The 69,395-nt window shown below is 42.6% G+C and overlaps 2 protein-coding genes and 2 long non-coding RNA genes across 7 annotated transcripts; 2 read left to right on the plus strand and 2 right to left on the minus strand.

The window, feature by feature from the left end:
* The first annotated feature begins 363 nt into the window (after positions 1 to 363).
* LOC120966164 (uncharacterized) lies at positions 364 to 2,996 on the plus strand. Its single transcript, XR_005759332.3, has 2 exons — positions 364 to 700; positions 803 to 2,996. It is a non-coding gene; the product is annotated as an uncharacterized lncRNA (long non-coding RNA).
* A 19,305-nt stretch (positions 2,997 to 22,301) lies between these two features.
* Positions 22,302 to 24,618, plus strand: LOC109734323 (uncharacterized). Its single transcript, XM_020293541.4, has 5 exons — positions 22,302 to 22,626; positions 23,716 to 23,796; positions 23,877 to 24,040; positions 24,127 to 24,384; positions 24,466 to 24,618. Exons 1-4 carry the CDS (start codon positions 22,317 to 22,319, stop codon positions 24,379 to 24,381), a joined length of 810 nt encoding a protein of 269 aa, XP_020149130.1. The 5' UTR covers positions 22,302 to 22,316; the 3' UTR covers positions 24,382 to 24,384; positions 24,466 to 24,618.
* An 839-nt stretch (positions 24,619 to 25,457) lies between these two features.
* On the minus strand, positions 25,458 to 30,148 carry LOC120970788 (uncharacterized). 2 transcript variants are annotated; one of them, XR_012187163.1, is made up of 7 exons: positions 29,898 to 30,148; positions 29,733 to 29,799; positions 27,979 to 28,044; positions 27,421 to 27,887; positions 27,281 to 27,336; positions 27,118 to 27,208; positions 25,458 to 26,625 (listed from the first exon to the last, which is right to left on the minus strand). It is a non-coding gene; the product is annotated as an uncharacterized lncRNA (long non-coding RNA). The 2 variants fall into 2 exon arrangements; XR_012187162.1 differs by having other exon boundaries at positions 26,320 to 26,625; positions 27,979 to 29,279.
* A 20,033-nt stretch (positions 30,149 to 50,181) lies between these two features.
* LOC109734318 (protein LPA3) lies at positions 50,182 to 57,107 on the minus strand. 3 transcript variants are annotated; one of them, XM_020293534.4, is made up of 9 exons: positions 54,330 to 54,537; positions 54,062 to 54,238; positions 52,560 to 52,607; positions 52,422 to 52,461; positions 52,238 to 52,338; positions 51,781 to 51,973; positions 51,578 to 51,676; positions 51,350 to 51,467; positions 50,182 to 50,815 (listed from the first exon to the last, which is right to left on the minus strand). In XM_020293534.4, the coding sequence occupies exons 1-9, from the start codon at positions 54,399 to 54,401 to the stop codon at positions 50,695 to 50,697; spliced, it is 969 nt and encodes a 322-aa protein (XP_020149123.1). In that variant the 5' UTR covers positions 54,402 to 54,537; the 3' UTR covers positions 50,182 to 50,694. The 3 variants fall into 3 exon arrangements, 1 of the variants encoding a protein (XP_020149123.1); XR_005759338.3 differs by lacking the exons at positions 50,182 to 50,815; positions 51,350 to 51,467; positions 51,578 to 51,676; ... (1 more) ...; positions 52,238 to 52,338; positions 54,330 to 54,537 and adding an exon at positions 54,771 to 57,107 and having other exon boundaries at positions 52,416 to 52,461; positions 52,560 to 52,616; XR_005759337.3 differs by lacking the exons at positions 50,182 to 50,815; positions 51,350 to 51,467; positions 51,578 to 51,676; ... (1 more) ...; positions 52,238 to 52,338; positions 54,330 to 54,537 and adding an exon at positions 54,771 to 57,107.
* Positions 57,108 to 69,395: the final 12,288 nt, after the last annotated feature.

Below are 69,395 nucleotides of genomic sequence, written 5' to 3' on the forward strand. Positions count from 1 at the left end.
TGTCCATGTGCTACAAACTCATGTCACCTTGATCTCACGTATGAATTGTTCTCACGCACAGCAGCACTACACAATTCGTACGTTCTTGAGTTCTATTCGAGCGACTCTCAATAAAAGAAAAATCCTGGTCTAGCTGGCTCATTGCTCTGACAATGCACCCGATTTCTTTTACGATCCAGGCTACTTTTCAAAACAGTTTTACTAATTTTCAGACGTCTGATTTTAAATTCGCTTCAGGTCGTTTTTTCTGTCCGTCCGATGCACACCAATCTCTACGCGTCGTCTGTCCTCAGCCATGCGTCCCGGATCGTTCTCTATCACGGGTTTTGTTGGGCTTTTCCGGGTTTGCGGGTCTTCAATTGGTCACGCTTTTTCGACCCGCTCTCCTCAGTTGGTGGGCGACTGCTTTTGTTTTGCTGGGGAGGGGATTGGATGGGGTTGACCGAGATAGGCGAAAACGGCGGAGGGAAGGGGGGCTCCTCGCCGGTGATTAGAGGCAGGACCGGCTGGGCAAAGATGGCGCGCGGCGAGCCTCCCGCAAGCAGCGCTTGTAGGCGGGATGCGTGCTTCACTGGGACGGTTGTAGGGGGAGAGATGTAGGTCCGGAGAGGAGCTCGGCGGACCTCTCCCGTCGTGCTCGCCATCAGCAAGCGCACGTCGGTGGCGGAGCTTATAGTCGCCGGTGCAGGTCAGGTGAAAGGTATTTCGTCTCCCTACTGCCCTTCCTTTGTCCAATTTTTTCCCTACGTGTTCTATCTCCTTGCGGCCGATTTCAGTTCATTGTCTTGGTCGCTGGTCACAGATCTACGTCGCAGGGGGTGGTTTAGTTCGTGGTCCAAGATAGGGAGGATTGTTTTGTTTATCTGCTGGGCGGCGCTAGCAATTTCATGTGTTAGTGTGGTGTCACAGACTCATGCTCCGGAGGGTGTGGTGTCACAGACTGATGCGCTTTCAGTAGTTCAGCGGAAAAGAAATGGAAAGTCACTTTTTGTCAAGTTTCAGACCTTCAGTTAAATTGTTCGATGTTCATTATTTCATTTTCAGTGTTAGTATTCATTTTTTAGTACAAGTGCTCAGTCGGTTATCAGACCTTCAGTTAAATTGTTGAATGTTCATTATTTCATTTTCAGTGTTATTATTCATTTTTTAGTATAAGTGCTCAGTCGGTTATCAGACCTTCAGTTTTTTAGCATTTCTCCATTGTTTAGTATAAGTGTTCAGACCTTCATTGTTTTATTTTTATTATCATTTCAGTTAATTAGTTTGTTTTTCTTATTTCTTCATTTTATCATTCAGGGACCTTAGTTTCTTTCATCAGTGATGGTTAGGTAGGTTAGTTATCATAGGAAGTTCAGTTCCGTCAGTTATCATATCATTGTTTCTCTTACTTTTGTTTTTCTGAGTCTTCGCATTCTTCATTCATATCAAATTATTATTTTTTCAGTCATTTCTCAGTCTTGTGTTTCTGTTATCAGTGTCTCATTTCTCTTGTCATTCAAATTTTCTTTGTGTGCTAGTTGTTTTCAGTCTTGAGACGTTGTATGGGTGGAATTAGTCCTTCATTTTTTGTTTTCCACTCTTACTAATTTTTTTTAGTTATCTTTGCCTTTCATCCCTTAGTCTTCAGTTATCATTCCAGCCGTATATTTAATTATTCTTCAGTTCCAACCGTGTTCATTATCTTGATACTGATCATTCTTTTGTTGTTAGATAACTAATCTTTAGTGCAACCCCTTCAGTCCCTTTTTAGTCATTCTTTCTTTTGGTGAAGTAAAAATGACATGATCAACTTTTTCTATGACCTTAGTTTGTCCCCAGTCATCTTCATCATAACTTTTCTATTCTTTAAACATTTGATTTAGCATCAGTTTTGTCTATGACCTTAGTTTTGCCATCTTCATTATTCTATCTACACAACTTGCTCATTTTTTATTTCTTCCTGCTTTTTGGTTAGTTTCAGAAGTGATATTAGCTGCCAAGTTGCCATCCTGTAGATGCCCTTTTCTTTTGTTGTCCTTTATCAGTATCTGTGTTCTTATGATTAACACAATATCTTGTCTGATAACCAAAAATAGGTGGAACATAAATAGGAATTTTAATTTACATCACTTGTAATATATGAGAGCAAAGCATGCCTTCTCTTAGGTATTCACTAACATTCTCATTTCCATTTGATTCACTTCATTAACATTTTCAGCCTTGTGTTTATTTTTATCTTTTGACCATGCATCTAGCATTCTGCAGTTTTGCATGGGCAGACATAGGTAGTAATACAACATCTAGCATTGCATTTTGCATAATTCTGAAATTTTGTGTCTTCTATTTTTCTTTTCCTTTTTACTTCTCTATTTTTTTGGACGGATGACAAACAACTATAAATTACCTTTTAAGGTAGCTTCCAGCTTGATGACCACCCCGACGGCAGGCATGACTGGACTACACCTTGTGGGAGTGATTTAAGCACCGCAGCATACAAGACAGTAGCAGATGGTCGTTTCGCTTTCAACAAGGATGGCCGGGAGGAAATCCTGGAGGAGAACTACCTAGCGGTTGGGAGAGCGGCGGTAATCACCATCAGGAACAACGCACTGGACGAATTGAACATGATGGTTGTCTTGAACCAGATCGAATTATGAGATTGTCAGGGAATAAAGGTTGTTTTGAGTTACTGCAGTTTGTTATGCTGTCAGTTATCCATGTCCCGCCGGCCAACTGACAAACTGTGATTTGTTTTTTTTATCAGTGGTATGCACCGTCAAGGACTATGTAATATAGTCTGAAAACTTCTTATGCCTTTTTGTGTGGCACTTGATTATTAAGTGATTAGTAACCATATTTCTCTCTTTTATTTTATTTTTAAGTTCTTAGTCACTTCTCTTCTGCTATGGCCATAGTTTGTATTTCTTTTAGAGTTTTGGACAGAGCATTTTCAATGTTTGGGGAGTACCCTTTGAATTCTCTGAAATTCAGTAATTTGAGTTGAGATAATTTATCAATGTTGTTCATTCTATAAGTTTTAGCCTGCTCAACAAGCAGACTTTCAAGCAAGTTCATGCTATCAATGTTATTAAGTGTCACGACAATTCTGTGGAGAAGATGTGTGGGGAAGGAAGAAAGGCCATGGACCCAGCACACAAGCAGGTCTGATGGGTTTTTTCTGTTGGTCAGTGTGTTTTTTTGTGCATTAACGGGTTTGCAAAACTGGCCCGCTAAGGTTGGGGCTGACGCACAACGAAATACGACCTGAGGGAGAGAATGAAAACAGATGTTTTTTTTGTTCGCTGAGGATGGACTGGGCAATAAAGGAAGACACATGTCACGAGGGGACTGGAAGAAAATATGGCCTAAACCAAATTGAAAATCAGACGTTTGATGAATAGACACTCCCTTTCAAAAACTTGTAAAAGAACCTGCAGGGCTCTGTGTCCACGCCGCGCCGGTTGGTACTTTATGTGAGATATTTTTATACAATGATATTAACGTTATCTCATAATTAGCTGACTAATTATTCAGTTGTTGCTTGTTCGCTTTATGTTTTTGATGTGGCTAGGTCTCAGTCGGCTGAGACTTAGCCAAGTCTCACTCAAGTGATATAGTATACAAAAAGAAAATGGAAAAATAAAAAGAGAAAAATTGCACAAATCTTCATGCAAGATCAAACGAATATAGTATCGACTGAGACATAACCAAGTCTCGGTCAACTGAGACTTAGCAAAATTGTTAAGTTTTGTGTTGATGTGTATGTATAAACATTATATTGGTACAGATGTTGAAATCTTTCATAAAAAACACATGTTATTTAGACACTATATAGATGTTTTGTATGCAACGATAAGAAGGGCCTTGTGTTGATTTTGGCTAATTGGTTGGTTGTTACGTTGGCTCGCTCATTTATTTACATAAATAGAGAGGATTCATTTTTAGTTGTTGTGTTTATTCGGAGTTCTTCAGTCTTCAGGTTCATGAAGTTTAATTATATGTTTTCGCCACGATGTGTTTGTTTTCATCATTATATGTAGTTTCATGTGCTTGGGTTGAACTCTTGTTTTGTTTAATTTTGCTCGGTTTGATTCTTAAGGTTTGGTAATTCCATGTGAGACGCCCTTGGACGGGAGCACCTAAGTTTAGGTGCTCCAGGAGTTCCCCAACCATTGATTTTAGATCCAATGGTCATCTATGGATGTGCTGCAGGTGGACCAAATAACTGGACTTCTGAGGGTTTTTTGGCAAATATGTGTCAGGTCACATTGTGGCCTTTAGATCTCTGATCCAATGGCTGAAAAGCTCCTGGAGCACCTAAACTTAGGTGCTCCCGTAGCACTGGATACTTCCCTGTAGATGCCCTAGTGGATGCAAAAAAGAATACCTGTCAAACATGAGGCAGGACGTGGTCCTGCACGGGACATTGCATGCACCGCCTATGTCTAGTCTTTTTTTTCGAGGGTACGCCAATGGCGTACCTTAGCTTTATAGAAGAGAGAAAAATATGTACAAAAGATTACACATCGCTAGCCAGGAGTCACAAACCGACCCTAACCAGCCTCCACACCACTCCTATAGTCTTTTCACTAGTGGCCTAGCACCGTTGCCTACCCTGTGCGCTACATGCCTGCGGCTTGCTGCACCCCACCCGCACCAGCCATAGCCAGCAGCCGGGTAAGGCATGATTTATATTTCATAAGTTAAGAAAAACAAAAATGTCCAGAGTACCAAAGTCTATTACATATCAGTAGTGCGTTTTCATAGGAAATGCAACATGATATACCAAAAGGAGGTTCAATATATTATACCAACAAACGTCACAACTAATTATTACTCTACCATCCAGATGATGAGTCACAGGAATAGGAAGTGTATGAACAATATAGCATAGCTTATATGTGCACAGTAAGTCACGCATGAAGCGAGTTTACATAACCGATACAACTCATTCAATCAGGACTATTGATTATGGAAGCACAAAAGTCGAGTTTGTAAAGTCCCAATTCACCTGCAGAGAGGGGCAATCTCGGGCAAGCCCACATAGACCATTCCATCTACATGGTAGAGATCAGGTGCACAATGTAAGAATGCCTGATGGTGTCGGGGCTCGCCTCTATAACCCAACATACTTGACCTCCCTCCAACAGCCTCTTGAGTTCACCAATCTACAACAAAACCAGCCCCATAAGAGCACATAATCACACCAAATGGCAAGGTAAGTATTCCCTGGCAAGTACTGGACCAGAAAACTCTGACTGGAGCTACATGATATTAGATGCAACTTTTCATCTCAACCATATGCGAATACTGATGGAAGATGCAGTACTTATTAGGCACATGTAGAATGAGGTATCAAAAGAGCAAGTGGTATAGAAAAGAAGTGAACCAACATGATAAAAGAGGGCAAAGTGTTCTGGCAGACCTTTTATTTTCAAAGAGTTGATGAGCTGGAGACCATATAATTTTGAAGGTCTAACCAACTGTGCATACCATGGTTTCGTGCTTGGAATTCTCTAAGCATTATAAGTGCGGTCAATATAAAATTGTAGAGCACTTGCAACCAAGAAAAACATGTAAACATGACCCAAACAATATAAAAGTAAATCCGACCTCACCAATTGAATCTCAAACCCTGGTAACATTCCTAAAACAATAAATCATTTACAATATATTGCAATTTGAACCACTAATTGTTTCGAACATTAGGCAATTTCTTAGAGCACTCCCATATCAATTTGAATCACTAATTTATGTTGTGTGATGGGAAACACTGATTTAGAAGATATAACAATGTTTGATTTGAAATCATATATGCTAAGGCATCACATCAACACAAGTAAGGCCTGGGCAGTTTCTACTTGGTTCCTCTGCTCAAAACTCTCACACAATAAACAACACAATGTTTGTTAGCAGCTAAAGGCTCTCCTGGAAAGAAGGAAAAAAACATTGCTACATGATCTTACATTCATAGGCATCATATGCATGTGCAGAGTATCTTATAAGTTGTACAAAACAAACAACAGCACACTACAGTAGATACGCATGCGCAATGAGACCCCAAGCTATAGGACCGGTAGCTTGGTTTAAGTTACTTTGAGGAAAAAGACATCCGGTTCTTCGCCTCAAAATGATTTGCCTGTATGAATATCAGAATATGGTTCTGAAACCATGGTACTTAACTGGTTAGTACGTTTTATCATCATATTAATTCAATTGCTCTGAGAATGCAAAAGGGTAACTAATAACTGGAAGAACCATATATTCGGCTTCCGCCATGTCAATGTTTAATTGATTGGGCCATATACAAGCCTTTTACCACGGGCTTTTCCTTTATTTTGCTTCAGGGTAGACAGGAATGCCATAAACGTGTGCGTAGCACTGTTAGCTAAGGAAGGGAAACAGAGGCTAGGCGTGGTATTTATCAGCGATTCCGGTATCTAAACCAGAAATCCATAATATGTGTAAGACCAAATCAACTAAACCACATGTCCTCATGTGTATTATTTAACCATGCGGAAGTTTCTTTTAAAAATGCACTTTCAACAAGATGATTAATGGACCATCACACGTACTGATCGTCATCAGAATTAGAAATTCCGACAGACTTCGCCAAGGTGCAGCTAGGAGGATCAGAAAGTCCAACAGAAAGATCACCTGGATATAAAATCGAAAGGTCTTGGACAGCAGCAATAGTTCAATCATAAACTGAGCTATTTATGATTGAAACTGCAATCTAACTATTCTGATATGATGGCAGTCAAAACTAAATTACTATTAGTCAATCATGAACTATACGCACTACATAGATACCCTGAGAATGTACATACAGGTGCGACAGATTGGTAATATAATAAGATGAGGAAGAAACATGCTACCAAGTCCGTGGCAGCCTGCAGTGTAACATGATCACCTCACTGTCCATCTCTAGTTGGTTCAGTAATAAGCATAGAAATGTAAGGACAGTTCATCCTTCCACTCTAATTGATAAATATTTACTGGTAAATAAATAGTGAAAAGGAGCAGGCATTGACTTTGGCATCTTCTTAAGATATTCTCTGTAATCCATAGGGACATATCCAGTATATACCTCATGATGAGCCAATGAGATCCAAGCTGTGAATGAAAATACACTAATGTGAGAACAAAGGATCTGACAAGGATTTTTTTTCATCTTCTCCGGTAACAACAGAAAAAAGATACACCCAATTCTCGTAGACGTATATATCTAGCAATTAAAATCATTCTTACGATTACTGTGAGAAGGACCCTGATAAAAGTAGCCACTTTGATAATACAAACCTGCTTCACCAGCTGTTGCCATACAAATATACGGTGTTCAGGAGTTCGGTAAAATTGAACAGACGACGCCCAAAACTGTTTAAAATGGAGATTTGGAAAGAGGTAAGTACTTGCAGAGTAAGTTTTGTACTGAATACCAAACATGCTATTCTCAAAATGTAAACAGAAAATCAAATCCCATAAATAAACCTGACAATTGCCGTCTCCATTGAATTTTGAGCTCAACCAAGCCGTACAGCACCAACCTAAGTAAGAGATCTATATTGGAATAAAATGACAAACAATCAGAAAAACCTAACACATAGCACAGAAAATTGTGTGCAGATTTATGGGACAAATAATATTTACTGATGCTTAAAACAACTATATATTCACTCAAATGATGTTCAGTACAGTATCATCAAAAAGGTATTAGTAACAGGTTCATAAGACTAATGCCGGAAGACATGCAAGTGAACGAGTTTCTTGATCATCGATGGGCGGGACCGACAAATGTGGCTGGTTCAAGTAGGAGGGAGCTTACACCGGCATTCTCAGGAGGCGTGAAGCAGCTGCTAGGTGCGCCCAAGCACTGGAAAGGCAAGGAATCATCAACCATGGCTTCCCTTGTGCCACAAATGAAACAAAAAAAATCCTTAAATACTTCTGTTGCAAAGAGACTGTATCTACATTAGTATACGTGCAGATGACTATTTCCTTATATCGCATCATATCAACTCAATCCAATAATATCAAATCCAAATGAGTGAGGCACACCATTGTTTACGACATAAGTTTAAATCATTCCCTTACTTTGAAAGAATTTAGTTATCATTAAAAACACTTCTCAAAAATCTGAAGCTCACCCTCATCTATTGTATTATCTATCCCTCATATCCACTTGTATATTATTTATCCCAACACATGTTACATTAATGAATATCAGTCATCGAGATAACTTCAGTACCAATAAAGTTCAAATAGACAAATTCAGCACCTAAATGATAGATATAAGTTCAGATTGTTTAATGAACCTTTACATTGCACTTTTTATCCCTAGGTAAAATGAAACATCTGTACGAAGTAGACTCTCTTCATCGGATATAAGCAAGTGACACAAGAATCTGACCTTGCAGATACTTGCTATGGTCAAGTGGATCTAAAGATTACACAGTTTGTCATCACCTCATATAGTCTTGATCCAACTGCTGGTGTACCTCTTCACCTTCGAGCCAGTACCCACCAGGCGGCGACCTGCAAGCCAATACATGGAAAAAACAGAGGTCAGAGAGAGAGAGGGGTCAACCTAATGAAGTGGAGACGGAGGCCAAAGTTGGAGGCGGCAGAGCACTGGCCATGGCCACCGCATGACGTAGAAGGCCAGCGTCGATCTTGCAGAACAGACAACATGTGCTGCACAGTGGATCCGAAGCTGCCATGAGCCGCTCACTGACAAGGGAAAGAGGGCCGAGCAGATGCAGGAGCTGCAGCCTCCGCTTCTCCAGGCGATGGGGACGCGCGAGCTCAACGGGAGAGCAGCGACGCGGAGTAGCTGCGGCGGCGAGCCATGCTCCTCTCGGTGAGCACCGAGATGGCGAGGAGGAGGAGGCGATGCGACGGCGCGAGGGCGAGCGGAGGCGGTGGCGCGGCAGGGAGCGGAGGCGGCGGCGCGGCAGGGAGTGGAGGTTGGTGGTTAGAGTTAGGGTTTGGAGAGGAGATCGAGAGAGGCAGAGCCGAGCTGAGAAGCGCGTGCGCTGGAGGAGGCGGCGTTCTCTCCACAAGAGTGGCTGCCTTTTATACACTTTTACGAGAAATGACGGAAATGCCCTCGGTGGCCACCCAATTTTACAGGCAGTGGCGCGAATGTTGCTACACTATTTGTTACTATTCATTGTAGCAGTAACCGGATTCGATCCAATTGCCCAATTCATCCGAAGGAGAGATCGTACGGTCCAAAACGCATCAAAAATCCGATCCGACGGCCGACAGTCGCTGAGCTCTGAGAACGCTCATGTTCTCCCAACTAACATAGTTCTGGATTAGCTCGGTCAAGTGGCCTGCAAAAGCAAACTCCCGCTACTAATGCTCTGCACGTCGTCAGGCTACCACACGAATCTCGGCGGGCCTCGGCCGACAGGATAAAAGGGGGTCGGGACACCCGGGTGCCATCACATCTTTTCGAATAAAATTTCATGAGAGCTATTAGGCCTACCGGCCACTGTGAGTAAATAGCATAAAACTACTAGTTTACAAGCTAGGGTTCCAAAAAACTACCACTTTTTAATTTTTCTTAGAAACCTACCAGTCACGCGGTCCGCTGTTTCAAAAAACCCAAAACGCCCGTGACTAGCGATTGAACCGTTTTTCTGACCGTCTGGACCCACATGTCAGGCCACCTGGCCACGCGCGCTCACGGCGCGGCCGTTGACGGCCGTTAGCCCTCGCGGTCCGGTCAGAACGAAAGGAGCTGGTCGGGCCGCACTCTCTGTCAGTCTCCCCCTCCTCTCCCCTCTCCCCCGCAGTGACCTAGGTTGGCGATGGCGGCGGCGCAGCCAAATGCCGTCGGCGGCGAGCTATTGAGCCAAGGCGTCACCGGCCAGGAGGGCGGTGGACATCCAGAGGTGGCCCAAGGGCGAGGCAGCTCGAGCTTCCCGGCGCAGCGGTTGCAGCAGCCATCACCGCCCACGGTTGAGGTCGATCCGGCGAGCTCAGATCCGGCAGTCCGCGCGGCTAGGGCAGTGGCGAAGTCCATCCACGCTGATCCAGATGGCGGCCACACTTGGGCTTCATCCTTTGGTGGAGTGAGGTAAGAAATTTCTGGGCCCTTCATACTTTTAGTTCAAATTACAAATTTCTGGGTCCTTTAGTTCAATTTAGAACTAGGGTTAGTAATTGTTTGTTCTTGGCATGGTACTTTATTTTATTGGTTAAGTCACTGCAGAAGAAAGTGCATTTGGTTAGTTCATTTGGTCAGTGCATTCACTGTAATTAGAAGAAAGTTCAGTAATGTTCAGTATATTTGGTCATTGTTTTAAGTTTTAGTGAGTTAAAGATTAATTGTTTGTCAATTTAATCCTACAGCTTAGATGATGAGATTTGGGACATGAGGCTACATTTTCAAGGAACAGATAACATGGAGAGAAAGTATTCAGTTTCTTCAGACATTAGTTATCTGACCATATTAGCATTGGTTGAGTTGGAGGGTTATGGAATGGATGCTTGTCTGACTTATGTAAAGGAAGAGGGAGAGGGCTTGGAGGGGGTGGAGGTCCTGGATAGTGAGGAGGCATTAGAGGAAATGCTTGACTTGTTTGTTGATAAGAAGATCCTGAACATCACTGTCAGAAAGCCTACTGATCCAAGCCCAGCAGATGTTAACATGGATCACATCATGCTTGAGGAGCAGATCCCCATTGATCATGTTGGTGAACCTATTGTTTATAGTGTTTCCCAACAAGGTGTCCTGTATCCACTCCATAATGCAACTTTGGCACCAGCAATCCCTGAGGAGACCTATCTTAACACACAACATAGTTGTAATTTAATAAGGGGAAAAATGTTGTGGAAGAAGAAGAAGATGTAGAAGTAGAACATGATGAAGATGAAGATGAAGATGAGATGGACAAATCCTCTTCAGATTTTGAGTTTTTTAGGGGTGATTACAAAGGGAAGAATATATCATACAAGGCTTGGTGTAGGGGTGAAGATGAGGCATGCACAGGGACAAGCCATAAGACTAGGGGAGAGGAAGAACCTGTAGATCACTATTGTGGAGCAAACTCAGAACCATCTGAGTTTTGGGAGGAAGACCAAATCCTTTCTGAACATGAAGAACCCTCAGTTGTACCAGAGAAAGGAGCAAAGAAGCTTAATCATGTCAGAAAACCAGGCCCAACTAGCAAGTCACACAGTGAGCCTGAACACACCAAGTTTGAAGATTGGGTGCCTGAACCTGATGAATACTACTTTCCAGGTGATTTTGGTCTTAGTGATGAAGAAGAAGTTCCAAGGTTGCCTTTTGGTAGGAAGAGAAGGTTGAAGAAGAGGAAGGAGAGGAGGTGGTATGATCCATCAGTCCCTGATGCACATGAGCAGTTTGCATTGCATTTGTGCTTCCTAAATGTTGTGGAGTTCAGAGAAGCACTAAGAAATTTCCATGTCAGGACACTTAGGAATTTTGAGTATCACAGAAATGAACCAACTAGGGTTATTGCTTGGTGCTCTGATAGAAAGCAAGGTTGTCAGTTTTATATAGTGGCCTCTAGAATAGCTAATGAGTCTACTTTCAGCATCAAGAAGATGAATTTGGATCACACTTGTGGAGCAAGTGGAGAGAGCACCAAGGTTACAGTAAACTGGGTTGCCAAGGTTTGTGAGGATACCATTAGATCAAACCCTGGAGCCGGTGTTGAGACAATTATGTCATACACAAAGAAAACATTTGGTGTTCATGTGCCTAAAAGCTTGGCATATAGGGCAAGGAGGCAAGCAGTTGAAGTTGTGCAAGGAGATCACAGACTCCAATATCACAGACTAAGGGACTATCTACAGTGTGTGCTAGATACTAATCCAGGCAGTAGATGCATAGTGACAACCAAAGAGGACCTAGAAAATCCAGCTCCTACCCCCAGGTTCCACTACATGTTCTACTGCCTTTTTGCATGCAAAGAGGGCTTTCTCAATGGATGCAGGTCATTTATAGGTATATGATCCTTACACATATATCTAAGATGGTTGCATTCATGTAAAGGTGATCATATTTTCAGGTTTAGATGGTTGCTTCATCAAGCTCAGCACTGGACAACAAATATTGGCAGCTACTGGCAGGGATGGGAACAACAACATCTTCCCCATTGCATTTGGTGTTGTTGACAAGAAAGACACAGATAGCTGGACATGGTTTCTCACACAGCTGAGAACTGTTATTGGAAGTGGGAACAAGTTTGGCAAGTACACAATTATGTCTGGCAGGCAAAAGGTATATGCTCCAGTACTCATGACAACCACACTTTAAACTTACCATCATTCTAAGCCATCATTAATTCATAATTAACAGGGATTGTTGAATGCAATCAATGATGTATTCCCTGACTCCCCACAGAGGTTCTATCTTAGACATATATATGCCAACTTTCAATCTGCTGGTTTTAGAGGGGAGGAACTCAAGAAACACTTAGATCAGGCTGCCTATTCCTTCACTAAGAGTGGTCATGAAAAAGGGATGGAAAATTTGAAGAAAGAAAGTTTTGAAGCTTGGCAGTGGTTGTCACAGATACCAGACCATACATGGGCAAGATATAAAATGGATATTGTTTGCAAAACTGACCTGGTTGTTAACAACCTCAGTGAAGTTTTCAACAGAATGATATTGGATGTTAGGAACAAGCCAATCAGGACTATGCTGGAGGGCATAAGAACAAAGTTGATGATCAAGTTTCAGAAAACCAGAGAGAAAACAGAGTCATGTAGATGGGAGATCACACCAACCTACTCATAAATTTTAGAAGAAGGCAAGAAGTGGGCTAAGTATTGTGATTCATACATGGCAGGTCCAGGCATCTGGCAGGTGACTAGTAGCTCTGAGAACACATATTGTGTTAACTTGAACAACCAAACATGTGACTGTAGGAGGTGGGACATGACTGCTGTGCCTTGCAGTCATTCCATTGCTGCAATGCAGAAAGTGAAGCTACATCCTGAAGACTTTGTCAATGACTTCTTCAAAAAGCCCATGTACTATGAAACATACAAACATATAATTTTCCCAGTTCCAGGTCCTGACCACTGGCCTCATACACCTGGACATGACATATCTCCACCAGTGTTCAAAGAAAAGAAGGGCAAAAAGTAAACTGCCAAGAGGAAAGGTGTATTTGAGGTGCCAGCAAAAAAGGATACCTCAAGAATTGGTACTGTCACATGTAGCAACTGCAAGAAGCAAGGGCATAGGTTCAGCAACTGTGGTGACCCTTTGAAGCCTAAGTTTCAGATGAGGATGAACAAGCACCAGGTCATTTGAGGCCATGTCTCATTTCATTTCATTGTTTCATTTCATTGTTCATTTTCTTACAATGTTTCTTAATTGTGTAGGAAAATAGAGCCAATTACTCTCAAGCTGGTTCTTCTATGGCTACAAATGCTCAGAGGCCTCCAAGACAAGCTACTGCACCTGAAGCAAGACCAGCTACAGCAAGAGCTACACCTTCTGCACCTTCACCAGCTCCAGTTGCTACTTCTAGGGCAAGAAAAAGGGCTGCTTCAACTATTCCAGCAGCTACAACACAAGCACCACCAGCTAAGAGGAGCAGGACTAACACTTCTTCTCCTGCTAAGAACACCAGATCATCTACAACTTCTCCAGCAAAGAACACCAGATCTTCAAGTGCCCAGAGAAGAACTTTCATTGCACCAAGGCAATCAAATTCAACTGTTGTCCAGGAGGGGTCAAAGAGGATTAGGAAGCCAAGTGGGAGGCTGAAAGACTATTTTTATGCAAGTGGTAACTAGCTCTTGGATTTGGGTAACTTGAGTTCATTTGGCATGGTTATGTTAGTGTCAGTGAACAAATATGGATGGATTTGGGTCTACTATGGTCTGTAATGACTAAACTTTATTTTGTTTCAGAGATATTCAGTCAGTTGAACTACCATGGTTTGTAATAACTACTATGGAGTGTGTTCATTCAGACAGTCATTCCTGTGCTGATTCAGTCAGTACATTTCAGTCAGTGTATCTTCTGTCAGTTAATTCAGTCAGTACATTTCATATCCACTGCATAATTTCATTGACAGTAGCAAAAATACATAGATTCATTGGTTCAGAATAGCATCAAACACCAGTTATTACATAGAATAGAGTAGATCTTACATAGTACACCATATCTTACATAGAACACCAACATGGAAAGATAGATAGATAGGTATATAGATGGATGAGATGAGATTGACATATCAGTCATAGCGCTCGAAGAAACGGACCCACTTGGCCCTGGTTGTTAGACGAGGAGCCATGACTGCCCTCATCCTTGCCCACCTAATGATCTCCATGAATGACCTTCCCCTGCCACCAGTGAAAACCAGCTCCAGTTCTTCATCATTGCACTTCTCCAGTACCTTGTCGGAGAGTCGGCGGTTGAACTCCTCTTGCTGCTCATCCTGGGCCGCCTCTAGTGCCCTCTGCCTGCGCCTCCTCCTCCTCTGTGCTGCTGCTGCTGTCCTAACATCCACAACCTCCCCCTCCTCTGTGACATCTCCCATGTCAGGATCCATCTGTAGGGTTTCTTTTGGGTGGCGGCTGGTGGAGTCACTGGGAAAGGGTGGGGGTGGGGAGGGGTTTATATTGACAGATGGATGGGGTTGGGTTTAGTAGGCCTAGGGTGCATTTGGTCAGAGAATAGTGGGCCACTAAGCCCAATTACCCACAGAAATTGGGTATGTAGGCTAACAAATAACATATAAAAGATAGAAGATCAAGTTGAACACTTAATAGCATACAAGATCCATTTCCACAACTTAGTAGCATAAGAGATCCATTTCCACTACTTAATAGCATAGGAGATCCATTACAACACTTAATAGCATAGGTGATCCATTACAACTTAACAACATAGGAAATAAGGTTCTTACACTAGGTTAAACTTCACATTCCCCCAAAATGTACACCCATAATCACTTGCAGTCATGCCAGGCCACATCCTTATATAAAGGCCTTTGGATGTACTTACTTCACCAACATATCACAACAAGTTCAAGACTCAAGGATGGCCTTGATTTGCTCTAACTTCTCCTTGCTGCCATACCCTTCTTTCAGCAGCTCAGCAACAACAAGCTCAAGCTTTGCCTTCTCCTTCTTAAGAACATCTCTGTCAACTTCAACAGCCTTCATAGCCTTCCTGGTGTTCTTGATGATATCAGCTTGGCTCTGCAAAATGCACCTCTGCTCTTTTGCAAGTTTGAGCTTTTCCATCTGCACCTCCAACATAGCTTTCTCCTCTAGCTCCTTCTTCTTCTCAAGTTCTTCCTCCTCCACTTGCTTCTGGTACACCTTCTTATCCACCCTACCATCCTGCCAATCAAACATCTTGGATACATCATCAACAAGCTTGGTGTACTCAATGCAAAGCTTGTCATTTTCAGTCCTAAGCTTGGCCAACTCCCTTTCATGTCCACTCTTAAGCCTGGCCAACTCCTTCTCAAACTTCTCCTTGTCCTGTACCCTTCCAAAGTTCTGCTCATGGAACATCTCCCATAGCTTGCACAAACATCTCTGAAGAACAGTTGGCCAAGGCCCATCAACCCACTCTACAACACCACAACTCACACAATTTTCCTGCATTTATAAATGTGATAAGTTATTACAAATGGACTAGGAGCTTATTTCAGTTCCATGATTAACTTGTACAGACTTGATAATTTCTAACAATGAATAACATAAATGAGATATGATAAGTTATTACATATGTGACTGTCATATCAAACAAAGTGCTGCATCATATCAAACATCAGTGAACATACATAGCAGAAAAGTTTATTGGCATCTAACCTGGACTGGGCAGCCATAGAAACGCCTTCCTGTTACAGGCCCTTCAAAAGCAACACGCTTAATAGGCCTCAATTGATGCAGAATGCACTTGGGATGAGCAAGCTCAAGTTGGCCACAGAAAAGGGGCTCCACAGTGGTGTCTGGTTCCTCCTGCAACCAAAATAACCAGCAAACACTAGTTTCAATCTGCACTCAACACCAGAATCAACTTGCATGGTTCATTAAACACTAAAAAAATCCCCAACTCAGCATGAACCCTAACACTGTACATAGATGAACCCTAGCTTACATCAATCCTACAATCAAACCCCAGCCTCACTATTGAACAAGAATCCTACAACAGCAACACTACACTTAGCAAGATCCATGGCGGTAGCCTAGGCCTACTAGCACCTAACCCTAACCCTAGGTGGCAAAGAACTTACCATAAGTCCCATGTCCATGCTGACGACCTCGCACTCCTCCTCCGTGCTCGTTTCCTCGTCGTTCCAGGAAGGCATGGCGGCAAGGAGGTCGACGGCGAGCGGCGGCGAGCTCGTACTGGAGCAGGGGAGTGGGAGCAGGGGAGAGAGCGAGCAGCGAGTGGGAGCATGGTGGGGAATTTACCCTGGTTCGTTCCGACCGGACTGCACGGGCTAACGGCCGTCAACGGCCGCGCCGTGAGCGTGCGTGGCCAGGTGGCCTGACATGTGGGTCCAGACGGTCAGAAAAACGGTTCAATCGCTAGTCACGGGCGTTTTGGGGTTTTTGAAACAGCGGACCGCGCGACTGGTAGGTTTCTGAGAAAAAATAAAAAGTGGTAGTTTTTTGAAACCATAGCTTGTAAACTAGTAGTTTTATGCTATTTACTCGGCCACTGTAGAATACAGAAATCAGTCGATGCAGAAATCAGTCGATGTGGATGATTCAAGACAACTATCGGTCAGTTTCGAAACTGTAGGTGAGTACTTATAATCCTACATGATAATTCAGTTATCTCAGCCTGTTGTATCCTAACAAAGAATTAACTTCTAGTACAATTTTGTAAATCACCAAGGGGAAAGAAGAAAATTTAAACAATTATAGCAAAGAAAGAAAACAGAAAAGACACAGCCAGAGCTCTTCACCTTTCTCCTGATGAAGTGGGTTTACTAGGTGGAAGGCCCGCGGGTGGTCGGATTATCAGGAAGCGGCAGCGGTGCAACCATCTCCTCTCGGATCCTCGCCCTGACCCTTGTAACCGCGCGCCCGGCAAGATGAACGGGAAAAAGGCGAATTACAAAGGGCGTCGGGGATCAGAGATAAAGGAAGGTGAAGAGCTAGCATTCACCTCATGTAAACCTGGCTCTGCATCCTAGCAGCAAGGCACATCCATGCCCGCCGAAGGAAGAGCCCTTGCGTCCACCGGGAGGACATTCCGCGACTCATGTGGCGTCTGCATGACGTTGAGAGACTCCACGCAGCATCCCGCGCAAGCATCGGGCACCCGCATCCCGCGCGTCCGCTGGATCCCTCGTGCTGGATCTCCTCGACGGTGAGACGGCGCGTCGGCCGTGTCGCCCACAGCCCCGATCTGTTCCTCTCTCGAGCGCTTGGTCATGTAAATGGGCTGTCTGGCCCAGTTTATGAGAGTGCTCGGTTTTTTCTTCCGGAGTAGCAGCCCCTTAGGACAGCAGAGCTGATGGCAAAAAACGTTCAAATCATCAAAATGGACGGCCGAAAATGCAAAACGCTGAGATGCCTCGCTTTAGGCTCAGTTTTACTATCCTAAATTAATGCAGAAGTATGGGGTATTAAATCCTTCTCAAAGCCAAACTGTGTAGAAGTGTGGGGGGTATTAAATCCTTCTCAAAGCCAAACCTATATCCGGCTTACCCGATGAGTATAGTTTTTTCCCATTTATGAAATCATGGGTATTTATTTTTCTCAAACCCTTACTCTAATAGGGTTTTTACCCGTCGGGTTTGCGGGTTGCGGGTACCCATTGCCATGTTGACATGTCAAGGAGACCATTCACAATAATGAAAAAATAAATTATGATATGAGTTTTTTATTTCATAATCATTATCATTTCTACTTTCATTTTTAAAAAAGATAAAGAACCTATATTATAAATATAATATAATATGCGTTATGTGATTAATCGTTTGCTATGTCAGTATTTATACGTGTTTATTAAATGTATAAGGTATAAAACCCCTTGGACTTGATCATGTGCCATCAAAGGACTGTTAGATTAGGAGGGTGCTTGGATCCAGAGGACTTATTTTAGTCTGACTAAACATAGTCTCTTTTAAGAGGCTAAAGTTCCAAACACCCCTAACTAAAAAGGGGCTGACTAAAAAATTTTAGTCAGGGGTATCCCTACTAAAATATGGATTAGTCATTTCTCTCATCATTTAACTCCTCTCCTTTAACACAGACGAGTTCTGGATTGAAGGGTTTGAAGGATAATAAATGCTCATTAACTTGATTTTAGTCTCTTTAATATTTGGATCCAAGCATGAGTGAAGCTAACAAGTTTTAGTCCCACTACTTTTAGTCATAAAACTAAAACGTATCAAACACCCGCTAGATATTGGGTCGCAGCCGCAGTGCTCGCCCAGCGTCAAAACAAAACTCCCGCTGGTTCGCACCCGACTGCGTGTACCTCCGCCGAGAGCGGAGAGAGAGATTGCGGTTGCTACGGTTTTTTTCCACTGTGGAACCGAGGATCGAGGCAGGGAAGAGACGAAGAGGTGTGACCGTACTGCCGCGTACACGAGAGACCAAAGCAGCGAGCATATCAATGAGATGTAGGCTGTCTATTAGCGTCACATGTTGCATTTTTGTATTTTTATAGTAGACTCACTACTGAAGTCTCCGATTTTTGCCTTGTTGTATCTTGACTGCAATTCATTGGGTACTTACTAGACAGCACGATCTTTACCGAGTTCCTAAGCAAAAGACGACACTTGGTAAATCGCAAGTTTGCCGAGTTCTTGTCATGTGGCAATGGGCAAACACATGTTTTGCCAAGCTCCTGCCACGTGGCACTCGACAAGCATATATTTTGCCGAGTCTGTCATGTGACACTCAGGCAAACACTTTTTTTTTCCTTTTTCTACTCTCTTTTCTGTTTCATTTCTTTTTGTTCATTATTTGTATGCATATGCGTTGCTCCACATGCCCTTAACCGGTGATAAGCACATAAACAGAATGAGGAAAGGGCGAGGAGAACGTTATTCCTACACTGGGGCAACATTGTCGCCTTGATGCCTCAAATCAAACACGACGACTCCCTAAAGAACAAAAGAAAAATCACCCACACAACTACATGCTAGGTCAAGATTGATGTCGAGCTCGCAGCCGTCCAGAACCATGCACCAACGCCCTCTTCTCCTATGACTTAGCCAGGTCAGTCCTCGTTGAAGATCACCGCGCTGCAACACCATTACACCAACACCGTCGTCGAGCATTGCCTACCAGAGACCACAACCTCGGCCACACATCCCCATCGCCAGCCCACAACAATCCACCGATCCCTCCATAGCATGCCCCCACGATCATTAGTCTCCCTGCCACCACCAGGTGGCGGAGATGGAGTGGCGGCTAGGGTTTAGGCCATCTACAAGGCCGGCCGGCCCGACCATTCGCTTATGGAGGAAAAAAAATATTGTTAAATTAGAAAGTATCTAAGAGCCCTACCCAAACCATAGGCTCTAATCGTACGCCAATTAAACTATCTATGCACCACATGTGGGGAAGAAAATAAGGAAGCGTCCGACGCATCTCTTTGCACCTTGCTGCGTCCGATGCCAAGATTTGATGGCCCTAACTGCCAATCGATCAGTGGCGCCTGCCCAAGCGCCCCACATTGGACATGGCCTTAGGGCATCTTCAATGCACAGCGCTAAGATAAGCGCTTTGGAAATTAAAATACCTAAATCTAAAAAGTGCGTACGCAGTAATTAGAGGAAACGGGCGGCCGGTCTTACACACACATGCATGTAGTTTTGTGGTCTAAATTTTGTCTTTATTCGTGACGTGGCATGTACTACTAGGATGGTCACATGAGCAAGACACCGCATTATTCCATGGATGCGCATGTCCATTTATTCGGGTTTTCAAATTTTTAAAAAGTCATATCTTTTAAACCGTGCTTCGGAATTTAGATCCGTTTTCTCTATTCGAATCCTCACGACGAGATCTTTGAAACTAGATCCCGCATGGGTATGTTTCGACGAAATTTTTTTATGCCAGCTTTAATGCCATATTGCAATTCTATTACTACATGGTGCAACTTTAGTACCGGATTGTGCAACTTTTTTGAAAACCAAGTTTGCAGCTGCATGATCCAATTCTTATGATTTTGCAACAAAGAAACCATGACAACCAACTTTTTATGACGTGCAACTAGTCTACTACCTCGGCCAACTACCTAGTAGTCGATGTGCAACCCTTCTCCACTTCCCCTACCAGTGGTATGTGCAACTTAGTCTGTTGTTCACTCCAACTGCCTATTAGTCGATGTGCAACTCCATCCCCTCCCTACTTGTGGATACGTATTAGTTTTAGTTGGCGGGGGCAACAGACGGAGTTGCACATAGTCTGCTAGGCAGTTGGCCGGGGCAACACACGAAGTTGCACATCCACGAGTGATACAAGAGAAAGTTGCACATCATTGTTAGATAGTTGACCATCGCAGCATATGAAGTTGCACATCTACTACTAGGTAGTTGGCCGATGCAGTAAATAGTGAAAGCACATCCACAGGTAGGAGAAAAGTTGCACGTCAACTACTAGATAGTTGGCCTCAGCAAGAGACGAAGTTGCACATCTCACTCCAAGTGGGTACTTTTGGGTGTGGTGGCGCCATTAGTAAAAACTGCACATCCACATGATAGGTGCGAAGTTGCACATCCATTGCGGTTAGTTGCACATTGACTGCTAGATGGTCGCACGAAACATGTACTAAAATTGCACAAAAAATATTTTATCGAAACATACCCATGCGGGATCTAATTTCGAAGAGCACGTCGCAAGGATTTCAAAGGTGAAAATGGATCTTAATTCGGATTCGTGGTTTAAAAGTTATGGCTTTTCAAAAAATTCATAAATCATGAATTAAATGCTAGAAAGTCATCCACGCCACGCCATGCAGGAAAAAAGCCAACAACCGAATGCATGCATGTGAATCATTTAATGCACTGTTGATGGGCTATTTCTGTTTAGCCATTTGAGACAATAAAATCTTTCCTAATCAGATGGGGAAGACAAATACTCTCCAAAAAAAATCAAAGTTTTACTATTTTGGCCGGCTGCTCCGGAACGCCAGGGAGCAGCCGGCCGCTGTGTAGACGCGTCCATTAAAATAACTCTCGTAAAAATGAAAATAAAAACAATTGAGGCGCCTACCATTCCAACGCTGCCGCTAATCATGGGCACTAAGTCGCCCGTCTGGAGCCCTGGCTTTAAAAAAGATTTAACCCTACTACCTCACGCTCCTGCATTTTATCCGGATATGCACATGCTGCCGTGGACAAAAGAAAGTAGTAATAATATGATACCATGAAGACTTCAACTTCAACTACTCAGAGGCAGATCAGGCTATAAATGGGAGACATATGCTAGATGCTTCACAAGCTCCACCACCCTGAAAAGCATGGTAGAAACATTGCTTTCCACCCACCGACCACCGTGTCCCTGCCACATTCACAATACTAGATGACCCGTTGTGCCAATGGCGCAAAGGCCGAGTGTAAGCCAATCGTTGTAAGAGTGTGCGTTAACATATTGTTGTTCGAAAAGAATAGCTCATATATTATATGCAGTAAGTATAGTAGGTTGAAAATGATGCACTAAGTCATGTAGGATGGCCAATGTCTCGCAGAAAGGTAAATAACCTTTTTAGTTATGCCACAAATATGAAATAACGATGCTCTTTGAATAAATGAATACTGGATTATGTAAGAGGAATTGAAGTAGATGTAATAGTAAATGGAAGAACAGAACCGTGCCTTGCAAATGCTTGTTTTTTTACGTGAAGGAAAAGAAAGACCTTTTCTTGTGAGTAACAAAAGGAAAAAAGAAAGAAACACCTTTTTGTTCTTTGTATATGGAGATAAGTATTTCGATGGGCCAATGTTATGTACCCCGGCCCACGAATAGCGACAGTCGTGGCCCGTGAAGAGCCGAATATGAAGCGGCAGCGAGTGGATCCAGCGAGCCTGTGTATCCCCTTTCTTCCTCGTCTCTTCAGTTCGTCGTCAGAGGCGTCTCCGAAGCCGCCGCCCGGTGCGATTTCTGCTCTGTTCTGATTTTGGATTTGTCTACATGTTTGGATTTAGCTTTGACTTATCTAGAACTTGCGTCTCCGCTATTTATGTTTCGATTTCCACCCCTCCTGTCTCCTTTTTTAGCCATGATAGATCCCGAGTTGTATTTATTTATATCTACGGATGTGCCCATAGGGAAGTAAATCGCCATGGTTATTTCAATGGCGGCATTGTTTTGATTGAAGATCCATCATTTTTAGGTTCCTGCAACGGGGGATCATGAGGGGATCTCGAACCGATCATGTGGATATCAACTCTGATGGGAGCACCGACAGTAGCTCTGATGAACACTCGAATAGCAGCTCAGATGGGTGTGCTGATAGCTCCTCTGATGAAGGAATGCGTATGAGCTCCGATGAAGTGATGTACATCAGCTCTGATGAAGGAAGGCACATAAGCTCTGATGAAGGCGGGGACACCAGCTCAGATGAAAGCGTATACACCAGCTCTGATGAAGGTGTATACACGAGCTCTGACGAAGATTCATACAGGAGCTTTGATGGAGGTGCACATACCACCTCTTCTAAAGGTACTTTTTCACACGTGCATCTCAGTATCCTGGAGCTTCATTGCATGTACTTAGAGCCACAAATTCTAGAACTGAAAGCTTTCACTTTCAAGGGAGGAGGTCGGACATGAACTGTGAGGATTTCAGAGAAATTTAGTTTATATAAAGTTGAAGAAAGGCATGAAAGCTTTCACTTTCAAGGCAGGAGCTCTGACAGGAATTGTGAGGATTTCAGAGAAATTCAGTTTGTATAAAGCAGAAGAAAGGCATGAAGTACTTTGGTGTGGTTATTAGCTTATTGTTATTCTCAAAACATGGTATTAAAGATATGTATGACCGAACTGGCCAACACGATTTTAGGTCTGATTTGCTAATGGTGGTTACATGATCTTAATTTGCGATATAGTGTGTGATGGAAGTATGATTTTAGGTCCAATTCGTTAACAGTGGTTATATGATCTCAATTTGCGATACAGTTTGTGATGGAAGTATCAGTTTGGTGGCTTTCATCACATTTATTGTATAGGTTTCCTTTTTTATATTTTAAGATGCCTCAACTCTCTGTCTTTTTAGCTACATATATTCATTATTCAACCTTTATGCCATGTACTTGCTGGGATAGGCAACAAATGGAGGAGAGTAGACTACAGAGAATGTTTTTAGGCTGCAAAAGTAGCAGATGAACATTCTTTGAGCACTATGTAACAGTGCGACCTATTCTTAGGTTTATGCTTTGATTAATTGTGTCATTTTTGTTGCTCCCAGCTCTGTTCTTGGCTGAAGACTATTTGTTATAATTTATGGAAATTGGAGGACGTATGTATATGTATAGTAAGTATTTTATTGTTTGGGTGACATATGTATAGCATCGTGAAGGCGACGAATGATCAACCTGTGCTGGCATGATGTTATACATCTCCATATGATCAACAACATCATAAGAGAAATACCATCTCTGCTATTTTATTTGTTCAGCAATGATGAAACTATCCTGTCTTGGGTTACTTTTGTTTGGAATTTTTTTTAAATTCACAGCCTAACTTGCATATAACCGTGCCAGTTATTGTTATCCTTTGCACTTATAATTTCTTGGCTTGTTCAATTATGTAGGAGTGCATAAGCGGATGAAGGTAAAGAAGCCTTGGAAGGTATGCATGTCCGTGTGTGACCGTCCTAAACATTACACAGTTGGTAAGCGTTGCTTGCTCATGATTAACTGATTCTGCTGTTCGTTAGCTGAATCAAATCAATCTGTTTGGTTTTGGTTGCAGGCTATAATCCAGACTCTAATGGTAGATGGATGTATTCAAAGAATTTGAAGATGTCAATGTGTGCTCGGAAGCGTCTCAGCCACTATATTAAGTCAGTTAAGCCTGCTATTGGCCACTACGTGTGTGAGATGAACAAAACCTTTACCAAGGCTGGGCAGAGAATGGTACGACTTTTTTGAGTGTACTTACATTTGCATCAACGTATTAGCCTATCATATCATTTGACTATAGCTCTGATGTGTTTTTGTAGTACTTCTCTACTTCCTTCACTAAAGAGTATCTGGTGGATTTCATTACCACTCCAGTTGATGGGGTGAAGATCAAGCTATCAGTTGGTCGGTGTGCAAGACGTGTTCGCCTTATTAATGGCGTGGACAACAGGGCCGCCATAACACATAACTGGAGTGACTTTGCAAAGGAAGCAAAGCTGACAAAAGGGGAAATATGTGTTTTCTCTGTTCGAGCTTGCAAAGGGAAACCAGAATTCACCGTTCACAAGATTTAGAAGGTTTGTACATGCACCGTGCGTTTAGTTTGTACAAGGATTGCTATTTTATTGCCTGGTGTAAGTAAGTTTGTACTTGTGCAGGTGTCTACAACGCAGCGTTTAAGGACGTGTATCTAAGGTGTTCCATAAGGCTATGTATATATACCTATGTCTAGTTATGGTTCCATGTCTAGTTATGTTTAGGTGTTGCATGGACTCTAGTCAGGTGTGCTGAGTTGGGGGGGGGCAGTATGCATTCCTTTTGGTAGTGATCTATCTGTCATGATGTTCATGTAATGGAACGGTGATTGAAATTGTGAACCATGTGTGACCTGTGCGCTGTTTGCTAAGCCTCCAATGCTGTTTGCAATAAGGCATGAAGTAACTTTCACCAGGAGAAGAAAATTTAGTGATATAAATCTTGTAGGTGTTGCTAGCTGGGGTCTTGCTTTGCTGCTGTTTCTGTGACCGGATTTGTGTTGGCCAGCATTATTTTGATGTCACATGTCTTTGTGTTTTTGCTCATCATAGTCTTGTTCCTTTTACCCACACAAAAAAGACCTGGCAGCTGAACCGGGTCTATTTTTTGGGCAACAATGTGCTAATTCCCAGTTCATCTTTGTTTGGATGAAGATCTGTAGCTTGTATGGTCACAGTTTTACCATGATGTTTCCATTATTTATCTGACGAAGGAAGGTGCAATGGCAATTTGGGGCATAAGAGACACGATAAATAGTTTGAAGGACGTATTGTGATTTTAGCTGTAATTTCTTTACTTATATATGACCTTGCTATTACGGATTTGTTGTAAGAGTATTGAACATATGGTATCATGTGAAGCAAAGAATTCTCGTAAATTAATGGCTAAGTTTATTGTTCTGCACCAACTCTGCTGCCAACACACAATAAAATTTAAGAATTAACAAATGATTTATTGGCAAATAAGTTTCGGTTGCACATACATACTGAAAGCTCACGAAAGAAAACATGAATATCGAAAACACATGATATGGTTTCTGCCAGTAGCAAACATCCTAGGGTGGAACATCACAATAGCTTAGCTATAATAAAGGAAAATAAGAATGTGATTTTTATGAAGGCCAATTTCCATGGAGTTCGATGTGTGTAAGAAGGTGGGAAAATAGGAGTATCTGAATTTTTTTTTGCTTTTTTAGGAATAGGGCATCATATTCTGTAAGCGTTTATAAATTCCAAGCAATTAATTAGTATGAAGTAGGACAAATACGTAAGATAAATTTGTTGAAACAAAGTGGTAGTTCATTGTATGCAAAAAAACTATACATGGTATGTCAATATATATGCCTATGAACTTGAATACATGGACAATACGAATGGTTGGTGCGTGTGATGGAAAGGGCCAGCGTCTCGGCCCTGAGAAGGCGGATGGCCCATAGGAGAAAAGGGATACTCTGAAGCAATGGACTTAGCGAAGAAAAGAAGCACGAGAAGGCAGGCCGGGAAAAAAAATAGGCGGCACTCATTTTTCTTTAGCAAGCGTTTAAAACTCTAAAAGGTAGAACATTTCACAGTAGCATGTATGAATAGTGCTATTCAATTTTGGTTTTATAGATAACGGTGCCATTATCCAAAAGCAGATGCGTTTACTATTTTTTGTGGACAGGGAATATGTGTTTTTGTTGGGCCAGATACAAATAATTTGTGAGTACAATATTAATACATTTAAATTGTTAGAAAGTCATTATAAAAATGGTCAAATGGGCAAACGCTGGAATTTGAATAGGAGTACTGTCAGAATATGAAATAATTCTTTATGGAATACAGCTGACTACACAACACTAAGAAATGAAGCAAGAAGCAAAAAGTTAGTAAAAGATAACTTTAGCAGGCGGGAAGTGATGGGTGCACCTACATATAGCATATTTATAGAACCACTGGAACACTGCAAGGATTAACACAAAAACTCTGAAACATTTAAAAGTTCACATAGAGCAGGACTACTTTAGAGAAGAGTTTCCAATACATGATATGATATTAATAGAAACAGATAACATCATTCGAAACTTACATAATAAACTGCATGAGTAGGACATAATTATACAGGTCCAGTGTCGTCTAATTCTTGTACAACAAAACATTTGCTGAGCAAACAAAACAAATAAGACATGGTAGCGATAATATGGAGAGCCATCATTGAGACTTGAGGCATAGACAGAGGGCAAAACTCCTTGAACACGTGCACGTATGCTCACATTTGAGCAACATTAGTCCTGTCTACGCACCCTGGATGTTGGGGATGATATAGCAGTTAGACGTTTACATTCAGAGACACATCAACAGGCGATATCGAAGTATGCAATATCAGATAAAAAAAGCTCACTGAAAGACATTGGTTATATATGTATGGAACAGTAGATAAGGGAACAAACGCCAAGTTAGTACGCTACATTTTGATGTTTTTTGCCGATGCTTTACGTTGTCAAAGAAATGCTCTAATAATTTTCTAGACGAAGTATGGGTGGATGAGGATGATCACTATTGGAAAGTAAGAAACAGATAATCTTCTGTAAAGAGAGATGTAGATGTTGTAAAGAGAGTGCTAATGACAAGCAGGGTATGCTGAATTCTAAAAGAAAGTGCATATGTTAATAGTGCAGGACCGGGATTTGTACACCAACTTATAAGGATAAGCACAGAACTATATGTAAGGCGTGCAAGGTCTAGGCAGTGCATTTGAGAATGCTATACAGGAAATGATCCTACAAGCTGTCTTACATGTGATCCGTGCATTTAGTCTTTAAAGAGTAAAGCTCTGCGGGCAACAGGCTGAGATATTATTTCTTTGCTGGAACTGTGATCTGTTTCACTGGGAAAGCAATAGACATGAGTAATCTATATAATTGCATGAGTCTAAAGAGCAGGAGGGAGGGCATGTTACTTGGTTGATGTTTCTTTGTTTGGCGGCAGCGAACCGGGAGTGTCGTTGAGGCCATCCTACAAGTCAATGAGCAATTGTATGTAAAATGGTATGTGGTATTGGAGGAACGCAAGCGGAGAGCAAAACAAAGCAATGATTACCTCTGATTTATTCACACATTTAGCTGTTGGAGTGCTATCATCATTACTCTCTGAACGAGGCCTCTTCTTTGTTGTAGTCAAGGAGCCGAGCTATTTTGAAACGACTCCACACGATCATATAGCTCTGATGACCAGAACTGCTCAACTTTGAGTTGTCTCTGGCAATTATTGAGATCTGCTGAGTTGTAGTCATCTATCATAATTATGCCCGTCGTCAACAGATAGGACAAAGCAGCAGAACATGCTGATTCAACAGCGTCGCTGGCAAATTGAGTTGATTCTCCAAAGAACACCTGTTGGGTTGGCAATATGCTTTTGCTGTGAGGTTGTAGATCGATTTTCACTGATGCCATCACTGTGGCGTCATCATCATCAGTAAGCTCAAATGCATGCATTGTAGCGCGGATTCGCTTGATAGCCTGTTCAAGCATATACCTTCTGCTAATGGTAACAGAGATGGCAGAGAGCTGCATTCAATAGAAAGACGAAAGAATTTATCAAGTCAACTGGATAGGCAACACAAAGAATGTTGATGCATATACATGGCCTAGTCATAACCTGTGGAAGCCCCTTGACTATGAAATCATCATCGTCCATTGAGCTGGCAATGTCCGCAGGACGGGGCTATATAAAATTTCAGTGGCATGGGAATAAAGCACAGGTTAAAACTATTTAAAGGCAATCACAGGGACCTATGTAAGCAAAGTAACAGAAGTATGATAGTAAAGGCAGAATGCTCAAGTAAATTTGCAAGCATAGAAATGCAATTCAACACACGATTCAAATACAATAGCGTGCAGCGAAACTTATGGACAAAGCACCAAGCTTTGGTAGCATATGCTGCATAACCGAGAGTACCATGGTTCGATAGGATATGGTTCGATATGGTAGATTACATTATCAGGTGCACACTTACATACAGACCATCACAACTAAATAGATAGATTCGGACGCATTGATTGTACCATGGTTCGATAAGACACACACGACATATGGTTATAGATAACTATATTAGTAGGGAACAGCGACTGGCTCTAACGATGATGATGGCGATCTGATGGTCCTTATGAGATTAGAAGCAATCTTCAGGCAGGGCACAGAAGTCATCAGAGCAGCACCCTTTGTTGTCAAAGACCTCCTCATCATAAAATGAGGTTCTTAGTTCCGGGTGTGACGGTGGATTTCCATCGCCTTGGGTTGACAGACCTTTATCTTCATCTATTGGTTGTTCCTGACCGTATGGATAAACGCCAGTCTCCTGAAGGTTAACCATTGTGTCATTAGTGCACTGCTGAAGATTTTCGCTGTTGGCCTCTATATTGAGAAGAACATTGTTAAGCTCCAGGTCATCTGGACCAGATCCTGGGCTCATCCTGCTATTGACCAAATGCTTAAGATTGTTGGCGACGCTCTGTTCTGTGTCCAGGGATCCATCCGATCCTTTGCTCAGGAGTTTGTTTTTGCCAATGCTCTCTTTTAGCTTCTGTCTCAGACATGCGTTGTCCCTCTTCATTGCCTTAAGCTGCTGATACAACAGTGCATTTGTTTTTTCCACAGCCTTCAGTTGATCATAACTAGTCTTTTGGAACCACGCCCTCATAAGCATCCATGTATTTAATTGCTGCAGCAGCTACATAATCTTGAGCTTCCTCAAGATCTTGGTGCTCCGAGGTAGAAATGGAAACCTTGACAGGTGAACGCTTGAGCCTGATCTTGATTGGATAGAAGGTAATAGTGACTTGCAGACGGGAACCATCTGTTGGGCTTGCTGGGTAGGTGGCCCCTGGCAGGCCAAACTTCTCTAACATAGCATCAAGCAGGATCTTAGATGAAATTGGAACAGAAGCCATTGTCTGGACCTGCCGCAAGCGAGAGAGAATGTCACTATCACAAAGAGCTGGCTTGACGTATAGTATCATCCTCAAATCTGTATGGGTTGGAAGGGGAAGAAAACATGATAGGTGACAAGTGGGTTCTACAGTTTGGATTTTGTGATGAGAAGACTAACTGCAGGTGGATCAGGATGTCTACTAGCATTTTCCTGTAATATATAATTCACAGCTTATAGGAAGGTTGTGGAATTGAAGTAAATTATTAGGTAGATCCATCGCTCTCATCTATTTTGTTTACCTTGGACAGAAAGGATATTAAGCCTGACCACACTAAAACACCACCACGTCTTAGGTAGTCAGACACAATACTAAGGATAAAAAAATCAAAAGCACTGGCACAAGGGGTTTCAGCCACATTATGTACTGGTGCCTCAAAGCCAGCTTAACAGTAAATTAGACCAGAACGGAATAGATATATACTTGAGGAAGACGATGGTGACCGGTGGTAGAAGAACTGCTAGGCGGGTCGGCAGAAAAAATCGTGGATCTAAAAGAAGCATGAGAAACCGGATTAGAGCATCCAATTTGCAGTAAGAGAAGGGAACATAGTAGAGTAGTAAAATACAATGGCGGCGAAGGGAATACCATGGGGAAGAGTCAGTCGGCGGCGGTCTTCATAGCTTCCATGGCAAGCTTCTAATGGCCGTCGCTGAGGGTTGGATCTGAGAGTGCTACCAGAGAGAATGGGGAGGAGAGGAATGGATAAGATGCAGAGAAGGAGAAGACAAGAGCGCCTCGCCCGCTGTGGGCCTCGGCGGTGAGATTCACCACATGCACCGTCGATGAACAGAGAATGTCCGAGGTTTCAACGAGTAGCCACAGGACAGGTATGTGTCCTGTTGCGTGAAAGATTTACCGGAGGGGATAATTGGTCCTAGTGTCACCTCCACTCTCCGCGACTGGGCTGTAGGCAGGCTGTATCTGGGCCGTACATAGCTACATGTTCATTAGGCCTGAATAGAACAGAATACTTGTTTTGTCGACTCAGCGAACTGCTCATGCTCCTGTGGAACAGCAGAATTCCTATGTGAAGCTCTGCATTATTCCCATTCCACCAGGCCTGATGCAATTTGTTGGTGCAATGGCAATGTTAATACTTTGGACCTAGTCACCTCGGCAGATTGGATTAATTTTTCTTTTGTGGATCTTTTCTTGTAAGATGTGAACAATTTCTTTTAAAAAGCACGATTGCTTTCGGTACAGAAGACACGAGCTTTAAAAAAATGCTAGAAATGTTCTGAATTTGTAAAATAGCACGCATTTTGAAGATTTGGACAACCATTGAAAAACAGAAACATTTTTCTGAAATGATGATCATTTTATGGTAGAAATGAAGACAATTTAGAAAATAGGAAAGCACGAACATTTGGTGAATTTGCGAACAAACGATGGGAAAGCAGGAGCATTTTTTAAAAATTACGGGCAACTCTTCACAGCAATGAACAACTATTGAATTTTAAACACTTGTAAGAAGAAGCAAAATTTCTTAATTTACGAACAATTTTGGAACAGGGAAAACTTTTAACTGTTGACCTTTCGCAAAGAGAGTACTTTTTGAGAATAATGAAAAAGTTTTCAAGCTGCTAATAATTTTTCAACCTGCGGCCAAATTTAAAATAGCTTTTTTATGCATAAACAAATTGTGAACGCACAATGGCAATTTGGAATTTAAAATAAAGTACATATAATATTTTGGCAGCTGTTGCTATTTGAAGGGCAGAATTCGACTTTGATTGTAAACCAGGGCCTTGATTATAAATCTAAGATTTATTTTGTCGTAAGACCACTGAGCAGATGATATAATGGGAAGCCGTGTGGAAGCTAATTATTGTGAGAGAATGCATTAATATATTTGTTGCTTCAAAAGAATAGCTAATGTACTATATGAAGTGAGCAGATAAGATTGGAAATGGTGCACTAAGTCATGTAGGAAAGTACTATTGACTTTCTGCAGATGTAGTAGTTGTTGATGATCGTTTGTTATATAAAAAGAAATTTAATTGCTTTTAATTTGTTGCATACACCGTGATTGGAAGACGTGATCACAGGGAAGCTCTGATGAAAGCATTGAAGCAAAAGCATGCATAAAAGGAAGTTTGTTTTTTGAGTCATAGTTTTCAGGAAACAATAGCAGGAGAGGAGTCCTTCACAGAGAGAACAATATAATCTAAAGATCATAGCCTATATAATACAGTACTTTTTACCATAGGAACAACAAGGGAAGACTAAAGTTTATATATAGCTTGCTCGGAGTTTTCCAAAAGGGGAAAGATCTTGGTCTTATTGATATGAAACAAAAGGTGGCTGTTTTAGTAACCACTGAAGCATGCTGGCCAGGATACATTGACCAAAGGCTACCAGTAACTATTTCTGGTTGCTTTGAGGTGCTGCCCAAAATTATAGGATGTCCGATGTCGCTTGAAAAGTGTGCTATATTCAGAACTGAGAGCATGCCTGCTGAGAGCGTGCTTGACGGTGGTTAGATTATTTAAAAAAGAAGTGGCTATTGTGTACGGTTAAGCTAGGGAAGTGAGTATTGTTTTGGTGTGAATTGAATGGAGTTTGATATTTTGCAGATATGCACTTATAGTTGCAAATGCTTTGTAAAATAGGCAGGAATGTAATTGCTCTTATTTTTTGTACACACTGTGATCAGAAGACATGATTAGAAGGAAGTTTTGATGAAAGAATTGAAGTGAAAGCATACATGAAAGAAAAGGTTGTTCTTTAGCCGCAGTGGCCTGGAAAGAATAGCAGAAGAAGAGGCCTTCACATATATACAGTAAGCGATGATAACCCGCTTCTGAGTACAGAGATAACAACAAAGTTTAAAGATCATAGACTATATCATACACTACTTTTCAGCATAGAGGCAGCAAGTGAAGACTAAAGCGTACACACATCTTGCTTGGAGTACGCCAAAATGCAAAAGATCCTGGTCTGATCGATATGAAACAAAAGGTGCCTGATTTAGTAACTACAGAAGCATGCTGGTCAGGACACATTGACCAAAGCTCACTAGAAACTATTTCTGGTTGCTTCAAGGCGCCGCTCAAACGTCATAGCAATGTAGCGTAGCCTCTGCGTCAGTCCTTCAATGCTTGCTAGCGTTGTTTTCATAATTCCCTTGGTGCTATCCCGCCCTTTCAAATGCCGAGCGGTGGTTGTGTTTTCTATTTGGGCAGAATATGAGCTCATATACCTGACAGCGTAGTAGCATGTTTTGCGCAACTTCTTGATTGTTTTATTTGATGCAACCAACCATTTGACCAGGTGCTTCACTTGATTTTCAAGCTTCTTGACATGAGTGTAGTGGTAGTCCCTCATTTGTTTGCCATATGCATTTTCCATGAATCTAATAGCTTCAATAGCAGCACTGTCTTCAGCATCTTCATAGCTATCTAAGATTGCACCTGACAGAGAACTTGGAACAAGTGCACCATCGAGCAATTCCAAAGGAGAAATGAAAGTAACCGTCACACGATTCTTTCCGCCTGGGCATATCTTGTGATAGTAAGTTGCAGGGGGCAACTTCAGAGCTTTCAGCATGAGGTCGAATATGTGGGCATAAGGAATTACTATCAGATAGTCATTCTCCTATACAAGCAAAGTAAGGGTAAAAAATTTGTCTGACAAAATAATAGTTAAATCGACAGATGAGGATTCAATTGGGCATGGTAGTTTGATTGAGTGTGAGACCCTGAGTTGTTTTATTTAACTACACAAGAAAAGCTACAGGTAAGCCTGACATTCTTGTAGGCGTCACTAATTGTGAGGATACATGTGTAGAGTCACACAAATTAAACAATGAAAGAACAGAAAACTGGCCAAAGACACTGTTTCTAGAATGCAACACATGAGGAAAATATTGTCCAGGAAACAAATATGATTACTACAATATCACCTCATTCAAAACAATTAGGACAAGTTCTGGAAGACCAATTTCCACGAACCTAACTATCTGTATTTCATCATGCATGTATCTTTTATTCACTGTTCCAAGAACACAGAAGCAAGGCAAATAAGCCGGCAATGGAGCAAAACAGAAAGTCAAGTTTATAAAGACCGATGAATGAACTACAACAGGTGATTAGAAGATTACATTGGGCGCAGGCGTTGCTGTCCTTGATGCTGCTGATCCAGGGGAACCGTTGTCACAGACGATGCCAATGTCCATGTCCTCCATCGTGAGATTTTTTATCTGAGATTGAAGAGGGATAGTGCAGTGAGGAGAAAGCAAACGAAGCAGGAAATCGAAAAGGAAAGGACGAATTACCTCTTTCTGTGGTAGGAATAGGGATGGATGGATTGTTGGTGGAGCCGCTGGTCGGCAGAGAGAAGAACCAGGAGTTTATCTATTGGGGATTTAGGTCAAAAAGTGTGCTCGTGCAGTAGTTATATACGGTCGAGAGCGACGGTAAAATCTAGATGGGCTGGACTTATATGGGCTTTTATAACTCTTTATCATGGGCTTGTCTCTGTGTTGCTGAGTCTTGATTTTGTATTTGGCTTCGATTTGTCTGGTTATATGTACGTACGTGTATATTGAGTAGCAGAGTAAGAAAAATATTAACTATAGTTGTTATAGGTAGTGGGTTAAGTGCCTGTGGATAGGAAGTGCAAAGTATATCACTATGTATTCTTAATTTGATTATTAAAGCCCTTGTAAGGTTAAAATATTCTGCCTTCATACTAAGTGTTCAGTGATTCAATAGAAGAATTTTTTGTACTTACTAAAGGAGTTTTATCCTTAATTTAAGTGTTACCTAATGAATTTTATAAAGGCCGGTCATTGAAGTTTAAAATTGAATAAAAGAATGAGAAGGACGAGCACATAGACATAAACTTGAGAAAACTTAGTATTGCAGCGGCATTAGTCTGTGGTATGAGTGAATGAGCATTTACAATGGATACAAACAGTTACTAAGGAGATAGATAAAACAGGACAGGTCGCGGTGATATGTACAAGACTCAAAAGTAGTTTAACACAGATCTTAAGCAGGGAGTTGATCAAAGAGAGCTTTGGTGCGTCTCCACGAGTGCGAAGGATGGCCGTTGTTCAAAAGGCGATTGTTACTTGTCTTGCGGTGAAGATAGTGAGGACTGAAGCACCAAGCATCAAGGTAGCAAGGCTTCATACATAGAACAGGCTGACATGAAAAACAGGAAAGTTTGTAAGCCAAGACGTTGATATGGTAGGCCATATTCCTGTGTTTCATGCTAAAGATAACAGAACGGAGAGGATGGTAACAGAGAAATAAGTAGAAAGAAGAGGCTGCAAGAACACACATACCACTTTCGCATGCTCATTGGAAACTTTGACTGAGCTAGGACTGTAATATGTTTGATGAATTGGACCCTTCAACAGTCGGCTCACTCCTACGTTTATCAAATTCTCATTAAAAGGATTACCTGGGAAGCATGTATCTATATTTATATGAACATGAATAAAAACTATACAAGATAGAATGAAGAAACAGAGGTTTCACAGATTTAAGCACAATAGGATATAAATTTGTTTGATGATGGATTTATAGTGTGAAATGAACTATAGTTTATATGAGAATTAATGGCTTTGGTAAGTAGATAGTGGTATGTTATGTTTTAGTGTATAGACAGTTCATGCCTTTGTAGCCGAGGCATCAGACCATATGTAGGAGTATCATCATAACCATTGATTAGCTCAGATCCCTGTGATAGAGTTAAGGTAATTACTGCAAAGCATGTAGAATTGAAGCAAGAAAAAAGAAGCAGGAAAGGTAGGTCCAAAAGAAATGCTTACAGTGGTTGAAACGAAGGTTCTCATGAAAGTTGGCACGACCAATCTATTATGTTTTTTGTTTTGCCAAACAAGGATTCTGGCATGCGGCAGTGCATTTTTTCTAAATTCGATGTCATGGAGAACTGCAGAAGAGGATATTAGCCGAGCATGCCAAAGGAAAATGGAGAAAGCAGAGATAAATCATTAGGCACAGTACCAGTGATTACAGGCCCAAATATCTTCCCTTCATTGATCTTCTGCAGATACTCAAGTAGCTTCATGCGATAGATACGATTAGTCTCAGTAGCCTTATTGATTTGTTGTTGCTCTAATTTAAGCGGCATTGTCATCTCAGCCCACTTAGGGTTACATGTGAAGGTGGTGATTATGTCAGGTGAGTTGTGGACATGAGAAGCAGACATTCCATCACGATATGCATGAATCATAGAACGAGTTCTGCCAGCATAGGACAATGGTAGTACATTACTTTGAATGTTGTCGTCTTCATTAAGCATACCAGGTACAATAACATCATCAAGATTTATGTTTTCAGCCTGCACGGTGTGCTTCATCTGTTCATAAGCAAACAAAACCGAATATCAATAATAAATGACTGCGTGTGCATTGGGATAACCAATGTTCAGTGTGTTTGTACTTGAAAAACAGGGTATGCAAACAAAGGTAAATGGTAAAAGTAGTGTAACGAAGAATCTTAGAAAGGGAATACGAAGGTACAACATAGATATATTACACTGGTCTTAGATAGTACAATATAGTTCACATTTGTACACAATGAGAGAGTAGTTGAGAATGAGATGGTTTCTTATGTGAAGCTATAAACACTGAGCTTCACATTTTATTTAGCCACCCTAGCAGGATAAGTATGATAATAGATTGGCTCTTTGCAGAAAGAAGCAAGGTTTGATGTGAAGCTATATGTAGAAAGCTTCACTTGCTGATTAGTCCAGTGGGCTTTACACATTGTTTATGGGGATCACACGTAATGAGCGCAGTCATCATCCATGTCCTGATGATAATCTTCATTGGTTTCTTCATCAGAAAGACCATCATAGACTGGTTCAGGCACATTATCCTCTGAGTATATGCCCTTTTCCTCTAGTGAAATACGTGCAGCGGCTGTAGTGCTTTGGAGAGCAACAATTGCATTTTGAATTTGTAGAATAGCTTGTTTTAGAGTGGAAAGAGAGAGGCCGGCAGCAGGGTCTAAGGCAGCATCAGCAAGGGTGTGGATTTTTTTTGATGCAACATGCACTTCTTCTAGATAATTGGATGCTTCTCTAGTCACCTGTTTGATGGTTTGATTGCGCTGATTGATTTCTTCTGTTGTTTCTGACAACCTGTCTGAAAGTTTTGCGTAAGCTTGTTTTTCTTGCTGCAGCCGATGGTAGTTATAATCAACAAGAACCTTTCTTCCGTAGCTTTCCATGTATCCAATGGCTAGGTCAGCTGCATGGTCCATTGCTGCCTCCCCGCTTACACATATATGGCTGAACAATTTAGTGCGGGGCGCTGAAGCATCATAACGCTCTTTTGTGCGGTGAAATTCAATCTGTGATCTATATCCACCTTGCTCAAGCAAATGCACATAGTAGACTGGTTTTGGGAGCCCAAGCTTGTCAAACATTGCCTCAGCCAAAGATGTTGTGCGTAGCTCAACCAACTCCATGAGAATGGCTTGAAAAGATAAGACTGGGGAGGCTGGCAGAAGCCACAATTACAGTGCGCATTAAGAATAATGGAGATCGAAGTTTGAAAATTGATATGCAGTAATGATGTAATAGTGCTTTACTAAGCCTAGATGAAATGAAGTTATAATATAATTAGGCTATGAACAGAGATAATTAGTGATTTTAATCCAGGAATGAGAAAGTATTCATATGGCCTGGAACAATTTCTTTCAAAAGAGTATAGGCAAAGCATAGACATGGATGATGTAGTTTGCTATCATTAAACAAATTTAGAAGAAAAACAAGATGAATACTTTAGAATTAATCAATAAAGGGCACCAGATTACATGATTTTCTGGCTTTATTAAAGTACATTATCGATAGCTATATGATAGCACACAAACCAGATACTAAACTATGTAGGGAAAAACGAAATATGTATTCATCTGCATGAATAAAACACATAGTTGGATCTGGATCTGGAAACAGAGGGATATACCTTGCAGTCCTGGGTTGTGCTTCTAGAATCTCCTGGCCAGCTTTGTCTAGGATTTAAACAGACCGAACACCTAGGAAGGAAAATCATGGGCAATGGAAGGCAAATTAATGAAAGAAAAGATCTATTCTTACTGAACATGAAGACATGTTATTGACAGTGAGTAAGCCGCGGTAATGGGCATGGAAAGGAGGTGTCCACCTGAGAAATAGCAGAGCGCTGTAGAGACTCGTCGGAGGATGTGGTTACCCGGGGATCTGGTGTGTTGGGAGAAGCATCCAATGCAAAGGAGCTCTAAGCAGACTGGGGCGGATGGGGGAGGGGGGAGGGGGAGCAGGTCTGGTGAGGGTGAGAAGACGAATCCAAAGAAGATAAGGTAGAGTTAGGTGTGGCGATAAGATGAGAGAGAGGGCCGTAGCATAGATTTACCCTACTTGGGCTTGAGAAGGCCACGGGCCCATAGGAGAGAAGGGATGGGCTTATAGGGAAAACACATTTTTCTTTTAGCAGGCATTCGAAGTTCTAATAGCTAGAATATTTTACAGGAGTATACATGAACACTGCTATTTGATTTTGATTTTATAGACTGGAGGTATCACTGTTGAAAGGAAGATGCTCTTATCAATTATGTATGTATTTGATGCATAAATATGATAATTGTTGTATTGTGATAAAATAAGAAGAGGTATGAATAATTTATTTATTGTATGTTAATAGTAAGTATACATCGTAATTAATTATAAGTTTTATAGTATATACATATAACTATAAAAAAATACTTCAAGGGGGTGAACATTTTTCTCGTTATTCTGTAGATTACAAAACTATACAACCATTGAATGAACTATTAGTTGGACTATACACACATGCTGAGAAGTTAGGGGAACAAATATGAGTCTAGAAAGCACACACTAAGTTTTGTCCAAAAGGAAACATCCCAGTTATAAAGCATAGAACAGTGGAAGGTAACTTACAAATGACAAACTTGCAAAGCCAACTGAAGGCTGAACCTGATAGGAAATGAAGTTCATAGATTTTGTTGGAAAAATCAAACAAACAATATGAGGAAGAGAGCAAGGAACGAACGGTGTTGAAGCATCAGTTTTAGCCGGTGCTTTTTCAATTTGCTCAGCCTATCGATATTCAGAGAAGTACAGAAAATACTTTAAACGTTTAACTACAGTAGTGAATTAACAGTAAGGCACATGATATCCACCTTTTGAGGTAAATAAGCAAAGGAGGATGGATGTTAGATCAGCAATGGCAGCAGTAAATATAAGACATAAGAAGACGCACATACACCATAGGAAGAACAAGAGGACTTAGAGTAAGTACCATGACTGAGCGGCATTTACATTGGATTGAAACTGGCATAAGAAGATAAGATAGGCAGAGGTAACAGTGATATTTACAATGATGATATTTGATTCGTTCGAAAGACCTAAATAGAGGAACTGTCATGACAATGGCTCAACACAGGTCCACAGGTGTCAAAGCCCGGCCTTGTAAAGCAGCACAAAATAAATTCGGTGCACGTGCAAAAGTACGTTGAGTCGACGGCCTTCAAACCCGATGGCCAGACCGTCGTGCTGACGTAGTAGAGCAGAGAAGCTCTGGTCAGCATGATACCCTTCCAGCATAGACTTCACTTGGTAAGTAAGCAAAACATAGAAGATACCCGGGCAAAGAAGAGATATCACAGTTATTAGCATAGTGCACCATACCATGAATTACAGCTGCAGAATAAGTAGAACCAAAGAAATGTTAGCCGTACCGTATGTACATATCTAGATTACGGCATGGAAGAAGTGTTCCATGGAAGAACTACTGCCTCACTTTCTTTGGTGCGCCAGCTCCCTTGATGGCATTGTTTGTTCTGAATTTGATCAATTAGCAAAAATAAGGGTACATTAATAACTTTGTTCTTGGTGATAAAGGTTAGATCTTTAGAATGTTGTATACACAGGAAGTACATAAAGATTAGACACAAAAATTGCAAGACAACATACACAAGCGGAAGACCCATTGAACCCTAGCACATAGGAAACCAACTCCATAGATAATCAATTTCCAGGCGCATGCAACAGCAAAGAAATAGGAACAGGCATAAAAATGCTGGAGGCACATAAATATTTTACTAAGCCTCTCAGGAATCCAGGAAGAGCAATGCTAGAAAGGAAATTCTGATCAAACGGCATCATACGCATCAGTGAAGAAGAAAGCATAGTCAACATAGAAAGGGAACACTGTTTTTCATTGCAAAGAAGGAAAGGCCTTGTAAGCTCCTAAACGAGGGGCTAGTTTTACTGGTTAGGCATTTAATCTGCAATTCATTGGCGAGGAACACAATAGTAAAAGGTGGTGACTTTTTTGCGAGTAAGTGATTAATTCACATACATCAGTGAGGTATAGAACAGACATTGAGGCTGGTAACAAACCCGCGCTCAGTAAATTTGTAACAGTTGTGATCAAGAAGCAAGCAGAAAAATAACTGAACCTTATAACTTCTATTAGAAAAAGTACAGATCAAATGTGTACACCAAAGCAGGAGCCATTCCACAATTTAACACAACAACTTAATTTGTTTTATAAGAGGGGTTTTCACCTTTTGACCTTAGAGGGGTCAGGAAAGATTTTCTTTGGGTCCTCAGCAGATGCACCTTCAGTTCCCTCTCCAACCTATATAATTTGTTGTTATGTAAGATCATTGTACATCAAGCATGATCTATGCAGAATGGATATGTTATTTGCATAATAAGCATAGGTACGAACATTTAGCACGGATACAGGCTGAACAATATTTCCAGCAGTGGCACTTTCATCAGTCTCAGAGGCCACTTTGATAGCAGAGGCAGATAGGTCAGTGTCCTTAGAATCAGAGGGCCCGAGCTGAACAATATTTCCATCAGCGACACCTTCTTCAGTCGCAGAGGCCACTTTGATAGCAGAGGCAGATAGTTCAGTGTCCTTAGATTTAGAGGGCCCAAGGCAAAGTTTGCGGCGAGCACTTTTTGGGCATGGTGATTTGCTGCTTGAAAAAGAACCGCACTCATAAGCAAAGAGGACGAATCTTTGAGAATGTATGACAGGACAAAGGAAGGGTCAATGCCTGGGAGTTTTAGGCATAACAGCCTGTCCTTTTCCTTTGAATGCAGATATAGGAGTGTTCAACTGTAAAAGAAACAAGGCAAAAATTAAATGATTGAAAGATACTTTAAAAAAAACAAGCACAGTTATACCTCATCAGGAGGCAGTACAACAAGTGTAGATGATCCTGTAGCGAAAGAGGTAGGTATGGACATTGCTATGTCTGAGCCCTCAGCAGAAGATGATGCTCCAGAGACGCATGATGCACCGGCAGTTGCAAAGGACACAAGCTCAGGCTTAAAGGTTTCATCAATTCTACCAACTTGGAATGACAGTTGGGTGCTTGTAGGCTGAAAGCTCTTGGTGGAGATAGTAACGACAAGTCTGTATTTTTGGGTAACAAGTCGGGAAATTTCAAGTGGAAAACCTACATCGGCACCTCCTATCTGAGCAAGATCAAGTGCGGCTGTAAAACCCGGGTATTTGCGATAAATCAAAGTCATGAGTGGCTTGCCAACGATGCTTTTTGCTGCTCTATCAAAGAATATAAATTCCGCCTCATCTGCGCCATCGCTTCCATAGGTGCACACACAGTACCTAGACATTGCAAGGCAAGTAGAGTCAGAAGCAATCCAGCAGACAGAAGAGAGTGGAAGTTATTGTAAAGAGGCACTCACGAGGGATCTGCTGCAACAGAAGAACAGCCATAGTCCGAGCAACGGTACTGCCTCCTAGAGATGTATGCTGTCTTATGGCATTTCCGGCATGAGAGAAACCACCAATGGTTGTCAGAGCCCAAGCCTGTGATAGCAACTTTGACGATAAACTGCTTCTTCTGCGATAAAGAACAACCACAAGTGTGATGACAAGGATGACAGAAAGAAGATAGGAACAACATAAAGAAAGTAAAAACAAAAGGTACCATATTGTTAAACGGATCAAGGGCAAGCAGCTCCCGAACACTCAATTCAACAGGAGGTTCACGAACAGGCGCTGGAACAAGTGCCTGGTCTCCTGTAACTTGAGAAGCAATAGCAGGAAGTCCTTCCACCAGGCTGGATGAAACAAGCTCAACTGTAATGCAAGCAAAACAACTGTACAAACATTGAAAACTGGCAAGTACATAGAACGAGAAAATACCTAGCACGGAAGGCATTCATCTCTGGCAAGTCCTCATTAATATACCAGCGGCATGCAAAACTACCACTCAGTCCTTTAACACCTATTGGGACACACAGTCAGGCACAAATGTATATCAAGCTGGCATAATAAACGATGCGACAAGTGACAGAGAGACTAAACAATCACCTCGGTATTGTTTTGGCAGTGCTCCTACAAAGATAGCAATGACAGCTCCGGATTCACTTGCAGCACGGACTTCTTCCGCCTCAAACTCATGGGCTCGAGCACCCCAGAGAACAAGATTGATCTCATTTCCTCTACAACCCAACAGGAGCAAGTAAAGAAAGGGAAAAGGCAGCGGGCAAGAGAATAAAGGAAAAATTAACAAGGAACTTACGCTTGATCCTGGAGAACTACAGTCCTAGTATCTGAAGGCTCAGCTTGATGTTGAGAGTGAACAGCGACAATGTCTGTGACTTCAACAATTCGACCAATCACATCTGTATATGGGAGGACAAATGTAAAACCACCCAATGAAACCCGAAGCGAGAACAGGGCATACATGACGACAGCATGGAATGACTAACCGATAAAGCGAGGAGTGTGCGGGCCTGGCATGGGGATATCCAGAAAGGATATGAGGTTGTAAGTGCAATATGGGAAATCCTCTTCATCACCCACCACAGGATCAATAGTACTAAAGCGAGTGAACTGCATCATATATGGACTCTCAACAGCCCTAAAAGTGGGCTTGGATTGTTTGCACGCGAATCTCTTCATTAAATAAACATCGCCCTCCTTTAAGATATCCTTCACCCGGGCCGACAGGTCAGCAGGAATCCGGCCATGCATGTGGGTGCCCTACACATTTCCATCACAACTTAGATCCACAGGGTAAGATTAGCAGCATGAGCATATGTATTGCAGTAGAAAACGAACCTCTTTGTCAAGCACCACAATATCAGCATGCATAATATCACCTTCATCAGTCCCACCTCGGTAATACCAAATGCGAGATACCAGAACCTTAGCATTCCAGAACAGTTCTCTTTCATTGATCTGCGAGAGAAGGCTGATCCTCTGGTTCCTCTGGTTCGACATCTGCAGTATGCAAATAGAACCTCAAGAGATCAGTAGAAAGAGATAAAGAAGAATCAAGTCTAAAGATGCCATTTATATGAATTCACCTAATAAATTGAAAGACAGGGCGCAAAAAAAATGACCCAGCAGGTGAAGGAAGCAGCACACACAATTGCAAAAGTTTCTTGACTCGGTAAATTGCAGAATCTGACGGACAGGGCAAACGAATGGACAGACATACGAAGACTGAAGTTGTATCACAGGAAGAATATAGAAATCATAAAAGTATATATAAGAAAATTTATTCTACATATATTATAGGGCAGCACAATCTAGCAAATGGAACGAAATATCTCAGGGAACACGATGTTCCTTGTCTGAGAAGCAGGTTTATCATCCTCTCCTTTGATCAAGATTTTTAGTGATTTCTTTGAAGTAACACGGGACACTGCGACATACAGCTGCCCATGCGTGAACACAGGTGTATCCAAGTATAAACCAACACTTGAAAGAGTCTGTCCTTGGCTTTTGTTAATGGTCATTGCATAGGACACTCTAATAGGAAACTGCCGACGCTGCAAAGTGAAAGGCCATTTAGGATCTTTTGAGGTCAAGCCTATTCTCGGAACTAAAACAATGTCGCCTATGTTAGAACCAGTCATGACAGTTGCCTCAATAATCTTATCAGCAAGTTTTGTGATTATAAGCCTTGTGCCATTACATAAGCCTGTTGATTGGTTCAGATTTCACAGAAGCATTATGGGAACGCCTACTTTTAGTACTAATCTATGATACCGGAAATTATTAACCTTAATCCCATTCAAGTATTCAACAGGATAGAAAGCATCCTGATTGCGAACTGCATCAGATGAATTACCTATAGTATCACAACTCAAATACTCTCTCTCTCATTGGTAGGCACCAAAGACAGAATATGCTCATTAATTTTTTCAGCCACTTCGTTCGTTGGTGTCAGGATTGCCCTTTCTTTTAGGTAATCAACATCAGAGTACCTAATAGGAATCTCTTTGTATACAGCTTAAACAATGGCATCAATTTTATCCGCATCAGCATGTATCAAAAGCTCATCAGGGATAGTTATCCATGATGGCTCTGACTCACCCTCCCGAGCGACAGCAGCTGCCGTGCCATCACCCAAACTGAGAACCCATTTTGCAAAGGCAGCTACCTCAGACTGGAGAATTGGATCATTCGTGTGTGCAGTCAGACGCATGTTTATATTTAGGTGCAAAACATCTACAATATTCCAGAGAGGAGAATTAGTGATCGCAGCAGCAAGAATCTGCGCTCGAGATCCACCTTCAATGACTGGCAATATTTGCCTAAGGTCCCCACCCAGAACAACAACCTTGCCTCCAAAAGGAAGTTCAGCTAAGGCAGGATCATTAGCCGATAGAACATCACGAAATGACCGGTCCAAGGCCTCAAAGCATTTTCGATGGGACATCAACGCTTCATCCCATATAATAAGATCAGCTGATTCAATTAGAGTGGAGAACATGGTAGACCGTTTAATTTCACAGGTGCCATAATCAGGCAGGTCAATAGGTATTTTAAATCTAGAATGCGTTGTTCTGCCGGCAGGTAAAAGGAAGGCAGCCACCCCTGAGGACGCAACACAGAGCACCACCCTCTTATTACCTCTAAGATAAGCATCAAGTGCATTCCAAAGAAATGTTTTTCCAGTGCCACCATACCCAGAGACGAAAAAGAAACCAGGTTTTCCAGACCGAACGCGATCAATTATAGCAGAGTAAGCATGCAACTGGTCTCTATTTAATCTACCATACATGTCCTCTGCCTTTTTTAAAAGACTAACAACATCGACATCTAGCGCATCAGAAAGCATATCATTTTGCACCGAGGCTTCACCATATGCAGATTTTACAGGTAATTTATGATCTAGGATACATGCACTATTCCTAGCAAATATAACAGTCAATTCATCAAGCAGCATGTCTCTTAAATCAACAGGAGGAACATCATATTTCAAATTATTTTTAGCCTGCCGAATTCTATGCTGGATATCATCAGCTAAGTAAACCACGTATTTTTCAAAGAAAAGAGCTTCATCATTAACAACACAGTGAAGAATCATAGTAACAAATAGCTGGCGCAGCTGATTTCCCATGCCCCACTTGACAGCTTCATCAAAAGCAGTATACCACTCCATGTCATCACCAAGCAACCCTCTTGCTCCACACGCTTCTCTAAACGTCGAGTATACGATGCCATTGTAAGTCCTGACATCCTCATAACATGTCGCACCTTTGACAATCATTAGCAACATTCTAAAATAGAAAAGATCTCCAGCCGCTGGGTGCACAGAGTATATCCTACCAATTCTATGGCTTCTTGTCCTAGGTTTCCATCTTTTGTCCTCTGGCATCCACGTCCATCTGGTTGGGAAATCACAGTAAGTTAAGGATCTAGCAGCAGGGTGAAGCCTGTTTGCCACAAACCATTCTGTTAGCATTGTTTTTTGCAGCCAGGCATCATCAATCACTGAACTCAGAGTAGCCTGGGTACGGAAGCGTACAACATGCATGTTCAGGAGATGGACAGGTAATCTCTCAACAGATGGTGTTTTGCCATGTATGTCATAGCCGTAAACCCTCCAGAAAGAGTCGTAGTCAACTATATAACGGCACTCTCTATACTCTTTGATCTCATCGACATCCTGGTCGCCATCACGCCTAATATTTTCAAACAGGGTTTTTGACTTGTCCGGGCCTTTGGTAACATACTTATATAGATACTTGATAACATATTTTTTATTACACCATTCAACATTAATATGCGCCTGCCACTTTTTTAATATAAGCATGTTATAAGGAACCACATGTCTATTATCCAACCTGACATTGTTCTTTATTACAAAACGACCATTATCAGGCCGCCTATATAAGGGGAAACCACTCTCATCAATGGTAGTTTCATCCTGAAATGGTTTTGGAATTTTTTTTGAGCAAAAACCTTTTTTCATGCAAGGGCATTTTGGGCCATCAACACCACAGGGACCGTGCATCATGAACTCAGCAACAAGTGCATATCCCAAAGGATCCTGTACAAGATCAGGGATCTCAGGTTAGATATAAGAATTTATAAAGGCCGGTGTGACAACTCTATCGTCCTCCTTCTTTTGCCAAACAAGAATGTGTGCATGCGGCAACCCCCTCTTCTGAAATTCAATAGTGTGCAGGACTGAAAACAGGAGGAAAAGATGGAGAAACTTATAAGAAGCAGATACAAGGAGGAAGATAAGAATTGAGGAAAGCTTGCGAGGAACAGTACCAGCAACAACTGGACCAAAGGCGTTCCCTTTTTTTATCCGATGAAGATACTGCAGAAGTTTCATGTGGTACACCCTAACAGCAATGTCAGCCCTATCTGTCGCTGTTTGCCCGGGATCAACAGAATCAAGGATCTCTTCCCACTTTGGGTTACATGTGAAAGTAGTGAAGACATCTGGTGACCCATGAACACGCGACACAGCAATAGCATCTTGGAAATTTTCATACATGTACCGGCGACCACCGGTATAAGATGACGGCAAAACATTTTTTCCCAACTTCTGACCCACCAACCATACCCTGGCCTACCGCATCGACGATACCCTGAAGATTTTCAGCCCGCATGTCATCATTACACTTAAGAATAAAATTGAGCCGGCATTCATCAATGCAAGCTCGGAAATCAACAGCAGCCTGTGAGGATAACAGGCCACAGCATAGATATGGGTTATGCTGCTCCGGTTTATAATGCGAGCAGAAGCAATAGAAGTCTTGCATGGTCATTTTAACCCTCTTGTTTGGATCATCGGTATTGGAATCAATGTAGCGCACACCGAGCTGAAAGCCACGCTCACCATAGGGGAATAACAGAGGGTATTGCAAAGGCATGTAAGTAGTATCTAAGGAGGAAATACAACGAAGACGGTCTTCTTTAGTACGTATTATCAGGTCTCTACATGGTCCCTCCAACGTAAATTCACCATAAACCAAGGCTGCTAGCTCATCAGTTGCAGGTAAATTAAACTGTGCACTATCATTTTCACCAGGAGCTATAAGTCTTATTGAAATCACTTCATGCCTATTATTTTTCAGAATCTCACTGGCCATACGAAATTTCTTGACCAAAGAATTGTTCACATCAAGCATCTGCATAAGACCCTTCACAATCTCTTTGTCTAACCCTGCACCAGTTTCATTTTCATGGTTTAAAGCCTGAATTCTATTGTTAACCTCATTTTCTCTGTCATGTATGTATAACTCTGCATATTTGGGAGAATCACCCTCATTTGGAAGCAGCGAGCCTATACGATGGCAAACCTGACCATTGATTTTTTTAAAATTTGGACCCCGCCATCATTTACAGAGCGGTCAATTTTTGCCCCCATGGATGTTAAAGCAAACAGGCAATTGTACTGGCGTATTTGCTTAATAAACTTTTGGCTGCAGGGTGGGCCTTCATAATCAAGCAGGGTTGCCAGGAATGGCGGTGGTTTTTCAAAGGGTTTAACAAAGACCTTGCCAGTCTTACAACAGTTGTTGTAGACCACTCGTCTCTTGGTAATAGCAGACTGCGACCTAACCCTCTCACGCCACCAAAAGCTAGCCTGGCAGCGGCTGCATCGGATAAAAAGCTGTACGAGAACCGCATCTAATAAGAATGGATGACACTGGGAAAAGAGGAAGTACCATCGCCGACAACAGCAGACAGACGTACCTTTAAGTATGAGCACCTCATCAGGAGAAAAACCAACCCAATCAGGATGCAGAGGTGATGCAGGGGCATCCTTTGTGCAAACCACAAGAAGAAAATACTAACACGGCAGATAAGAGGAAGAACGTAACCTATGACCAACCAAGGGGAATAAGAACTAACCACCCTTGTTATGAGCGCGTAGCCTTTTCAATAAGAACTTGCATCTCTTATGATTCCTCGCAGTCTCAGTAGAAGAAAGAAAAGGAAAGAAGCCATCTCCTATGGATATAAAGAAGAGAGAGCACACACAAAAAATAAGGCCTGGCTACTAATAGTTGTCTAATAGAATTCACAGGAGGACAAGTGGAACAGAACATACGCTTTCTCTTTCGAACAAGGGCAATGGCAGGGCCTACTGGGACAACAGCCAAAGTAGCAGCACCATGAGCAGGCCTACGGGGGGCAACCACACGGCCCAAAGTGGAATTTCTCCCAGAAGGACCAGGAGACTGCCCAGGAACAGGAGGTCGCGCAGGCACAGCACGTCGCGGTGCCATATCGCGGGCAAAGGAACTAAGAGCATGAGAAAAGAGACAGCATGTCTCTGCAACAGAAGAGAAGACAAACAAACACTTTTTTTTCTAAAATCGGCATGATGAAAAGTAAAGAAAAAGAAGCACAGCCCACAATCCATGGAAGACACCAGAAAGCAAATCAAATCTATGAACTAAACATCGGCAGCAAGTGTAGCATCATCATCATCAACTAAATAGAATAATGGAATAGTAACAACAACCAGTGGCAGCTAAATAGAGTACAGAGATGTAAGAAGGCCTGAATACGGCAACGCTAGATTTGCAGGCATTTGCGCTGGGCCACTGAAAACTCTCCTGGATGGTGCTGTGGTGGATGAATGTGTCCAAGCAAGAACCCTCTCCAAATTAGCTGCATAGCGAACAGCTGATGCAGCAACAGCAATGGCAGCGTTACCACAATTTCTATAGAGAACAACACATTCATAATTGTAATCTCTAACCACAAATCCATACAGTCCCTGCAAAAACCTAATTGCCTGAAGAGCAGCCCGCTCGTACGACTCTGCACAACCCAGGCACGCAGGGCTCCAAAAGAAAACTCTCTGCGGCGTCGACAGTATACCGTCCCCAGGAATCTCGACCTCTACCCCAGCAAGGACATCGCCATTCCCATCAACCTCACACAGGTAGCTAGCAGGAGGAAGCCCGTAATGGGCTATCACAGTTTCTAGAATCGGAACAGCAGTAGACACCATAGCAATCATCCTGGATATGCAAAGGACAATGAACAGGCACAAAGAACAACGAATAACAAGTAACAACAAAGGAAAACACGACAGCACGCAACGCAGGTAACACACATGATTAGAATGAGACAGGAAAGTAAATATTAAAGGAGTGCAGAAAAAGATAAGCCAATGAAAAAGATGGAACCTTGCGCGGACGAAAGGCAGACCGCCAGCCCTGAGATAAATCGAATCACGGCAAAAGGCAGACGGACCAGGAGTAAGAAAAGTAGCCAACCAAGCAGCCAAACCGTCCCAAAGGAAGACCTGCAGCACGTGTAAATGTGAACGGACATAAGTAAGCATAAAAGCATCTCCCAAAAGCATAAAAGCATCTGCTGAAAATATCACAAAAAGAGATCTAGCATGACAAGCGTCTCCTAAAAGCATCACAGGATAGATCTAACGCGACAAACCGGGGAAAACCCAGCCAGGCATTTCATCGAACAAATAAGAAGCAGAGGAAGAACCTCACCCGACAGAGAAGGAAGAAAGCGACGCAGAAGCAGACAACAAAGGAGACGCAGCAGCCCTGTGAAAGAATAGAAAGGAGAGGAAACAGAGAAGAACAAGTCAGCACAGATTAATCTACAACAACGAGAGCAGCAGGAATCAAGCAGACAAATCAAAGAACTCACCCTAGCCAAACGCAACAGCAGCAGCGCGAGGAGCCATGACGAAACAAGCCGACGACGAGCCAAGCAAGCAACGAGCAAGACGCCAGCGATGAATAACCAACGAGGAGGAGCAACAATGGCGACTGGACGGGGAATGAGAGAGGCGCAGACGTGAGGAAGTGAGGTGACCGAGGAGGCAGAGAGGCAACGAGGAGCAGAAGGAACCCACGAACCCGGTCAGTAACCCCTCTCCGAGGCGCTGTAACTTCTAGGGGAACCTAAAAAGAAACCCAACCAGCCCGACGCATGGGACCGAGGATAGGGAGGGACCACCTGCAGCAAGACGAGGACAGCCAACCCCGCGTAGCAGCGCGAAGAGAACGAAAACCCTCTTTCACCAACGGTCCGAGCCGAGCTGCCCACACGGTCAAAAAGAATCAGAGCGGCCCGCACCCATGAGACAGACAGATGGGGTCAGGCGCAGCTGAAGCAGAGACGTCACCGGCGGGTGCGAGCGACGACGGTGAAAAACGCCCTGACATCCCACGAGCGACTGGCCACGATTAGCACAGCCCACTACCACAGCCCACGACCGACCCGCACTGGCTTTCCACCGACAGAAACGCGCACCGACCGCGTCACTGCGAGCCGGGCCCACGCGTACGAGTGGCCCACATGTCAGCTGCTCCTGAGCCGAAACCATGGCGTACAAATGAACGAACGGCGGGATGTCTACCAGGTCGATGATAATCACTATTACCGCTGCCAGCGAGGACAATCGTGCGCGCAGGATGATTTCCAAACCGCGATGGCGCTGAAACGGCGGGTAGTGTAGGAGGCTTTATATGTTCCGATATACTTGGCTCGTGCGTCGTGTTCCAGTCTCCTCACCTTTAAGTTTAGGCTTGGGAGCCAACAGGAATTAGCAATACCGCTTGATCAAACCAATGAGTATGTCAGATGTTGCAGTTTCGCTGAGTGCTCAAAGCATTAATTCTGCCGTTACAGACATCAGGCAAGTTACCTCACCCCCATTATAAGCATCTTTTCCACACAAAAAACAAGGATGGCATTTAGGATTCACTAATTCCATGATATCATACCGACCATACGGTACCAAGTTTAAGCTCCGGAAAAAAATCATATAATTGATGAGTTCTTTTTTCCGATTCCCCACAGGTGCATCAGGTCATTCGTCTGGTCCACCATGATCTTCCAAGATAGGACAAGCTGACCTGGCATGAGTGTTGCACCAACTGGAGATACATATGTGCTGCGATCAACTATTTCCTGTCTACCTTAAATCTATGTCCTCCAGACCTCCACAACAAGACCATGATGAACCTCTTGAGCACATACATTTGGGAAAGAACTCTTGCGGGCTTTTGCTTCCCTTGGATGATTACTGAAAGCTTCATTTTCCCCCATTTTCATCAGGATATTTATTTTCCCCTTTCTCTGAGAGGTAACTCTAGGAACTTTCTAGGCAGAAGGAAGTATGTCGAGGGCCACTTCTTTCAGTGACGGCATCTCCTCTTGTTCATGCAAACAGACGAAGCTGCCGCCTACTTTCCTCAGCACCTTCCAAGGGCCAGGGTAACACCTGCCGGACAGACAAGGTTGTTTTCATCAAGCTATTCAATGTGAGGTTCCTACTGATTACGAATAGAGCATTGGCATTGTGTTGATCGGACTACCATATCAAATTATCAATAAGACAGCATTACAGAGTTATTACGTGCATACAGTACGGACGAGATGGCTGAATAAAAAATCTGTCTATAATACACGTCAAGTAGGAATGCCTAAAAACTATATATGCGTAGAAGGTCATGCAGCTAATAATAAGAGTTTTAGTGCTACAGGAATTGATACTTCAACGCAACAAGGATGTTAACAAATTTATGTCCAGAAGCATAAGATATATTGTAATACAACTATGTTAAATATTATTCATGCAAACATATGGACCTATACATTATTCAAGGTAGATTTGGGGAGAAACCAAACGTTAATACTCCCTCCGATCCATATTAATTGTCGCTGCTTTAGTAGAACTTAATACTACAATTGTACTAAAGCAGCAAAAATTAATATGGATCGGAGGGAGTAACATGTTCAGGAAAAGAATGCAAACCTGAAAAGTGCTCCCCCTTTGGATCCTTTAAAATTGTGAATATAGTAAATGGTCTCCAGTTTCGGAAGAAAGGTCTTGGAAAGTTCACCCAGCTTTGGATAGAAAAAGGGCGGGTAATCTTTGCTTATGAAGGAAGTCAAATATATAAAACCCTAATCACAAAATAATTGTGTCAACTACTCCGTTCAAGATAATCAATTAAACATGAAGTTCTATACTGAAGGATACATCCACTTCTTATCCGATCTAGTTCTCCATTGAAGATAATCATTTTCCGTTCTGTATTAAGAACTGCTTCCTTGTAAAGCTCTTCCACCACAAGCATTTCTACAAAACAGCATTGACATCTTACTATAGCAGCAAACCTCAACCTTGAATGAACAGTGTGGTAAGGAGGGACAGCTCAAATTTCAAAAATCAGCAGACGTCACCATTGACATTGAAATAGGGATAAGCCACAAGGAATATCTCGTCTTCAGGCCGCACACGGTCTGCCATTTTGACCTTCGTTGTAAAACCAAAATCTTCGAATAAGGATGGTTTTGTTAGGTAATCCAATTTCAATGAACACCCTTCAAAAGCTGACTGTCTTGCAAAAGTAACCTCTTTTGCCTCAGGGAAGAACTGAAACATGTTGAGACGGGAACAGTAAAATTCGGAAAAAGATTCAAAGGAATAGAAACTTGAGCACAATACAAGTATACCTATTTAAAGTTCGTTACAATCCAGAATAAAATACTTTAATCACATGGTATCGGCTTGCATAAGCTTGCTTTTTTTTACTGTAAAGCATAAGCTTGCTTGCTATAATAGAGGTCCAAATCCATTCAAAAAACTAAATTGTAGGCATAGATACTAATGAATAGAAGAATGCAAAGAAAGACGTACAATTCTGGTCCTGGTAACTTTCTCTGCAGGTACGAAGCGATCGCAAAATTCTCTAATGAGAAGCATGCTTCCTGTCATCTCGATTCCACCTTCGCCATCGCCTGAACAGAAACAAATTGGAGCTTTTTCACGTTACAAATAACTTATAGTAAGTTAAGTATACAGAAAGCTCATCTATGTGGACCTGGTACAGATTGTAGTCCTGCTGTAGGAAACTCTATTTCCTGTATTATATGATATATACAAAATCACTGGCAAAAAAGAAGAAAAAAGAAAAAAGTAAAGCCAAGTATGTGATAAGAATGACGGTCCAGTCACTCACCAATAGCTGTTTTCCATCCTTAAAAGCTGATTCTGTAGCTTCTTTAGCCTGAAATCACTACAGGTATAGCCCATTAGTCCTAACATCATTCACGCATCTTCTTTCAGAAGAAACACTGTTATACAAGCTACAGTGAATGCACTAATTGCATTGTTCGTCATCAGAGTAAGAACTTAATATGATCGCCATCTCTGCCACATAAGCATGTGTGAGAAGATGCTACCAACAATGTTAGCTCAAACTGTACCACCAATTTAGGGTGTTCACGGATTCTATCCAGTCTACAGTATATACTGTCGAGTTGCTGGGCACAAAACTCCACACAACCATTCATATCTGTTACTCGCTTTTTTTAAGTGAAACTGTTGAGCAGGCTCCGACGGTAAAATGTATGAAAAGACGACATTTAGAAAGAAGGGGGTGAGGTGAAAGTACAAAGAGAAGAACAAAGAAGCTCAGCCCTGGCTATCCAGCCAAATGGTAAGATATGGTCTATTAATTTCCTTCATTCTGTAAGAAAGAAGAGGTTCTTAAAAAGGACCAGGAGTTAGGCTAGGATTGTCATTTTCAAAAATCTTCAAAGTTGCTCTGTTTCCAAATGTTCCAGCCAGCAACAAGGCCTCCATCAAGAAAGGTTTAAAGAGGCTTTGGCAGAGGATAACAGGTTTTCCATCCCATCACATCACAACAAGGGAAGAGGTTAAGAGTTTCCCAACTATCCTTGCTGATGCTGTAGGTCCAGAACAGATGATCCCTGTTCTCAAGGAGCCCTTCATTGCGAAGAATGCAGTTGACACCATCATTTAAGTGTAAATTCCTTCCTCAGCATGTCCTTGTGTTGAGGCGGTCATTGAGAAGAAGCCAGAAGAAATCCATGACTTTAGAGGGGATTTGAATTCCATATCCAGTTGGAGTACACAAGGTCTTGGATGGAGCTGAAGGAAAGGTTGTAGATCTTGGTTGCCCAGAAAGAGGTTCCCAGCTGAACTCCAAATATCAGCACTAGAGGGATTAGGATTGTGTCGAGTAACAATCTGCCTGACAACTGTCCGCAACAATAACTTTGCAGCACGAAGAGATAGATCTAAAAAATGCCGCTCCTAAATGTGGAATGTTGGTTTTCCTACCTAATTGCGAAGGTAGCCCAATTGAATATGTAACATGCGTAACAAACTGACAATGCATGAACCACTATACTGCTTACCTAGGTAAGTTCAGTAAGCAAAGTAGGCCGCCGGAATATTTTACACAAAATGTCTCAGAAAAACAAATGACATAGCTAGTATACAGATATTTCACAACTGCCTGACAGACAAAGGATTCGACATTTGGTCATTTGAGGTGTAAGTTCATCTCAAATACAGCTGCACACAATGAGATACAGGGCCCATATATTAAAGCAAAGCGACTAATATAGGCATGTAAAACTGGCACCACACCAAAGGCCCCAGAACATTGAAGGAACTACCAGTTGTCAATAAACAAGTTTTCACCGGAATTACCTGCACTATTAGTTCTGTGTAATCGCTTGGGAAATTTGCACTGAAGACGTCGCGGGTGCTCTGGTCCCCAGTGACAGCGCAGACATGGAACCAAGTTCTTAAATTCCTCCTTGATATAGTGAAAATGCTCCCACCACCAACACCACTGCTAATTGTAGGAAATCTCCAATTTGTAACCTTCACAAAATAAACAAAATGCATGAACAGAAAGCTGAAATTCAAAGGGGAAAAAACGGATGAAATATATAGCTTGTTTGGGATGGTGTACTTGATTATGCGGGGCAGATGGTTTAAAGATAAACGGTGCATTGAAGATTGAATAATTGGTTGCCATGGCCATTGAAGCCTGGGGGTGGGTGGTTCAGACGGAGGGCCAGAGGGGTAGGGGGAGAGGGAGAGAGTATCAGTGTGTGGTAGTGGAGGGAAATTGCTATCGAACCAGTCTGTTTGGCAAGGCATTACTGTGTGGTCTCCAATTGCTGTGATGGGAAAAATATCTTGCCTGTCATGACAGCGACATCTAGTTGTATGCATATGCTGCTATTGGTTGATAAGATAATGCATAGACTTTTCTTATCTGGTTTATCCTATAATATTGATATAGTGGGCCAATGTAGTCTTGATGAGAAACTCTGACTCTTGGCTGAGAAATGAATGTCTGAATGAAATTTAAAGGATACCACTAATGCAGAGTTGATGGCTCCAGTACCTCACTGTCTTGTTTTTAACTTCTTGATTACGATCTTGGAAGGGGTCATCACTAAAGAATTGAACAGGCTCCAACACCTCACTATCCTATCCTTTCAAGAACTCATCTGGGTGTACCCCCGGCCCCTGACAAAAAAAGACAGTGTTTTCCCAAATTTTGGACTTTGGAGTCAACAGGTCCATTAACTGATCTCACAGACTGCCAGAGTTCCATTTTTCATAACCGTATCACGTCGCCCCTTCTATCATGACAGAAAGGTTATCAACCTCCTGGCATATCTGATCAATTAGAGGATGTGTATTGTCATTTGATGAGAAGGAAACAACCTCGCCCTTCAGCTCAACCCAACTACACCCTGTCTCCTTCTTTAAACCCTGCTCTTTCATGAATCCTCTAACATTGGCAGCACTGCTCCACATCTCTTTTGCAGCATATAAGTTTGCCAAGAGTGTATACATTCCTCCATCAGGAGGTTGCGCCTGAAGGACATTCTTTGCAATGACTTCTCCAAGCTGAACATCTCCGTGAGCATTACATGCGCTAAACAGTGTCTCCCATGCATTTACTTGAAGGTCAGATGGGATTTTTCTTGTGAATGCATAAGCTTGGTGTACAAAACCAGATCTACCTAGGAGATCAACCATACAGGAATAGTGATCAGATCTAGGAATCAAGTTCCAATCTTCTTGCATACTTCTAAAATATCGGCAACCTTCATATAAATAGCCTTTGTGTGCACAAGAAGACAATACACTAAGAAAGGTTGCATGGTCTGGACGAAACCCATCTTCAGTCATCTTGTCAAAGAGTTTCAGAGCTTCAGCAGCCATACCATGATAAGCATATGTCGCAATCATGGCATTCCATGTCACTGTATCTCGCTGCAACATCAATTCGAAAACTTGTGAGGCTTCAGCGATTAGCCCACACTTTGAGTACATAGATATCAATGAGCTCATCACCAAAGCGTCACGCTCAAAGCCAGTTTTGACTGCACAGAGATGCACCATTTTTCCACATCCGAGTGCAACAAGAGAGGCGCAGATAGAAATAACAACGCTCAAAGTGGCTTGGTTCGGTCTGAGTCCTCCTCTGGTCATTTCTGACAGCAAAGCTAGTGCTCCTTCATCTTTGTACCCAGAGATCAATGTGTTCCACGAGGTCTCATCTTTCTCTGGCATTCTTCTAAACCAGGTATTTGCACTAGCCATGTCCCCTTGTTGAACATAGCCTTGCAAGATCGTGTTCCAAGATACGAGATCCCTATTTGGCATCTCAGCAAACAATCTCAAAGCATCATCCACCCTCTCGCTCTGCACGAAACCACCGATCATTGTGTTCCAAGCAACAGCATCCCGATCGGGCATTTCCTGGAACACCTTCCACGAAGCATCAACGTCTCCATTCTGCAAGTACCCACGCATAATGGCTGTCCGAGATATCGTGTCCTTCTGGGGCATCTCATCAAACAGGCTCTGCGCAACCTGCATCCTCCCAGCCCGCGCGTAGCCTGTGATCATAACATTCCACGAGACAGGGTTCCGTCTCTGCATCCGGCCAAACAGCTCCTCGGCGTCCTTCAAGCAACCAAGCGCTATGTAACCCGACAGCAACGCGTTGCAGACAGACGTTGACGGGGAAGGCGCGCGGTCAAAGAGCTCCCTCGCCTCGCGGACACGCCGCCTCCTGATGTAACCGGAGATCATCGTCAGCCACGAGACGTCGTTCCTCGCTGGCATCGCGTCGAACAGCTCGCGCGCCTGCTCGACCATCCCGTTGCGCGTGTAGCCCGACATCATCGCGTTCCAGGAGACCACGTTCCGGTCCGGCATCCGGTCGAAGAGCTCCCTGGCCTCGGCGACCCTCCCGCTCCGCGCGTAGCCCGTCAGGAGCGCCGCCCAGGAGACCGAGTTCCTCCCGGGCATCGCGTCGAACGCCCTGCGCGCGTCCGCGAGCATCCGGTTCTGGACGAAGCCGGAGATCATGCAGTTCCACGTGAACACGTTCCGCTCCGGCATTTCGTCGAACAGTTGGCGCGCGGCGGCCACCCTGCCGGCGCGGAGGTGGGCGGTGATGGCGGAGTTCCACTGGAAGATGTCGCCGCCGGCGGGCGACGGCGGGGCCGGTGCGCGGCGGCAGAAGCGGCGGAGGGGAGCAGAAGCCCGGTGGGGTCCGTGGGTTGGTTGCAGAAGTTTCTGGAAGGTTCTTATCATGCTCAGAGGCGATTGGAGGGGGAGAAGAGCAGCTACGTGTTAAGCAAAGCAGGGCTCTGTTTAGGCCCTGTTGGGTTACACGGGATATTTGCAGGAATCTTGTAGGAAAGTTGTTCCTCTGGAAAGTTTCCCCTTCCTGGTGTTCGGGACAAGGCAAAGATAAACAGTGCTTTGGAGGAAAACCTTCCTTCGGCAGCAGATTTTGGCTGATTCCACGGGATTAAAAAATCTGCCATGAGTCAACGTTTTGGCGGATGCCCGAGGTAAGCCGCATATGAACATGAATAAAATATTATTTTTGCGGGAAATGAATAAAATATTCGGCCAGAGAAGATGAGCACAAACAAAAGCAAATCACTGGATTTTTTTATGAGAAGACCAGCTAGCTTTATTAAGCTTAAATAATGCTTACATCGTTCATTAAAAATTTAGCAATAGTACCCGGAGGTGCATCCAACCATAAAGAAGGGGTGTTTGCACGCCCCACTCAGCTAGCTCTGAGCAACTAGATTTGATTCTCTATTACAGTCCTCAATAGTAATCTTCTTAAACTCTCATAATAACTCTTTGCAATCATCTAAAACTGAAGCCGCCATCATAGAATGTCCCTCATTCAGATGTATAGCATCGACCACAGTAGAATTATCCATCCTCGCCAAGATCTTATTGCACCTCATACTTTGAAGTAACTTTAAACCTTCGAGTAATTCCGCCGCTTTCGCGGAGACGACATCTGCCACATGCTCAACGCGAGAAAGGCTCAACATCTGAATTCGCTCTCTCCAGAGATTCTGTCGCATGTTCTAGGCATGGATACTACTGCTTCGGCGTGGACTGCCGTTAACACTATGTTCAAAACAGCATCTCGCACCAAGGCTCAACATCTGCGTGAGAAGCTCAACGACACCAAGAAACTGACAATGACTGCTAATCAGTACTACACCCAGATGAAAGGCTTCGCTTCCGAGCTTTCAGCACTTGGAAAACCGATTGGAGATGATGAGATCCTAGGTTACCTTCTGCATGGTCTGGACAAAGGTGAATACAACTCTCTTATCACCACAGTTCATGGAAACCCTAGCACCACCATAGATGAATTTTATGAGCAGTTATGTGGATATGATATGCGCAATGGAGTTGAAGAGAATGGCTCGTTTATTTCCTCTGCAAATCTGGCTCGTCGGGGCTATGAGCTCTCATGTGGTCGCACTCCACCTCCACGTGGTTACTCACCTCCTCCTCCTCGGCGTGGTCGCAGCCCTGACAGTGGTGGTTCCTACCGTGGAGGGGGTGGTGGTGATCGATACCGTGACAATGATGATGACCGTGGTTGGCGTCGTGATGAGCGCCGCAATGATGACCGTGGTTGGCGCCGTGATGACCGTAGAGATGATGACCGTGGTTGGCGTCGTGATGATCGTAGAGATGATGATCGCCGTGGAGACCGCCGTGATGATCGCCGTGATAGGCGTAATGATGGTGGTGGACGTCGCCCAGATCGTACCCCTACCAAGTATGTTGACACTGATTGTCAGATTTGCAAGAAGCATGGACACCCTGCTAGTGATTGTTGGTGGCGTTATGCTGATGACAAGAAAAAGAGAGATGATGTGAGAGATGATGCAGAAAAGGGGGCACTTCTTGCTGCTGCCCCATATGGTGTTGACACAAATTGGTATGCTGATTCTGGAGCCACCGATCACATCACTAGTGAGCTAAACAAGCTTCTCATCGCCAACAAATATCATGGGCAAGACAAGGTCCGCACTGCTGAAGGCACAGGTATGAACATCAGTCATATTGGTGATTCAATATTACGTACCCCTCATGGCTCCTTTGACCTTAAAAATATTCTTCTTGTTCCAAATGCATCTAAGAACCTTTTGTCTATTCATCGATTTACTCTTGATAATCATGTCTTTATTGAGTTTCATCCTTTCTTCTTTTTAATCAAGGACCAGGTAACTCGAAGAACTCTGTTTAGGGGCCCTTGCTATGGTGGACTCTATCCTTTGGTGCCTATGTTTCATGAGACTTCCAAGCATGCTTTCTTCACAATAAAGCCGCCATCCTCTACTTGGCATCGGCGTTTAGGACATCCTTCTTCTTTTGTCGTTCAGCAAGTTCTTAGGAGAAATAAAATAGCTTACACCCCAGAGAGTACTCCATATGTTTGTGATTCTTGTCATTTAGCTAAGAGTCACCAGTTGCCATATCATGTTTCCTCTAGTGTCTCCATTGCTCCCTTGGAGCAAGTTTTTTCTGATGTATGGGGTCCTGCCCCACTCTCTGTGGGAAAACATACATATTATGTAAGCTTTATCGATGATTTCAGTAAATTTACTTGGATATATTTGCTTAAGAAGCGTTCTGATGTTTATCAAGCCTTTCTTAATTATCAGCAATATGTTGAGCGCAAGTTTGATAGGAAAATTATTACCATGCAAACTGATTGGGGAGGTGAGTATGAAAAGTTAAATGGTTTCTTTCAAAGGGTTGGCATCACTCATCATGTTTCATGCCCTCATGCTCATCAACAAAACGGTTCTGCTGAGAGAAAACACCGTCACATAGTTGAAGTTGGTCTAGCATTACTTGCCAATGCCTCCATGCCTTTAAAATATTGGGATGAAGCTTTTATAACTGCCACCTTTCTCATAAACTTGCTTCCTAGCAAAGTCCTAAATTTTGACACTCCTACTGAACGTCTCCTTCATGTCAAACCAAATTATGATGCTCTTCGAACTTTTGGTTGTGCCTGTTGGCCAAATCTTCGTCCTTACAACAAGCGAAAGCTTGCTTTTCGCTCAAAACGGTGTGTTTTTCTTGGTTATAGTCCTCTTCACAAGGGTGTCAAATGTCTTGATGTTTCAACAGGAAGAATTTATATCTCACGTGATGTAGTTTTTGATGAGAATGTTTTTCCTTTTGCCTCTCTTCATCCCAATGCCGGTGCCCTCCTAAAACAACAAATCTTACTTCTTCCATCTTCCACTTCCTTTTCTCATGAGGGTGCACCTAATATTGATAACCATGTGTCTCCTATTGTGCCAATAACTGATGTGCAGCAGGTAGAAGAGGATCCAGAAGAAAATTTCAGTCCAAATGGTTCTCCCAATGGTTCAGAAATTGCAAGTGAAAATCCAGCAGAAAATGCCGAAACGGACACTGAAATTGAGGTGGATGCGCCTGATTATTCTGCTGCCAGCACTGATCTCGACGACAGCCAGCCCGAGGAGGATTTTCCCGCGCGCTCCAATGGCCACTCACGACGCGCCGCAGACAGCTCGGGTGCCCCTCCTGAGCGGTCGCTGTCGCCACGGTCCCCGCCTCTGCACACCCCGACGTCGCCCCGGTCTCCTGTCTCCTCTGGTCAGCTGTCGGCCGCAGTTTCCTCTGCCTCTTCTGTGGCCACAGCTGCTGAGGGGGGAAGTATTTCAGAAAATGAAGATGGGAGTGAAGAAAATGAAAAAAATGAAAACTTTGATCCCGAAGAAAATTCAGAAGTGAATTCAGAAGCTGATGCATCACCTTCACCACCACCTCCACCTTCTGAACCTGCTGCTGTTGGAGTTCGTACACGTCTTCAGAAAGGTATACGACAGCCAAAACAATATACTGACGGCACTGTTCGATGGTGCATGTTATCTTCTACAGGAGGTGAACCATGCACACTTGTGGAGGCGTTAAATGACTCAAACTGGCGTCAAGCAATGCAAGAAGAGTATGATGCGTTAATTGAAAACAAGACTTGGCATCTTGTTCCTCCAAGCAACGACAAGAATTTAATTGACTGCAAATGGGTATATCGTGTCAAGAAGAAAGCTGATGGTTCTATTGACAGGTACAAAGCAAGATTGGTTGCAAAAGGATTCAAACAGAGGTATGGAATTGATTATGAGGATACTTTCAGTCCTGTGGTTAAAATTGCTACTATTAGAATTGTTTTGGCTCTTTCTGTTTCTCGAGGATGGAGTTTACGGCAGCTAGATGTCAAGAACGCGTTTCTTCATGGTGTTCTGGAAGAGGAGGTATATATGAGACAGCCTCCAGGTTTTGAAAATCCTCACGCTCCGCATCATATTTGTAGACTTGACAAAGCTCTTTATGGACTGAAACAAGCTCCTAGAGCCTGGTATTCTAGACTCAGTGCCAAGTTGAGTGACCTTGGTTTTATACCCTCAAAGGCTGATACTTCATTGTTTCTCTACAACAAGTCAGGCATCACAATTTATATATTGATATATGTTGATGATATTATGGTAACAAGCTCGTCTGATTATGCTATTACGGTTTTGCTTAGAGATTTAAGTGAGAACTTTGCTATCAAAGATCTAGGTGATTTGCACTACTTTCTTGGTATTGAAGTTAAGAACGTTGGAACCGGTTTGGTTCTTACACAGGAAAAGTATGCAAAGGATTTACTTGCAAAGATTGGTATGTTTGGTTGCAAAGCTGCACCTACACCATTGTCTTCTACAGAACAATTATCTCTTACTAATGGTACACCTTTGGGTCCTGATGACAGCACCAAGTATCGCAGTATTGTTGGAGGATTGCAGTATTTGACATTAACACGTCCAGATCTATCTTATTCAGTGAATAAAGTCTGTCAGTTCCTTCATGCTCCAACTACAGAACATTGGTCAGCTGTGAAGCGAATTATGAGATACATACAGGATACCTTGAAAGTTGGAATCACAATTGTCAAATCTTCATCTATATTTCTTAGTGCTTTCTCTGATGCAGACTGGGCAGGTTCTCTTGATGATAGAAGATCCACAGGTGATTTTGCTATATTTGTTGGACCAAACTTGGTCTCTTGGAGTGCTAGGAAACAAGCTACAGTATCCAGGTCCAGTACTGAAGCTGAATACAAAGCTTTAGCAAATGCTACAACAGAGTTAATTTGGGTTGAAGCTCTCCTTGGTGAACTTGGAGTTAAATTGAAGGAAAAACCATGTCTTTGGTGTGACAATTTAGGTGCTACCTATTTGTCTGCTAATCCAGTGTTTCATGCTCGCACTAAGCATATTGAGATAGATTTTCACTTTGTGAGAGAGAGAGTTGCTGAAAATTTACTGAATATCAGATTTGTCTCAAGCAAAGATCAAGTTGCAGATGGCTTTACAAAGGCACTTCCAGTGAAGCAATTAGATGAGTTTAAGCGTAATCTAAACCTTTCAAAGGCTTAGATTAAGGGGGAGTGTTAAAAGTAATTTTAGTTTTTGTATACTGTATAATATTGTATATGGATACCTGCACCTTGTACAACTTGGCTTCCAAGCCAACTCGGCTTCCAAGCCATCTATATTAACATGCAACCGGTGTGGACTCAAGCACCATTCCCGTCATCACGTTTAACAATAAACACCAACTATGTACAAGGTAGATACATGATATACGCAACTACTACCCTCACACAACTCTGATCACTACACACACAACACGTGGAGCTTGACGAATACCAGTGGAGTGAATTGCAAAATACCACATTCTAAGTTCAGTTTCAGGTTTGCAACCAGATTCATTGGGCGATAAAAAAATCTATCGACTTTATTAATAACTAGAAGGGTTGGGCGCGCTTTGCTGCGCCGTTGGTGTTGTTGGGTTTCTTAAAAAGATCAATCACTCTATTTTAAAATATAAGGTGTATTACTTTTTTGAAAAGTCAAACCTCTTAAGTTTGATAAACTTATAGAGAAAAATATCGAAATCCATAATATCAAATCTGTATGATTAGATTCATCATGAAATGAGTTTTCATACTTCTTTTCTGTAATATTTTTTGCTGTTAACTTGGTCAAAGTTAAAGAATTTGATATTTTTTCTGTGAACTTGGTCAAAGTTAAAGAATTTTAACTTTTCAAAAAATAATACCCCTTATATTTTGAAACTGGTGGAATATTTAGTTTGGCGAGTGGGGCAGATGATGGACTATGTTTCTTTAATGCGATGATTTGATGGGTCTTTCGTGGTGTGGTTGAAGGAAATATGCCATAGAGGCAATAATAAAGTTGTTATTTATATTTCCTTATATCATGATAAATGTTTATTATTCATGCTAGAATTGTATTAATCGGAAACTGAGTACATGTGTGAATACATAGACAAACAGAGTGTCCCTAGTATGCCTCTACTTGACTAGCTCGTTAATCAAAGATGGTTAAGTTTTCTAGCCATAGACATGTGTTGTCATTTAATGAACGGGATCACATCATTAGAGAATGATGTGATGGACAAGACCCATCCGTTAGCTTAGCACTATGATCGTTTAGTTTATTGCTATTGCTTTCTTCATGACTTATACATGTTCCTATGACTATGAGATTATGCAACTCCCGAATACCGGAGGAACACTTAGTGTGCTATCAAACGTCACAACGTAACTGGGTGATTATAAAGATGCTCTACAGGTGTCTCCGATGGTGTTTGTTGAGTTGGCATAGATCGAGATTAGGATTTGTCACTCAGTGAATCGGAGAGGTATCACTAGGCCCTCTCAGTAATGCACGTCACTATAAGCCTTGCAAGCAATGTGACTAATGAGTTAGTTGCGGGATGATACATTACGAAACGAGTAAAGAGACTTGCTGGTAACGAGATTGAACTAGGTATGATGATACCGACGATCGAATCTCGGGCAAGTAACATACCGATGACAAAGGGAACAACGTATGTTGTTATGCGGTTTGACCGATAAAGATCTTCGTAGAATATGTAGGAGCCAATATGAGCATCCAGGTTCCGCTATTGGTTATTGACCAGAGATGTGTCTCGGTCATGTCTACATAGTTCTCGAACCCGTAGGGCCCGCACGCTTAACGTTCGATGACAATTTGTATTATGAGTTATGTGATTTGATGACCGAAGTTTGTTCGGAGTCCCGGATGAGATCACGAACATGACGAGGAGTCTCGAAATGGTCGAGAGGTAAAGATTCATATATTGGAAGGCTATATTCGGATATCGGAATGGTTCCGAGTGATTCGGGTATTTTTCGGAGTACCGGGGTGTTACGGGAATTCACTGGGAGAAGTAATGGGCCTTATTGGGCTTTAGTGGAGAGAGGGAAGAAGGGCCAAGAGGTGGCGCGCACCTTCCCCCTGCCCAAACCAAATTGGACAATGGGTGGGGGCGCGGCCCCCCTTTCCTTCTCCCTCTCCCTCTCTTTCCTTCTCTCCTACTCCGAAATGGAAAGGGAAACCTACTAGGACTTGGGAGTCCTAGTAGGACTCCCTATGCTTGGCGCGCCCCCTAGGCCGGCCGCCTCCTCCCTCCCTCCTTTATATACGGGGGAGGGGAGCACCCCAAAGGCACCCCAAGATTTGTCTTAGCCGTGTGCGGTGCCCCCTCCACAGTTACACACCTCGGTTATATCGTCGTAGTGCTTAGGGGAAGCCCTGCGCCGGTAACATCATCATCACCGTCGCCACGATGTCGTGCTGACGGAACTCTCCCTCAGCCTCAACTGGATCAAGAGTACGAGGGATGTCATCGAGCTGAACGTGTGCTGAACGCGGAGGTGCCGTACGTTCGGTGCTTGGATTGGTTGGATCGCGAAGACGTTCGACTACATCAACCGCGTTACTAAACGCTTTCGCTTTCGGTCTACGAGGGTACGTACACAAAACTCTCCCCTCTCGTTGCTATGCATCACATAGATAGATCTTGCGTGATCGTAGGATTTTTTTTTGAAATTACTGCGTTCCCCAACGGTTCAAGGAGTTGACCACGATGAGACCTTCTCACCCGTAGCGATGCTTAAGTCTGTCCGAATCATGTTAGCAATTTCCGCATTTTATGATTATGAAATTTGGCAAATGGATGTCAAAACTGCATTCCTTAATGGATATCTTAAAGAAGAGTTGTATATGATGCAACCAGAAGGTTTTGTCGATCCAAAAGGTGCTAACAAAGATTGCAAGCTCCAGTGATCCATTTATGGACTGGTGCAAGCCTCTCGGAGTTGGAATATACGCTTTGATAGTGTGATCAAAGCATATGGTTTTATACAGACTTTTGGAGAAGCCTGCATTTACAAGAAAGTGAGTGGGAGCTCTGTAGCATTTCTGATATTATATGTGGATGACATATTGTTGATCGGAAATGATACGGAATTTCTGGATAGCATAAAAGGATACTTGAATAAGAATTTTTCAATGAAAGACCTCGGTGAAGCTGCTTATATATTGGGCATCAAGATCTATACAGATAGATCAAGACGCTCAATTGGACTTTGGCAAAGCACATACCTTGATAAAGTTTTGAAGAAGTTCAAAATGGATCAAGCAAAGAAAGGGTTCTTGCCTATGTTACAAGGTGTGAAGTTGAGTCAGACTCAATGCCCGACCACTTCAGAAGATAGAGAGAAAATGAAAGTCATCCCCTATGCTTTAGCCATAGGTTCTATCATGTATGCAATGCTATGTACCAGACCTGATGTGTGCCTTGCTATTAGTTTAGCAGGGAGATACTAAAGTAATCCAGGAGAGGATCATTGGACAGCGGTCAAGAACATCCTGAAATACCTAAAGAGGACTAAGGATATGTTTCTCGTTTATGGAGGTGACAAAGAGCTCGTCGTAAATGGTTACGTCGATGCAAGCTTTGACACTGATCCGGATGACTGTAAGTCACAAACCGGATACGTATTTATATTGAATGATGGAGATGTCAGTTGGTGCAGTTCCAAGCAAAGCGTCGTGGCGGGATCTACGTGCGAAGCGGAGTACATAGCTGTTTCGGAAGCAGCAAATGAAGGAGTCTGGATGAAGGAGTTCATATCCGATCTAGGCGTCATACCTAGTGCATCGGGTCCAACGAAAATCTTTTGTGACAAAACTGGAGAAATAGCCTTGGCGAATCCAGGTTTCACAAGAGAACCAAACACATCAAGAGACGCTTCAATTCCATCTGCGATCAAGTCAAGGAGGGAGACATAGAGATTTGCAAGATACATACCGATCTGAATGTTACAGACCCGTTGACTAAGCCTCTCTCACGAACAAAACATGATCAACACCAAGACTCCATGGGTGTTAGAATCATTACTATGTAATCTAGATTATTGACTCTAGTGCAAGTGGGAGACTGAAGGAAATATGCCCTAGAGGCAATAATAAAGTTGTTATTTATATTTCCTTATATCGTGATAAATGTTTATTATTCATGCTAGAATTGTATTAACCAGAAACTTAGTACATGTGTGAATACATAGACAAACAGAGTGTCCCTAGTATGCCTCTACTTGACTAGCTCGTTAATCAAAGATGGTTAAGTTTCCTAGCCATAGACATGTGTTGTCATTTAATGAACGGGATCACATCATTAGAGAATGATGTGATGGACAAGACCCATCCGTTAACTTAGCACTATGATTGTTTAGTTTATTGCTATTGCTTTCTTCATGACTTATACATGTTCCTATGACTATGAGATTATGCAACTCCCAAATACCGGAGGAACACTTAGTGTGCTATCAAACGTCACAACGTAACTGGGTGATTATAAATATGCTCTACAAGTGTCTCCGATGGTGTTTGTTGAGTTGGCATAGATCGAGATTAGGATTTGTCACTCCATGAATCGGAGAGGTATCTCTGGGCCCTCTCGGTAATGCACATCACTATAAGCCTTGCAAGCAATGTGACTAATGAGTTAGTTGCGGGATGATACATTACGGAACGAGTAAAGAGACTTGCCAGTAACGAGATTGAACTAGGTATGATGATACTGACGATCGAATCTCGGGCAAGTAACATACCAATGACAAAGGGAACAACGTATGTTGTTATGCGGTTTGACCGATAAAGATCTTCGTAGAATATGTAGGAGCCAATACGAGCATCCAGGTTCCGCTATTGGTTATTGATCGGAGATGTGTCTCGGTCATGTCCACATAGTTCTCGAACCCGTAGGGTCCGCACGCTTAACGTTCGATGACGAATTGTATTATGAGTTATGTGATTTGTTTACCGAAGATTGTTCGGAGTCCTGGATGAGATCACGGACATGACGAGGAGTCTTGAAATGTTCGAGAGGTAAAGTTTCATATACTGGAAGGTTGCATTCAGAAATCGGAATGGTTCCGAGTGATTCAGGCATTTTTCCGGAGTACCGGGAGGTTACCTACACCCCCCCGCGTGAAATCATGGGCCTTATCTGCCATGGGAGAGAAGAGGGGACAGTCCACAAGGGGGAGGCGCCCCCCCCCAAGTGGAGTCCGAATAGGAAGAGGAGGGGGCGCGGCCCCCCTTTCCCTCTTCCCCTCCTCTCCTTCCCCTTTTCCCCCCTCCGTAAAAGGAAAGGTGAGGGAAATCCTACTAGGACTAGGGAGTCCTAGTAGGACTCCCCACATGTGGCGCGCCCCCCTTGGGTCGGCCTCCTCCTCCTCCCCCCTTTATATACGTGGTAGGGGGCACCCCAAAGGACATACAAGTTTCTCTTAGCCGTGTGCGGTGCCCTCCTCCACAGTTACACACATCGATCATATCATCGTAGTGCTTAGGCGAAGCCCTGCGCCGGTAACTTCATCATCACCGTCACCATGCTGTCGTGCTGACGGAACTCTCCCTCGGCCTCAACTGGATCAAAAGCTCGAGGGACGTCATCGAGCTGAACGTGTGCTGAACGCGGAGGTGCCGTACGTTCGGTGCTTGGATCGGTTGGATCGCGAAGACGTTCGACTACATCAACCGCGTTACTAAACGCTTCCGCTTTCGGTCTATGAGGGTACGTGGACACACTCTCCCCGCTCGTTGCTATGCTTCTCCTAGATAGATCTTGCGTGATCGTAGGAAATTTTTGAAATACTATGTTCCCCAACAGTGGTTATATTTGTGTTATCCGCTAACCAACATATTTATGTGGGAAAATTTCTGCGTCAATGGCAGCATGTACTATATTGGTGCTATAGTATGGTGGCACTTCTTTTTCTAGGTGGTACGAGGGTGTGCGGTGTTGATTTGTTTTTATAAGACGGACACTGGTGATTGATTTGAAAAATCGTTGGCCCGGTCAAAATTGTAAACCAAATCCAAAATCGAATATCTCAATTAAATGAAAGAGTTTCAAAATTAGTGAAGACGGGGAATTAAAATAATTGAATGGGAGAGCTCCTTGAGAAATTTGTTGACCTGATTAAAATCAGGTGACACAGCTCTAAATTGAAGACCTAAATTAATTATGAGACCTTACAAATTAGGAAGCATAGTGTATACTATAAAAGAATTGAATGAAAAGCTTTTTAAAACTAGGGAGCTTAGTGTTATAGAGGATTTTCTCAATAAACAATTATTTAGTCCACTTTAATGCACCTTGAGGCACACCAACCAACAATGAAATTTACAAAAGGGTCCCTGAAATTACACAATGCACCCTAACTAAAAAAATAGATTAATTGCGCCCCTAGCAGGGAGGCGGTTGTGCCCGTGAACACTTCACTCCCAATGTGGCCTCGGGTGAGGAGGGCGGTGGCAAGACATGTTGAATGGGTGGCTGACTACATGGCCAAACCCACTCAAACAACGTTTATGCAAGGGCACCATACTAGATGGAGTTGTTGTGCTGCATGAAATTGTACATGAGCTTCACTGTAAAAAAATTAATGGATTCATCTTCAAAATAGACTTCTAAAAAGCATATGACAAAGTCGAAATGGCCTTTCTGTTGCAAACTTTGCGCATGAAGGGGTTTTCGCCAAAATGGTGTCGATGGGTAGAGCGATTTGTTTCTGAAGGTACTATGGCTATCAAAGTCAATGATGATGTTGGCAACTACTTTCAGACTAGGAAGGGGGATTCGCCAATGAGACCCCCTATCCACTGTTTTGTTCAACATTGTGGTTGATATGTTAGCTACCCTTGTTGAGCAAGCTAATGTGGTCGGTCAGATTAGCGGTGTGATCCCTCATTTGGTAGAAGAAGGTCTGTCTATTCTACAATATGCGGATGGCACTATAATTTTTATGGATCATGACCCACATAAAGCAGAAACCTTAAGTTGCTTTTATGTGCATTTGAGGAGCTCTCTGGTCTTAAAATTAATTTCCATAAGAATGAGATTTTCTGCTTCGACGATGTTGAGATTTTCGGCTGCCAGCTCGGTGCAGTTCCTGATTGGATATCTAGGTATTCCGATTCACTGTCAACATTTAACTATCACTGAGTGGAAGCACGTGGAAGAAAGACTTGAGAAACGTCTAGCCAGTTAGAAGGCCAAACTCTTGTCGTATGGGGGATGGTTGATCCTGATCAATTCCGTTCTCAGCAACATGGTTCTATACATGTTTTCATTCTCACTTATTGAAAGGGGTTCTTCAACGTCCCGATTATTTTAGATCTAGACGTTTTTGGCAGTGTGATAATGAATCCAAGAAATATCGGGTGGCTAGGTGGAGTGTATTCTGTCG

Source organism: Aegilops tauschii, chromosome 6 (genome assembly GCF_002575655.3).
Source record: "Aegilops tauschii subsp. strangulata cultivar AL8/78 chromosome 6, Aet v6.0, whole genome shotgun sequence".
NCBI classification, from domain to species: Eukaryota; Viridiplantae; Streptophyta; class Magnoliopsida; order Poales; family Poaceae; genus Aegilops; species Aegilops tauschii.

Excerpts from the sequence above, each read along its gene's own strand:
- LOC109734323 (XM_020293541.4), top strand. The coding sequence starts at position 22,317 with ATGAGGGGATCTCGAACCGATCATGTGGATATCAACTCTGATGGGAGC. Across the intron at positions 23,797-23,876 it reads TCCTAAACATTACACAGTTG|GCTATAATCCAGACTCTAAT; the intron begins GTAAGCGTTGCT and ends TTTTGGTTGCAG. Across the intron at positions 24,041-24,126 it reads CCAAGGCTGGGCAGAGAATG|TACTTCTCTACTTCCTTCAC; the intron begins GTACGACTTTTT and ends GTGTTTTTGTAG.
- LOC109734318 (XM_020293534.4), bottom strand. The coding sequence starts at position 54,401 with ATGGCCATGGCAACCAATTATTCAATCTTCAATGCACCGTTTATCTTT. Across the intron at positions 54,239-54,329 it reads CATCTGCCCCGCATAATCAA|GTTACAAATTGGAGATTTCC; the intron begins GTACACCATCCC and ends TATTTTGTGAAG. Across the intron at positions 52,339-52,421 it reads AGGACTACAATCTGTACCAG|GCGATGGCGAAGGTGGAATC; the intron begins GTCCACATAGAT and ends GTTTCTGTTCAG.